This window comes from Corapipo altera, unplaced genomic scaffold (assembly GCF_003945725.1).
Source record: "Corapipo altera isolate COAL_440 unplaced genomic scaffold, ASM394572v1 23b, whole genome shotgun sequence".
NCBI classification, from domain to species: Eukaryota; Metazoa; Chordata; class Aves; order Passeriformes; family Pipridae; genus Corapipo; species Corapipo altera.
In genome coordinates this window covers 15134213-15206025 of record NW_020884885.1, presented here as the reverse complement: position 1 = coordinate 15206025, position 71813 = coordinate 15134213, and the positions used below count along the sequence as shown (strand labels likewise).

The window sequence follows — 71813 nt, the reverse complement described above, 5'->3', positions numbered from 1 at the left end:
TTGCAAGAAAAGAAGAGGAGGAGGAGAGGATTTTCTCAACAGTATCAGGAATAGAGTTTCTCCCAGCACTTGCATGGTCTACTGAGATGGATTCTTTCTTCATTTCCATGCCAGAGGTCAACAGGTGGAAGATCACGTCTCTCAGTAGGAAAACTTGCTCTGAGACACTCCTTCCAAATGGTTTGAAAGGGTGTGGTTGTATGTGCAAGTCCCAGCAAGTGCCAGTTGCACTTCTTTACTTGACAGGGAATCCCATTGAAGTCTTCAGTAGTAAGGCAATGCCCTATCCAAGAGGAGACAGGCAGAGAAGACAATATTTAGAACTTCTTTGGGTCTGCGGACAAGATAAATTAATGCATTGGGAAACAGAGAAGAAATGCAAGGGAAAAAGAATCACAAATTAAGTAGTCAAGAGACTAGAGTTCCATGTTTAGGCTGGAAATTTGTTAGGATGTCCTATGGGCTCATTACGCCTATGGACTCGAATGGTGTTTCCCATTGGATAGATACTACAGTCTATCCAAATGGATAGTGTTTATAATCCTCAGGATGCTTTAAGGGACCTGAATCTGTACTTTGTTTGTCTTTTGTTTTTCCTTTGGTCAGACTTCATGAATAAATTGTGAGAAGAGACATCTCCTTCTGAGACACTTGTTTTTTACTTGGGAGAGAAGGCAGCCTCCTTTACTGCCCAACAAAGGACTGCTCTGCAGTGAAGTGTGTGTCTTCACAAAGAGGAAATATGCTCTGGCAAGGAATTCCTCCTATGAGATGAGTGTAGTGGCTCATAAAAATACACATGTTGTGAAGAAATTCCCATTGCCACATGGACCTAGGGGCATAATTGCAGCTGAAGTCAGTGACTATATAAGGAAGGATGTTTGAAAGAGCAATATCTCCCAGGTGAACATAGGAAGAAAAGCTTGGACCGTGCAAAATAGATCTTTTTTTGTCCAATAGATGAAGTCCTAAAATGTTATTGGAGCATCTGGAAAAGGATGATGGTCTCTAAAATCAGGAGAGATAAAACATTTTTTGCAACCCACACTAAACCAAAAGTTTTTCTCTGACCCATGCTTGTTTACCTGAAGTAGTCAGTCTGAAGCCTGTGTACATGACTTCTAAGAGCCCTGGAAACTCAGTCTGCTAGTTCGAGGAGATGAAACAGAGCACTAATTTGGTAGCCCTTCAGAGTCTGGCATGGTGTCAAAGGTGATCTTCAGTGTGTTATGAGGGAAAATCTGTGTTTGCTGTGATCTAATCTCTTGTACTCAGCAGTCCGGTGATGTCATTTAATGAGAGGAAATGAAGAGTGTTTGGTCTTTGTGCTGTTTTTGTCTGTGGTAGAGTTAATTTTCTTCCCAGTAGCTATTGTGGGGCTGTGTTTTGGATTTCAGCACTTTCTGGAAACAGCACTGAAAATGCAGTGATGTTTTAGTTATCTCTGAGCTGTTCTTACACAGCCTCTACTTCTCACACCACCCTGCCAGTGAGGAGGCTGGGAGTGAATAAGAAGTTGGTAGGGATGCAGCTGGGACAGCTGACCCCAACTGACCAAAGGGATATTCCAGACCATTTGGCATCATGCTCAACACATAAAGCTGGGGAAAGAATAAGGATGGGATGGATGTTTGGAGTGATGGCATTTGTCTTCCCAAGTCGCTGTTACATTTGATGGAGTCCTGTTTTTCTGGGGATGGTTGAACACCGCTCATGGGAAGTGGATTAATTCCTTATTTTGCTTTGCTTGTGTGCATGGTTTTTGCTTTACCTATTAAACTGTCTTTATCTCAATCCATAAATTTTCTCATTTTTACCCTTCTGATTCTCTACCTCATCCTGCTGTGAGGGATTGAGTGAGTGGTTCTCTCTGAGTTGCCATCTGGGGTTAAACCATGACAATCTTAGATCCAAAAAGATATTTACCATAAGAATTGGGAGGGCAAGCCATAGGGACCAAAAATGTTGTTATGTGTTTTGTCTATTCCAGTTGTCAAAAAGACATGATTTTACATCTTGGCAGTTTGAGATTTTCTAATCTCCTCCAAAAATCCTTGCTACGGTATTGTATCCATTTGTACTTTTTGAATATTCACTGTTGACATTTCAAATCAGTTGAAAAATGGTCTTTGGAGAAAGTAGAAGCATCTGGATATGGAACACTATTAAATATATAGAATAGCAAAAGCTGGACACTCTTCACTTACTTTCAGTGCTGCTGCAATTCATTTGAGACCATGTACTTAGCTGAGTCTGGAAATCTATTTGCTGTGGGCTGCACAAGCACCAGACTCCTGTTCTGAATGCCTGCTGAACTGCTGTTTTTCTTTGTAAATGAACAGTTGGAGAGAAATAAGGAGAGAAGGGACTAGTTTCAGAGAGCTGCAGAGCTGGGCAAGTCTGATTCTTACTCCAGTCCTTTGCCAACTTGACTGCTGCTTCCTCAAACTATGCAGGTAGCAGGGCAGTTACCAGCCTCTGTCAGGGTATATATGATGCAGTTGCACCCAGAAGTGCAACAAGTCAGGCAGCAGGCAGGGTGCAGAGTGAAAACAACATTGCTTAATTTGAACTGACACCATTTGGATGTAACACATCAGTAGCTGTAAAGAGACAGGAGGCATTTCTCTTTAGCAGGACTGCTGATGTCAACTTGGATAGCAGATGCTCCAGCTAGATTAAAGAGGCAGGATAGAAAAGGTCTCGCTTTCTCACAATATCTACTTGCTATTCTTACTGTTTTCCTCTAGCCTTCTCATCTTTATCTTACATTACACTGAGAGCTGTGTGATTTTCATATGGAAAAAGTGAACACCTGCAGTCCCACTTCTGCATCTCTTTTCTTACAGAGAGGTAGTATGGGCAGGAAAATGATGATTAAATATTTCAACTTTCTCACTTTCCATTTATTTCAGGAATTAGCATACACCTGCACACATGCACATGTTGAAAGCCAAAGCTGGATGTCTGGTACTCAAGATCCATACCACCCTTTAACTGTGCCTTATGCAGTCAGATTTTATTCAGTGGTATGATGCATGAAATGGCAGACAGAAACATTCCGTGGGGACTGTCACATAGCAGCGGCAATCCTGTCCTGTGCATAGTTGCAGCCCTGCATAAACCCTGAGTCTCCCAGGAACCTAAATCTGACCTGCACAGAGTAAGGCATTGCTACAGTTTAAATAAGCCGAGGCAACTGGAGAAGGCTCAAGTGCAGATCTTCCTCTATTTTGAACCCCTGCTGCCCTAACTCAAGGAATTCTATAATGAGCCTGCCAATTAATACATATTCACACTGCTTATGGAATGAGACAATGCACTGGCTATTAAATCTCATACTTGCTGATGGGTTTGATGTTGCTGTGGCTACTAAGCAAAATGTGTGATTTTTACTTTCTTTTTGCTTTATTCTCTTGGAATTTGTTTCAGCATGTTCAAGTTGCTTTTGGTATCATGAGTTGACTAATCTCTACGTTATTATTATTAGAGTACAGCTTGGAGAACAACTTGGGGTTAAGGTGCCAAGTAGAAGGCACTGTATGTACATATTATCTGCTTCTCTGCAGTGCTTTGTTCTTGCAAACTTGCTCTTGCAAACACGTCACAGAGAATGACTGAAAAAAGTGAGACCTAGAAGTCACTTACCATAATGGCCCCTATCAGGAGAGCCAGACACTAAGTCCAGCTGCTAGACCCAGACCTTAGCTGGTTGGCCCGGGCAGCCCCTGGATGCCAACAGATCACATGTGGTTATCCCACAGGTGTGTCCGGGCTGGTGGATTTGAATTATCTGCCAGTTGTGGTGTACGAGATAGATAAGGGAAATGTTTGGTGGTGATGTGATTTAGCAGCAGAGGGAAACCCCTTGTGTCATCTTGCAAATACCAACAAGAGGAGATAGACCTTCTCCTTGTCCCACCCTAGCAAAGCAAACAAAACAAAACAAAAAAACCCTTGCTGACTCAGCTTATGGTTTGTTTGTGAATAAACAAACTGAGTTCTGAAAATTAATTACTAATCAACTTGGGGTTTGTTCCTGTTCTTGGTGTCTTGGATTTCTGTTGTTTTGGGGTTTTTTAATCCAGGATGACTATAGTAAACGAGTAAGGGGCGGTTCCTTTGTTTGTGAACTGTTTGCATCCATACGAGGCTATTGGTATGAAAACCCGCCATTCCCTGAGCATCCTGGCTAAATAAAAAATCTTTGGAGCAAAGTGCTTAAAAAGGGCAAACAAGAAATGCAGACTTGGGGTGGGGATGCGTGTGTTAACACTGGTTTTTAATTTACACTGGTTTTTAATTTACACTGATATTTCTTTGACTACTTAGAAAAGAGTTAAACGACAGAATCACCTGACCCTCTTTTCACCTCCCAAGGTTGTACCTTAGAATGAGAAAGGCTCTCCTGCCCGCTTTTGAAAGAAACAACTTCAAAATCTTTGTGGCTCGGGATGGCCCCGAACTCCGTAGCTGGGATGGCATCCTGCTCTGCACGGCCCGGATTCAGCAGGACCGAGATGCAGCCAGCATCAGCAAGACAAAGGCAGAGATAATGAAAGCGGGAACTAACCCAAAGAATTAAGGGAATCGTGCAGCATCTGATGAAAGCTGAAAGGAAAACCCGGTTGGTGTTTCCGAGCCCTGGAAAGTCGTCTCCACTGCAAGTGATCCGTTCCGTCGCCGCATGCCAGGAGGTGAGGACGGGACAAAGCAGGCTCCTCCTTAGGAGGTCCCTTATCAGTCACAGCATAACGTGCTTCTGGTCAGCTACAGGAGTGCAAGCGACATAAATGGAATTTTCTCTTCCCTCTCCGGCAGAATTTTGCAGAGAGATGGGAAGTGGAAGGAAGGAGTTAATCTCTGTGCAGTCAGACTGTGCCTCCTCCCTGCTATTTCGTCGCCGGCTCCTCCGTTGTTGCTGTATACTCTGGTGCTCGGGCAGAACTGCCGATGGAGCAGCTCCCTCATTGAACCGCCCAGGCGCAAACACCGCCTTCTTAAAAACTCAGGCGATTTACCTTTTTAAAATTAAAAACAAACAAACAATAAAACCAAAACAAAAACCAAACCCCACACTAAAGGGCTTATTTAACGTATGCTAGCAGTTTGCTTTCCTTTTCCCTGGGGATTCAGCTTTTAAGTCTCTGTAGTAAAGCCTCAGCCATTGCTTTCTTGAAAGCACTCCCAGCCACTGTGTAATTCTGCTTTTTATGTCCACTCCTAAGCAACAGCCGCCACCACTGTCAGCTCTGCCATGAGTATCATCCTGCCTTCCCACTATTTCTTTTATAAGCCCTGCTGCTGTCAGAGATCTGTGTGATTGTTCCCATGGGGCTAATGCAGAAAGGCAGGGTCACAAACTTAAATCAAAAGGATCACTATCATTTCCTAGCTCCACCCTTCCCACCTCACAGAGGGCACAAAGCTTCTTTCTGTTAGTCTTGAGTTGGATCTTGTAGCTTTTGGCTGAAGTAGAGAATAGCCTAGATACTTGACTCCACCAAGTGAGGATAGCAGAGCAAATCCTGCATCAGATCATCAGTTTGTTTACCCTGGAATCATATTTTCTTAGGTGCTAAAATAATTAACACTTCAAAGGCAAGTGATATAACATTTTACTTGCAAAATTGTAGGTAGGGTGTTGACCCTAATACTTTTGGATTCTGACATTAGCTATTTCCTGACAAGAAAAAAGGAATGGTACTGCATAAAGTAAGATCTCAGTACAGAAGTTTGGAAATTGCCAAAGTCCATCATGCCAGTGTGCACGTTATTATCTATCCTTAATTTATGAAGGCTTATCTACAGCATCTGACCTAAGTAGTAACCCTTCACTCCCTTGAAAGGTGCAGGTAGGATATTTTTGTCCATTTTCACATCTAGGGTATTCTGCTCCTGGAACTCCATATTTTCCAGCATGACCATGGATGTGCACAGCACTCTGTGTTATGCTTTTCATGTAACAAAGGCACTTCCTCACCACTTGGCCCTGTGTTGGTGATGAGGTCTGAGTTTTCATTTTAAGATTTAAACTGGAAAAGCATTATTTTTTTCAAGAATCCCTGAACATCAGCAATTCTAAACTTTACTTAGGATTTCTTATGACATGTCTTGATTGCCATGTGGTCTTTTCAAGTTTATTTCAGAAGTATGTGCAAGTCCAAAGTCTTTCCAAGTATGAGCATGTGCAGTCCCATTTGGCATGAGGAATATCTGCCATGCCTCCAGGGCAAATTACTGAACTCAGTTTGGCCCAGGGATATAAACCAGCCTTCTGCTTCCCATGCACAATGTCAGAAATATAATCATGTAGCCTTCTTTCTAGAAGACTCCTGGACTACACAAGCTCTGCCAGCAGGATCCCAGTTTTAAGTGAACTGTGAAACAAAAGAGCTGCTGACTGACATAGTGGTAGTACTAAAACCTTGTAGAAGGCTTATTGACTTTTCTCTGCTTAATTTTATTTTCAGTTACAGAATCAATATAATTGGGAAAAACTTTGTAGGAAAATAGTCTCTTAATTGACAAAATCAAAGCTTTGACTAACATAATTTAAATTTTATGGCTAGCAGTAAACTTCTCCATTTAACACTGGGTTTAGTTTTACCCTGAGAAAACCGACCATGCTGGCCTCTTGCTTTCCACAAGGCATTCATCTTGTCATGACCCAAAGCTTGTACCTTCTTTATGGAAGAAAAATGAACATTTTTCTTTAAGAGGGAAAAGAAGAGTATTTTTTTGTGACTGCTCAAAGTCATATCACATCATCTTGCAAAGCACGATGGAAAGGGATGTGTGACACTCTCTTTTTTCAGGGCCCTCAGACACAAAATATTCATCTTATAATGCCCTTTGCAAAGAGATGTTCCTTACTAAGAAGCTGATAAAGTTGATAATGTGGACTATTCTTACACATCGTAACTCATGGAAATGCTACAGTTTGTACCAAAGCTCAGTGAATTCAGTGACCTTTGGGGTGAGCTGGGAAATACGTGTTTTCTTCAACACTCATTGAAACACAGCCCATCCCTGTAGCTTCAAGGAGTCATAGAGGATGTTCTTCTTAATACTCTAAGGTAGTCAGAAGATGACAGTAGCTACATAAATGAGAGGATATGGATTCTTGCATTTGTATGTGTGCACATACATATATGTGGATACATAGGCAGGGTTAAATTTAGACCTTACTTGCCACAGACTGACATAGAAGCACTTCAAAAACTGGAAGTGCTCCACTTCACCCCACTCTTCCACCTACACAAATATTTACACATGCCTTGGCACTGGCATTCTTTGGACCCTCAGTGTCACACATGGGTTTGTAAATGGGAAACTGAAACTGTTGGAACAGGTGAGACAGCAGGAAGGAGAAGCAAACATCTAGAGTGGGACTCAGCACACCCCAGGGCCAGCCTTCTCCACTGGGAAGGGTGGCATGACATCTCCAGTAATCCCACATCATCCAGTTCGACTCTACTGAAAGATTGACCTCAGTATTGTTTAACTTTGGTGGCATTTGGGTTGAAACCACATGGAGAGTTAAGTTCACAGGGAAGGGAAGGGAAACACAGGCTGAGCCCAAAAAATAACCTTTTGCCACAAAACCCCTCTGGCCCCTCGGCAGCTGAGTTTTGTGTAAGCTAGTACCCAAGCTGACCTTCCTGAGGATACAGGATTGTGTGTGACAAGATCACAGCCAGTGGCAGCACGGCTGCAGGCCAAGAATGAGGGAAGGAAGGCTAGTTCTTCAAGTCTGAGCTTTGTTGATGCTGGCTTGTATTTTACCATGATTGGTGTTCAGATGCCAATATGCTAAGGAGAGGCAGAGCTGGTTTGACAGATCCATGCTTGTGTTACAATGAAATTCCTGGAGCAGTGAAAATTTTCAGCCATGCGGAAATCTTTTGCTATTTCAAACAGTGTTCAGAGTGGCAGCAATTCTTCCCAGAGCCTTTAGCCATGAGCATGTGGATATTGACTCTAAGCAGAGACAGGATGGCACTGGATGAAGGTTGTATTTGTGGAATACTCTGCCACACAGACCTATTTGATAACAACAAAGGTAGAGAAAAGACCTGAAGCTGAAATAATTTTTTCCTTCTCTCTTGTCTGTAAGGGATATATAGTCAATGAATGTGTCACTGAGCAAAAGCAGATTTCTATCAACAAGATGAACTGGCCAAGTGCAATACTGCAAAGGCCAGTCCTGACAGTTGATCTGAAGAGGTAGAATGGCAGTAACTTAATAATAACAGCTTTTTGCACTGTGAACTGTCAATTCAGAACTTCATTATCAAGTACTGCTTAAAAATATGTATGTTTATATTTGGTTGTACAGCAATCTGGAGTTTCATGAGGACAGCAGAATTACAGTCATATATACATTATGAACCCTCAAATGTTATTCCATTACTCAAATCTCAAATATCACACTCATTTGGATTACTCTGCTTTAACTCTGATCCTTTAAGATTCAGCTTAGAATTGGGTGTTTGGAGTCAAATTGAGGTGAATCCAAGAAAAGCTTTCAAATTTTTCATTATTTCCACCTGAAGTCACCTCACTCCAGTCAAGCCTCATCTAGAAGCTTCAGAAACTCAGCAGGTTTCAGATAATCTGGGGAAGCTATGGGTTTGCACTGAAACCTGAAGTTTAATGAGATGCATATTTGATGACAAGTTGTGCAGACATCCAGTTGTGGCAGGCTTCAACAAGTGTGTCTCAGCACACAGGCTGCTAAATGTCAAATAAAAGAGCACAGGGACAGCGTATGGTGACAGCCTGCACCTAAGGAAGAGCAGATTTAAAAAAGCCCAAATCTTATTCCATGCATCGTTTTCATTTGTCATGAAGGATTTATCATGAAACCTGTCTTGCTTATCAAGAAAACAGCAGTACAAAATGAGAGACACCTGGAAAGAGAGGTATATTTGAAAGCTGCTCCTGAGCTTAAGAAGCCTTGAGCATCATGGGACACACTAAAGACATGTAGAAGTGTCTAAGGGAAATTAAAAGTTACTCAGACAATGAAACTGGAGGAATATAAAAGACTGCTCAACAATGCAGACCCAGAAGTGTGAGGTAAGGCCATCACACCAGGTGTTGGAGTAGGGGAGTAAGACAGGGCATTTTGTGAAAAGTCTGGAACTGCTAAGGTATTTTTGAAAAAAAAAAGTCATTTACTGTGGAAGGGCTCAAGGTGACAGCAAAGGGAAAATAGTACAGGTATTTGTTCAGGACTAAGAGTTTATTTCTATCAGTAAGGGATATTAAAAAGTTTACTGGCCAGATAGATGCTGGATGGATAATTACTTCTGCAGCAGATGTCAGAGTAGTTAAAATCCCCCACAAGAACCCATGTCTTGTGGAGAGTTTGAGACTGCTTCAAGCTGCCTGTAGAAGACCTCATCCACTTCCTCCTCCAGATCAGGTGGTCTGTAGCAAAAACCCACAATGGTGTCACCCTTACTAGTCTACCCTTTTATCCTAACCCATAAGCTCACTACTTGCTCATCATCCACCCCAAGACAGAGCTGCATGCATTCCACGTGTTTCCTCATATAGAGGGCAACTCCACCACTGCACCTTCCTGGTCTGTCTTTCCTGAAGATGAAGGTGCTGAAAAAATCACCCAGTGCTCATAGCTATGTTATTTATGAAAAAGTTAACAGAATGAAATTGATGGGTGGGCAGAAACATGAAAAGAAGAAAACAGTATCAGTGGTGTGGTGATCAGCACAAATGATGCAAAAAATATGTAGAACAGATCAAGGCAACTGTTAAAACATTTACAAAAAGCAGGAAGATTGCATAGTCAGCAAGGAAAGGGATTCTTCATGTGACAAGGAGGAGGTGTATTTAGGATTGTAACACAGTGCATCAAAATGAAAAGGGATTTTCAATTTATAGTCACAACCCATCCATCACTGGCAACAGCCTGGTCAGTGTAAGGTGTATGTCAAAATGGAAGGGTTAAAAACATATCTGCAATCAACCGCTATTTGGAAGAACAGTGAGTGAGCTGGAAGAGCATGCCTTGATAATGGGAAAAGGTTAGAAATTAAGATGTAAGTCATTTTGTAGGGAGTTAAATATATATATGTCCCTCAGTCTGATCAAGAGGCTGCATGCCACTGTTTTTCAGGACAATCTAGAGCCACACACATCGGTGTTAAAAAGCCTTTGTGGAAAGTTCCCCCCAGCATCCAACAGCATATCCAGTGTGCTGGATGTGCATGACACAGGTTTGTGTTTGCAGGGTGTGCATGACAATTTCTGCAAGTTCTAAAAGAGGATAGAAGGCAAGTTGTACAACAGCAAGAAGAATAAAAGAACCAATAGACTGGATTGACTTCATAATGATCAGGAAAGAGCAAACAGAGGACTTTTTGTGAACTCAAAGGAGTTAAATCAAAAAACAAATGAAAGGAAATGCTTTCACTTGTCTATAAGAAATAAAATCCATTCTGAGATGGCATTAGCCAAATTCTTAATAAATTGAATGCAATGTCATGATTTTAACAGTTCTGCTGGAACACAACATGCTCCAAGATCTCCACTTAGAGAGCAGCATTTGCAAATACTGCATTCTTAAATGGCTTTTTCTGAATATATCCAGCACAGTTCTTCTGACTGCAGTATAGTGGGCCCAAGGGCTATGCCTAGCAGAGAAGAAAATCTGCATTGATGTACTAACAGACTGGGCAGCAGGGACCCTCACCTCAAAACAGTAGAGGACAGGACTAGAAATTGTAAGAGCTTAGAGCACTTAAACTAACAAAGCTGAATATCAATTTCAAAGAATGAAAGCACTTCATTTGTAGGGTGAGACTGTTCTCAAAGGGAAATTTGGTTGAGGTTGAAGAGACTCAAGCACTGTTGAAGATTCAGTCTGAAACAGTCTGAAAAAAATCTGAAATTGTTATTGAGGTTTGGTTGTGTCAGTAAATTCATGCACTGAGGATCGTACAAAGGGCTGCTTCTTCACAATGTTACCCAATGCATATGTCACACATGAAGGAACTGAAACATGTCAAGGATGATGTGGCCAACCTGTGGCTGTACTGTGTGAGAGGCCATTAGATGGGACCGGGGTGGATGACACTGGGCAATGTGAATACTTGACTGATGGAGGAGATGTGCCAGTAGATGTTGAGACAGATATCACCAGCTCAGCCAGGAGCAGGCTTGTGAGAACCTGTCTTCCTGAGACAACCTGAGTTGCCATATGTGCCCACCCTATCTCCATCAGTCAACCTCCAATACTGAAAATCATAGATACTGTCAACAGACATATGGATATCAGCTGGCTGATGTGGCTCCTTGCATCTTGCTCGCAGTCATAAAACAGGTGAAAAAATGAACTCTATACAATTCTGAGTGCATGCCTAGGACAAGGAAATTGAGAACAGACTCTGTGAAAATTATTCACAGAATTATTTTGTTGTTAGTTCCCAAGCTGAACAATCTGTTGCTAGTATGGACTTATCTAAAAAAGTTGCATAACAGCAGATTAGTAAGATTGGCTGAAATCCCTGAAACTGACTGTGCCATACTTACCATGATTTTCAAGCAACCTGAAGGCTTATGGTATTTTGTCTGTTATGGGTTGCTATCTTTACAGGTTTTTAAGTAAGAAAGGAGATTTGAAATGGGTTCTAAAAAGTGGTATGGTTTGATTTAGAACAGCAATCCTTAATCTGTTGTCTATGAGACATCAGGAGGTAGGCTGCAAAGCATTATCAACTTATTTTCTTTAAAACCCACGCACGCATATTCCCATGTATTCAGACTGAGAAAATTACCTCAAATTTAGTAACATCCTACAACATATCTCTAGAACTCATTTATTTAAAAAGAAGGTACTGTGCCTATAATAGCCCATTCAACTATTTTTGTGATAATTTCACCCACTGTACTTAAAATTACTTTGTTTTCATATGACCTGGCACAATGACAAAAACGACACATGAGCATAGTGGTAAGTGCTTGTCCCAAGTACCTCAAGTATAGGTTACACACTTAAGGGGTGGGTGGGGAATCTGATTCAAGGGGGAAGTTTTGCATGCTGACAGGACAGTGTGGGATTGAATATCTGGTAAAACCTGATTGCTGGCAAGGGAAGACTGGAGAAGTACAGGACACATTTCAGGTTTTAAATACAAAATAGGTGGAAATTTTTGTTATTTTATTTTGCACGTAATTTCTATTTTTAGTTAAAGGTTCATCTGGAGATCAGTCTTGTCTATCAAGCAAACACCACTTGTGGCATTTCAGCATCACAATTTTGGGGTCTGTGCACTATGAAATTGTGTACAGTAGCACTAATGCTCAAAAAGGGCCTGGCAGGGCTCATTTGGCTCTCTGTGGTGAAATAATTTTCCTTTTTTTTTGCTCTACCTGGTAAGCTATCCCACTGAATAGTTGCATGATGTCAGATTTCCTGTCTAGAACTTTACCTTTGTAAAGCTTTATGTCCTTATGGCTGTGACACAGTAAGCTGTAGAAAAAGAATTCTTCTCATCCAGAGAGCAAAATTAAGGGTCCTCTAACTTGTGACTCTTGAGTTGCTGAATGATTTTTGATTATATCTTGATAGCTTGTGAGCAGCAGAGTAGAATAACTGCAGGATGATGTTAACATACTCTCTGGTTCTCAGAGGAGCAAGGGTGTGAGGCTCGCTTCACTACCACTAGTAAAGCTTGTCAAGATTATTGCATAAAAACAATGGCAGAAGCAGTAGCAATATAGCCATTATATACATATTTTGCAGTGTTCAGAAAAAAATGGGGCTTCTGTAATAAATAAGAGAACCTAATTATGATGTATCAGTAGTAAAGACATATATAAAGACTTGATGATATAAGTAGGGTGGGTTTGAACTTCTGTGAAGATGAGATTGCTGTAAGGAACTGACTGTAAATCCCTTAACTAGAATCCTTTAGGCCTGTCTCATCTTGGATCAGTGAGCCATAAGCCTGCTCAACAATGTGTCTTTCTCTGTCTGCTCCATGCATCCCTGTGTGGCTCTGAGACAAATGGGTTTTGCTCTTTTTTGACCACAGCTTGGAGCTCAGTTCAATGAGCAGCACCAGATGTGGGTCACTTATCTGTCTAAAGGCAGGAGGAGTTACAAGGAGGAGCTGAGAGAGATTTGGGGAGCAGGAATCCACACTGGACACCAGAAGCATCTTTTTTAGTGCTTTGTTGCAGAATAAAAATCTGGCCTGGGAGATGTATGGGTGGAGTTGCAAGCAAACCCTTCCTCTGCTGGAAACAGTGTCTGGTGATATGTCCAACACACCTTCCTCCTGCCCCTGGTGCCCTGCAGGGTGGGGACACGAGAGGGCTGCCACCGGAGGAGAGAGCAGTATGGTGCATCTTCAGGGAGTTCCCCCTCAAAGGGAAGCCATGCTTGGCTTTGATGGGTGTTTAGAGTCTTCTTTGGAAGGACTTAGCAAATCTAAGAGTGTGGTTTGCTTCTGCCAGGATAGGAGGAGTTGCTCAGGACTGTGTCAGGAAGATGAATTGTCTGCTAACAGCAGTCAGGGGTTCCTGCAGCTTTCCCCGGACTCTCTGGGGTGAGGAGACTGAGGCCAGCTGGATTAGGGTAGGGGAGGTTCACATGCTTAGTTGAGTTGCTCTTGAGTTGCCAATTCCTACCGCTCCTGCTTCAACAGGCATGCTCTAGAAACTGCAGTGCTGCTGTTATCTAGCTCGTGCATCACCTCAAAGGCAAGCAGACTTGACAGCAAGTGGGACCAAGGAATAAATGAACTTGTACTGTGTGACTTCATAGGTCAATAGGACAGGGAGGGGTCAACAGGAATGGTGGAGGAGAAAAAACACACAGCAACTTACAGCTTCATTTCAGATCTCTTTCTCTCTCTGCTTCAGTGAAACAGGTTCCTGCCTAAATCAAGCCACTTCATTTTTCATTCTGAATGAATCACTGCAATTCTGAAACAGAAACAATAAAGAAAGGTCTGACTATGCCACCCAAATCATTATGACAGAACAACTATAGCTAATGATGTGGCATTTGCCTTTTGCCCAACTAGGAATCTTTATCTGCCTCTGTAGGAAGTGCTGTGACTCATTTTCTTTTCAGATGGATACATCCCATTCCCTAGCATAAGGTAAGGAGAGTGATTCTTGATCCCTCAGCAGTTATTTCTAAGGATGCAGGAAGCAAAGCACTATACACACTTCTGTATTTGCCAAAACTATGGCTGGCAGACAGCCATCACACTGCTCTCCCAAACCACTTGTTTCCGTGGGGAGGGAGGGATAGGACACAAGTGTCAAATTGTCAATACTCACTCTCAAATTGTCTTGCAGGACCACAGAGACATCAATTCCTGTCTGCAAAGTGGGTAACTGTGCTCAGAAGCCATAGCAAATGAGCATGATGAGCACGTGTGATTAATTATGGGATGTGGATACTCAAATCCTGTGACCAGTTCTGGGCCCCTCACTACCAGAAAGACGCTGAGGTGCTGGAACATGTCCAGAGAAGGGCAACAGAGCTGGTGAAGGGTCTGGAGCAAAAGTCTTTGGAGGAGCGGCTGAGGGAACTGGGGTTGTTTAGCCTGAAGGCTCAGGGGGGACCTTATTGCTCTTTACAACTTCCTTAAAGGGGGTCAGTTTCTTGACCCAAGTTATAAGTGATAGGATGAGAGGAAATGGCCTCAAGTAAACCTAGGGCAGGTTTACTTTAGGTACTGGGAAAAATCTCTTCACTGGAGGGGTGATCAGGCATTGGAACAGGCTGCCCAGGGAAGTGGTGGAGACACTATCCCTGGAATTGTTTAAAAGATCTACTGAAATTGCATCAGCAATGCTGTATACTCTTGGAGGCACATACCCCCCATTCCACTCCAAAGAAGGATTAATTCAGGCTGTAATGAATATGCACAAAAAAAAGGTTATTAAGATGACAAAGGAATGAAGATCTTATCTTAAGTGAAGAAATCAGAAAGGCTATGGCTGTTGATCCAGGTAATCTGGAATGGAGGAGGAGAGATGATTCTTGTCTGTAAATCCTGCATCTGTGTAAATATTGGCTGAGAGGAGAGAAAGTTAAAGCCATGACACATGTTGGCACAAAACCTAACAAGTTTAATTGGGATATATAGGGTTATATATAAATTTATGCAAGAAGTTAGAAGGCTTTTAGCTGTTCCAGGGATGCCTCAGCTGCTGGGCAGTGGCTTTTAGAATAAAAGCCCTCGCTGTTTCTTTCCAAAGTCTACAACAAAGGCATTATTTGTCTTTCCCTGAGGAAGGAGAGCACATGTCCCTAAACATTTCCAACAAACACATGCACTGAAGCGATTTGTGTTCCCTTATTTGTATTTCTACAAGGTTTCATCTTAGACTGCCACAACAATTTCTTAAATGAAGGAACTGGTTTTTAATCTAGGTTGTTTCCTTCTTGGTTTGGTTTTTTTTTCCCACCCAGACTCTCCATTTATATACAAGTGTTACAAGTCTCTCTTGAGCTTGCAGGGGTGGAGGATAATTTCTGCCCTCAATTACTGTGGCATCAAACAAAGCAGAGGGAAGGAAGGAGACCAGCTGAGCTTTTTTGCAGCATCCCTATAATATCTGCTCAGTCATATCACAGGCAGTGGAGTTTTATGAACTACAGAAATATCATTTGTGAGCGTAGCATTTCTCCTTGCTTTTGCCCGGTCTAAATGAAGCCTGACAGGAGTACGGATAGGTGTGGTGGGTTTACCTGTGAAAAATGGGGACAGTGCTTGCAAGCCTGAGCAGTGTTTCCTGTTCTTATGTCTCTTTTCATTCAGTGTTGAACAAACTGATATTTGAAGAAAGCACTGTCCTGCTTTTCGGATGGGATATAGAACATGAGTAAAGACTCTCTGCAGATGCGGAAGTGTTGTAGCTATACTGGGAGGGGAAGTGGCACCCATTACTACTGGCTGATATCAGTAGCTTTGGGGTTATTTTAATGGAGGATCCAAAATGGTACTGGCATTAGGCTTTGTGGAGGCAAATCTTCTGTTCTGCTTGTGGAATAGGAATAAAGCTAGCAGCTGAAATGCAGTCACACACAGATAAAGACACATTTTCCAAGGCTCCTCTGAAATTTTTTTTTTACCCTGGAAACCACAATCATGACATAGATTTGAAAAGCATCAAGAATCATCTGTGAAGCCTAGGTTGACCTACTGGACAGCCCACCTCCCCTGCAAGAGCAGTGCCCACCAGAGACTTCTTGCATGGTCCCAGCTGTCATACCTGGGCAGATCTCAGCAGTGTGGCAGACAGGGAGCAGACTCCTGGGCACAGAAATGTCTCCTGTGGACCTGTCCAATCTGCCTTGGATGTGACTCAGTGTCCCAACATACTTGGTGAGTGGCTAGTTTGTAGTGAAATCCTTCACTCATAAGGGCAATGCTTTTGTACCCATCTCCTTCAGAGAGCTGACAACAATGTCTGATAAATTTTGCTCAGGTTACCCTTCCTCATTTTTCAACAGCTGAGAGGCAGAAAATCTCAGAAGCTCAGGCTATTGCTTTTTAAAATGCTTTTGTTTAGAAAAAGGAAGGCTGTAAAGGGAAATTATTTTTTTTTAACCAGGTCTAAAGACATTCATGATGATGATGACCTGCTGACAGCTCAGTTGTAAATAACAGCTATAGTATTTGTTAGCAAGGTCGATTCTTATGAGGAATGGCTGAGGGCACTGGGGTTGTTTAGCCTGGAGAAAAGGAGGCTGGGGGTGGGGGAATTATTGCTTTCTACAACTACATGAGAGGAGGCTGTAATGAGGTGAGTGTTGGTCTCTTGACCCAAGCAACAAGTGATAGGACAAGAGTAAAGCCAGCCTTGAATTGTGCCAGGGGTGGTTCAGACTGGGCATTAGGGAAAAATGCTTTGCTAAAAGGGTTATCAAGCACTGAAACAGGCTGCCCAGGGAAGCTTTGGAGTTGCCATGACTGGAGATATTTCAAAGACTTGTAGACATAGTACTTAGGGACATGGTTTACTGGTGGACTTGGCAGTGTTAGGTTTGAACTCAATGATCTTCAGGGTCTTTTCCAACCTAACTGATTCTATGAGTCTATATTTACTGAGATTTAAAATTAAATAGGAGACATCTCTCACAAGATTGTTAAAGCCCATGACAATTTTCAGGAAACAGAGAAATTCTATTTCTAGCATTTCCTCTTTCTAAAATTTATTTTCTTTTCTTGGGAGCTTTATTCTTTATTGCCAGGGTGGTACTGGTTTAAGTACTCTGCTTTCCCCCTGCTCCAAATTCTGCCCCCTCTCTCCCCACCTCAGCATCATGGCACTTCATTGTATTGTAATGTCTTCTTATCCACTTCTGGTGTCACATTCTGTCACGTGAATGGGCTGCTGTGCCACTGCCAAAAATAAATGCTGTGCTGGCCTTTCCTAAATGTGTACAGACTCAGCTGAGTCTCCAGGACTTTTTATAGCCCTCCAGCACAGTCCTATCTTTGGTAGCATCAGCATTTCCATAGCAACCAAATGTGATGTCAAAGCAACATGTTTTTTTTTTGTGAGAACAGGCAGGAAGCAATGAACTCTTCATAAGCAAAGATCTAATTTTAATGCAAATGTCTCTCATAATGTCTGCCACCACCACTGTTTATGGTTCTAATCCTAATTATCTCACTGTTACCTTGCTGTCCTCCATCTGTCATACCTACCTGTTGCATGATCTTTAGTTAGGTTCTGCAGTGTGCTCTTCCTTGCAGGAATATATGTGTGTTATTCAGCAGAAAGGTGTGCTCTGTTCAAAGCAAGGAGGAGCACTAACAGGAATGGGAGAGATGTAGCAGTAGCATTTACACACAAATATTTATTTTTTTCTAAACTAATGTAATTGGTCAAGACCAGCCTTCTCCAGCCTTTTCCAGTGGATATATTTCCAGTGGATGGGTAGGCCATAGTGATGGGAACTGAGTATCCTGACTATACTTTTCAGGACTTCTTCCAGGGAGGTTCTCCAGGGGGAAGAATCATGGATTGATATATTACACTGACAGCTCATAAGGGAACAAGGGTAACAAAGGAGCCTGCAAGTCCCTACTTACCCTATCTTAAATAAACTCTCAAGACCACAGATTCTGCCTCAGCCTTGTCCACTGGCAGTACTGCCACTATTCATGTCCTCTAACCCAGAGGACAGCAATGAACAGTGAGGGATTTAACTTTTAATAGGATCTATCTGTCTTTATCTGCAGTACTGCATATTCTTTGGACCAAAACACTCACGTGATGGAGACTGCCTTGTGGTATTAAGGATTAAGCCTGTAAGAATTTTGATTTGTAGGGCAGACTTCCCCCCCTGCTGAGAGTGGGAGAAACAACACATTGTGGCTTAAGGCTGCAAAGAGTAGAATTTATCTACTCAGCACTCTCCTAGATGTCATCTGTTTTGTTGGACTGATTGTGTTTTGACAGTTTAAGTGAAGATATAAGGGTGGTTTCTCTATCCACAGCAGTGAATGGGGTTTCCTCAATTCCAATTTGGGCAATGAAGAGTCAACGTACTCCTCCCTGTCCAATTTGAATCAACAAATAAATGAGTTTACTTCCTTTTTAATTACAGGTAAGTCACTGGCTCATTGGCAGCAGAAAATGCTCTACGGTTTTCCCTGCTTTCAATTCTCTAACATTATAAAATAAATACATACATATGAAACAGAGCTGAGAGAGAAAAATGAATGAATTACTCCCTGGCCCTGCAGGGGAAACAAGTTCACACAAAACCTTATCTGCATTTATGACATGGGAAGACATAGGCAGACGTACTCATCTATAAATTGCCTTGCAGACTTGCTTCTCCACCACCCCATAGGCACTGGCTGGTCCCCTGCATCCTCTGTGTCACGGTGTGACCACGGGAACATGGGATTGTGGGGCTTCCTTGCCCAGATGGGGCACACTGAAGCCTTGTACAGACATGGGGACATCTCAGTGTGCCAAGGACAGAAGCATCTCATACCCTTTGTACCAACCTCAGGGCAACAAGAACATTCTCATCTCACCCCTGTGTGATGTGGAGCTGAGCTGTTTGCTGTGCTGAGCTGGCTGCTGGCTCAAGCAACGTGCAAGACACTTCTGCACACAGCAAGGGATCCTGCATAGTCCAACCTAACAACTCAGCCTCCATTCACCTTGGCACAGCAATTAATCCTGAAGCCTAATAATGTCCACAGACCTGGCAATTATGCAATTAATAATTTAAAAATAAATGCATATGAACTCTGGCTTGTGATACTTCCTTCCATAATGTAGCCATCACTGGGTTTACAATTTGCAAAATGCTGCTGTTACAGTAGCTTATTACAGACATACTACAGTTTACTTCAGTTTTGTCACCATTTTGCAAAAATTCTATCTGTTGAAAAGTTTTTCAACCAGTATGATGACAATAATAATTATTTTAGGACAAATCAATCAAGTCAAAACAACAAATACATACTGATACATGTTTTATGACAAAAAATCCTAACAGAATATAGCTAGATAAAATACAACAGAATATAGATAAAAGAGAGTAACAGATCTGGCAAGCTAGTTCTTAAATTTTATGGCAAATTGATTTTTATATTCAAGAAACTTTGTAAGAGTTCTACGTCCTAGCTGTTACATGCATGATCTCTCATTTTTATTGATATAACTTATTTAAATGTATTGAGAAAATGGGTGTTTCTGTGGTCTGAGCACTCACACACATATTCCTTCATGCTTGTGATCAGTTTTAAACACCTTTACTACAGACCCAGTCTGAAGAAGCCATTTCAAGCTGTACACAGAGGTGAGGGTACCAGAACAAGACATATCTCTTCATCATTGTAAGGGAGGCCAAAACAATGCTCCATGCTAACGAATTTGTGTTACTAAGTTCCTTAATTACTAATCTTGGGTGTATACCCCAAATTGACAGTGATGGGTTCACACAACAGCATTGTGCCTTGCTGGTGAGCTGCTGCCTCTGACTATGGCTTTAAAAATTGTGCTGCTGAGTCTTGTCTTGAGACCCTGCTGCCTACCCATTTCCATGCTGAGAGAGCTGAGCAAGTATTTACTATTTCTCAAATAACACCCAAATGCACTCATCTGAGTCCATGCCTTTTATTTTTCCTTTTTTTTGTTTTTTTCATGCCTGTGATACCTCATAGAAGCTAAACCACAAAGGTCAATCAACTCAGACAACCAGTGTTTCCTCAGGGAAGATATCCAGGTAGTCCCTCAATGAGATTTAGAAAAGGAAACACCTGTCAGCACTCAAGCAACCATTATCAAATTCCAACCACCTTGATCTCCTCCCCTATGCAAGTCTTCTTCATCTGCAACACTATCAACAAAATGAGTCAAATCAGTGCCCAAGAAACCCTGGTTTCTGCCTCTCTCTAGGTTTGGCATTTCAGTGCTAGCAAGAATATTAGGAATTTTTGTTGTTTTGTTGTTTTCTATCATCACAGTGCAATTTCTGACCAGCGATATGCACTCTGACCAGCATACTTAGGTTTATGAACTCTGTGCAGGAGCTGGTCTTTAGCAGCCCCTCCACATTTTGCCCTTTCAGTTAAAACCTTTGCATTAGATACTGACAGTATTCTGCATCTGTGTCAAGCAATGAGGAAAAGTTAAAAGCTACGTAAGTAACCTAGACCTAAGCAAAATCACCTGCTCCTGCTTTTTGGGTCACACTGCGATTTTTACAACTGCTCTGCAGTGTCATTTTCTGCATAGAGTTTCCTTAGCAACAGTGTTAACAATTGGCCCAGGGCTAGACCTTAACATTAACTCATGTTTTGGTTCACATGCAGGGCCAAAAAAGGGGTAAAATAATCTGCTTATTTATAATCCAAGATAAAAGAATGTTGAGATTTAAAATGACTAAACTTGGTAGCAGATCCTCTACAAGAATCAGCTGTACTTGACCAATGCAACCTAAAGAACAACCTCCTGTTTGTATCATGCTATGAGTATAATGGGGGATTGCAGCATGACCTGCACCTGACTGATCAGAAGCTGTTTGCTGTATGTTTTGTGACAGGCCACAAATAATCCTGACCTCATATATTTGTAGAGATATTGAAATGTAATGAATTTGCTCAACAAAATTTTATTCACTTATTCAGTCAGCAAAACTGATTACTGTCATAGGATTTGATGGTTGTGCTAGGTAAAGGGTCAGAGCAAAGTTTTAACCCTGAATCTTTGGAAGTCTGAAGAGAAAAGGGGGAAAAACATAAATTTGGAAAATGATACTACCTCTGAGACCATCTCCATGTAAAAAGAAAGGTTATGTTTACTTCTACTGGCAGAAGAAAGGCAAGCTTCAAAGCTAATATAGGTAAAAGAAGAAAGCTACCAGCAAGGAGCCTACTAGCAAAGGAGATATCCATAGCTGCTGCATTTGTTACATGAAGCTGACTGGGAGAAGGGGGGAGTTGGAACAAATGTCTCTGACACCTTCATTTGGTGTTACCGGTATCATGTACTTTTCTCAGCCTAAGTGCCTGTATAATACAGAACCCAGACACCATTTTTCTATCCTTCCCCTTGGAAATGCTCAGGGCTTTGCTGACAGCTGTTGCAGAGAAGCAGTGTAACAAGCACATCTCCCTCTGCATAACACGTGCATCAGGAGGGGAACCAAACCAGGCTGTCTGTGTGGGATGTGACCGACACCTGATTCCTCTGTGGTATCGATTCTGAATCCACATTGCCACTGTGTGAGCTCACAGACACTAGCACAAGTTGTCTTGGTATACAAGTGTAGTGATACTTCTGTGTCTTGCTTGAGCTGGGGGAAACAAACACAGCAAGTTGGCAGCAGCCTTGCTATTTGCCATCCATTTTGTTCTTCATGAGGTGGCATGGGCCTTCCTGAGACCCTGCTGAGGTGATGAACAGGGAAGAGAACAAGGCAACTGCAGAAGCTGAGCTTCCATAGGTAAGGTGAAGCTGAAAGATGGTGTGCCTCTCCTCTTGTTCCTAATCCATGAGGGTCCTATCTTGATAGCACTCCTTTCTTCTAGGGAGGTGAGGCATTTTATAAAGCGTCATTTGAGAAATTTCTCTGACTACCTGTGAGGAGACCCCTTCTGTCTTGCAGTGAGGAACAAGGTAACTTGGTTATAGAGAGGCTGATGTGTGACATTGGAGTGTTTATATGCTGCTCATGAAGCAAGTAAGGTTTAACTGCTTTTGGAGCTACTTGGTTGCATTTAGATTTTTATTTAAGTCTCCCTAGAATAAGAGACAGCAGGGGAGGACATACTGTACTCTGCCTGCAACTCATTTCCAGATGCCAGGATGACAGAAGGAGCTGAGACACCCAAGAGGACAGGTACTTTCAGCAAGTTGGGAGAAAAGCATCTTTCTAGGGATCTGAACTGTTAGCATTCAGAACCTGATCCTGATCTTCCTGTAAGCTCTTTGTGCATGTGCTGTGGGAAGAACTTTCCCTGCTCCCTTCCAGCTTTATAATGCCCTGGACTTGTTAGTGAAAAGAAGTCACGGAACAGGACAGGCAGCTGTTGCGGTCACACACTACAAAAAACTTCTCCAAAAGACAAAATTTATCCCAGGCAATAAGGAGAAGCAATGTCCTTTTGCAGAGCCATCAGTTTTGCAACTCTCCATCTTCTATACTTTTTTCCAGGCAGCGCAAGCCAGTGTGACCTGTCATTGTTTGCCTAGAGGGATTGTTTTGCTTTCCAGCAGAAATACCAGATGTTGTTAGTTCTCTTTTACTGCTAAAGAGATGACTCTGCTTGAGGGAAGCCTGATACCAAAGGCCCTGAGAATCTTCTGTTTCTCTGAGGAGCTTCCTCTACACACCTTTATGGACACACCATCCTCCTCCTTCCTTGGTTGCCTTCCTTCTGCACCCAGAGTCTGTTTTACATCCCAAAGAACAATGGAATGTCACCAATAGATAGGGCATTACCCTAAACATGAGATGTCCTCACAAACTCCCTCCGGACTAGTCCAGGTTACCCTGCAAATCCAACCATGGTCTTCCCTTGTCCTCTCTGCATGAATAGCACTGAGGTTGACAGGTTTTGGGGTGGGGGTGGGGGTTTCCATCTTTCCTGAAATAATCCAGTGATTATGGAGAAAGACAGTAGAATGGCAGCAATGGCAAGACTGATCACGCTGCGCTGGATGCAAATGCAAACTGGCAGTTCAACCACAGAACTGGGACAGGAAGACATGATGAATTTGGCTGTGGATTTGAGCACTTTGGGGTGTGTAATTGTGTGCAAAAGGCATGAAAGAAAATGGTTAATGACTAAAAAGATGAGCTAGAAGCTCTGAGGCCTCCATCTTTGTATTATCCATCTTTATTATGGTAATGTCTTCAGGATACAACCATTTTTCTGGGAGTGGAGCCAAGTAAGGAACCCCATTGGTTCCTTCTGGAGCAGTTTAGGGAGGTCTCTCCTCAGCAACACATCCTTGGCTAATGTCTACTCTGTGAAAGCTGGAACAAGCCTGGATTTCATCTCCTGTTTGTGCCACGGCTCCCTTAGGATAAAGTCGATTGCTGCATTTTCTTACTCCCTGAAGACATTTCTCTGTATGGGGGACCAAGGGAGGGATCTACCATTCTGCATCCACATGGCTGGGTGAAAGAAGGCATGAGACTTTTTCTTGTGCTCCACTGAATGGGAAGGAAAAACCCAAGGCTTTTGCTCACTTGTTGCTTTTAAGCAAGACATTCTTCTCCTTAGGGCACAAAGGAGGTTGGGTATATTCTCCTCAGAGCCCAACTCCATATCAAGCACCAGGAAGTTATTTTCCAATACTGTCTTCTTCTTCACAGTTGAATTAAAGGACAGGACCAGTGCTTCTCTTTAGCCTCTGAGTATGTGGTAGGCTGCCTGCCCAGTAAGACATATAGTCTCAGGCTGGCTGTCCCTGCTCCAAGCCCTGCAGAGCTGCTGACATCTCTGACTTTCAGATTTTGAATTGAACAGCTTCAATACGCAGATTGTGAATGACTCAAATGCTCTTCATCAGCAGTTGTTGAATCTTCCCCTTTCACTTTCCAGGAAGGAGGAAGAGACTGATTTATTCATTCTGCTGGGTGGCAGAGGACAGAAGCAAACTGTAAGAAGGAACAGCATATTCTAACATTATTCAAATCCCGAGGCTTAGTGCATGCAATCTGCCCTTCCAGGATTTCAACCCTCTCATGAATGATATCTTAATTTGTATCCAATTGCAAATAAAGTGTGCACCATTTAACTTTCTAAGGGAACTCTGACAAGCTGACATGTGAGATGTTCCTCGTAAGTTAATGATAAACTGGTTGCAGAAATCTACTGAAACTGTGTACGTGTGGTTATATCATTGCTTTTCAGAGAGCTCAGACTGCTCATCTTTGTCATGTGTTCTGTGCTGCTTGGGGAGATTTTTGTTTTGCTGAAGAGTGATAGAAGGGGAAAGGAGAGAGTGAGAAGTCCATTTTTTGAAAGGAACATCATTCAAATCCCCCTTCCTGTGGTGCTGAAGTCCTGAGCAAAGGATTAGTTTTATTACTAGTATTTCCTTTTACTACGATGATGATTAGAGGTATCAACATTTTACTGGGCATGGTGCAAACATAATAAATTGCCTCTCCCTGCCTCTCAAATTACCAACAATCTAGCAGTCTGATGTCAGCAAATCTGAAACCATTAAGTGGCTGGGAATTCACTACCCTAGAGAGAAAGACACAGATCACTGGTTACATCCCCCTCACATGCTCAAGCCTTTAACTCAGTTCCCTATGCAGTGACATCTTTTTCCTTTAAAAAAGAAGAGCAAAGCAAAGGTCTATGCCATGACCCAGAATTCTGTAGGTCCTGAGACTCCTGAGACTCTTGGTAGGGAGAATAGCCTGGTCTGTGGCAGACTTGCAGCAAATGGTATTTTGCAGCCAGGCAGCCTTCATTCCTGGGTGAGTGCATCTCTCTGTCCAGAACTGTGTCCTACCAGCCCAGCCTTTTTAAAGCACTTTACTAAATAAATTCTGAAGGGATGCTGCTGGGACACCACATTCAGTACTGTTAAGATTTTAAAAAATCACTTCTATTGTTTTAAGGGTATTTTCTATCTCTGCTATAATTTTTGCTGAGAAGTGGTGACAGCCCTGGAGTGATGCATTAGTAAACATGCATAGTTCATTCCTGGCTATCCCTTTCCTTATCTCAGACAGCTGTTGAAGTAATGGTGATGTCAGTCAATGGACTTTTGACTTTGTTGATTCTTCTCCAGCTCAGTCACCAGCCTCCAAGTAGGATATGGCATTCAAATTGGTCATGTGGCCAATAGCTTTTCCACAATTTTAGTGTGTCAAGATGATATGATTCATTTTCACAAGCAGCCAATTTCCCAGTCCTCCAGTAAAAACCCCCACAGGTCTCAGTTCTTTCCTGGCCTTAGATATTCCAAATTTTAGCCTCTAGGGAGCTGGTAGTCCCAAGTTCTGGGGCAAATACTAATTAAACAGCTGTATTTCAGCCACTTGGGACTAGTAACAAAAGGCAACAGCTGTGTGAAAATTTTTCCCATTTCAGTGCTGCAGTCAGTGAGCTGAGCAAAACTCTGTGCATTCCCTCCCTCACGCAGGTGTTATACAGTGCAGAGCATCACATAGGGCTTGGGTTTTAGAGCATAACAAGTGAGGGGGACTGCAGCTGCCCTTCTGACAAGCGAGAAAAGGAGTATCATCGTCTAATTACTATATTCCTTTCCTGAGAGGTGAGCTCCCCACAAAAGGTGATAGGGAAGGCTTAAATCAGTTGAGAAAAGGAGGCTTGAATTTTTTATTTATTTTTTTTAATGAGAAATGAAGTATTTTTTCCTCAGTTTGTTTTTTTCATTACAGATAAATAGAAAATGGAGGAGGGTGGTCAGACACCGGAACAGGCTGCCAGGGAAGTGTTGAAATCACCATCCCTGGAAGTGTTCAGAATGCCTGTGGATGTGGCAACTGGGTATATGGTTTAGTGGAGAACATGGTGTGTGCTGGGGTAACAGCTGGACTTTACAACCTTAGAGGTCTTCTCCAACCTTGAAGATTCTGTGTCCTCCAGGCCCTGACAAAGACCTGCAAATGAGCAGCTGTAAAAGTTGTGTATGAGTCTTGGGTACAGTGAGATCCTTTGAAGTCATCTTGCTTCCTTTCCTGTATCTGGCAGTGGGCAATCACAGACACATGAAGAAGAGCCTAAGAAAAGAGCAAGCCCGGAGTCAAACTTGTGAGGGTTTTCACAGCTGAGTGAAAACAGTGGAGTTATCTCTGATAATTTCTTCCATGCCATCTGAACTACTGATTTCATGTCAGTGGGCGCAGAATGGCTGATGGCTGCAAACTCTGTGTGCTCCAACATGTCAACAAACATGCAGTGGATCGGAGCAGGCTCTGTGTCTTCTCTCTGCCTCTGAATGAGCTGATTTAAGTAACTTGATGGCATAGAGGGAAGGAGATGGAGGCATCCAGGCAGATGTTTCTCTCTAGTCTTGCAACTACTAGGCTCTTTCACACAAAAGAAAGCTACCAGCACTATGAAACCATGGCTTCTCTTGCCTTGTCATGGTCTGGATGGTTTCCAGGCCAACTGGGCAGATGAAATCCCATTGTATCTCACTTCTTGCTGTGACCTGATGGTGAAAAATGCACTTTTTCTGTCCGTTTTCTTATCTGCCACCCATCTCCTGAGCCATCCTGTGGGAATTCAGTTTGAGACAGGGAGTGACATTCAGCTGTGCTCTTATCTCCTCCACAAAGAGGAGTATTTCTTTATATGCTTGGTTTTTTTAAAGTCAGGGCCTCAGGAAAACAATCCCACCTCTTCCTAAAATGCTGGGAGATACAAACACTGAGACCTTGGCCTCACTGTTAAACGTCACTGGAATAAGCTGCACCTCTCTGCTTTCTCTCCAATTGCTTTTTCTTTCAATTTTATCCTTCAACTCAGAATGTGTCCCTGGAAATGATTCCTTCAGACATCCAGTCCCCAGCATCTTAGAGGATACTACTGCCTGCAGAAGAGCAGCTGGATCTCCTCTGCATGCCTGCAAGGCTAAAACATTGATTATTTCATGGAGAAGATGGAAGGAGAGAGATCAGATAGCTGGAGCTTAACCCCTACACAGCTGGATCTCCTACCTCGCTGGCAGAGTGGGTGTAGGTTGGGGCACACCCAGGTCCTGCCTGAATGACCTCACTTTTGAAAGAATAATTGTTAGGAGGAAAAGAGGTGAGGTGTTACCAAGCAGCAGGGCAAGAAATGCAGCATCAAAATAACATGGCATCTGCAAATTTTGAGGAGAGACAGCAGAAAGGAGCTGGGAGATGCTGGTGCGTTTCTGGCCGAGGGAAAGCAACATCAGGGCTGGGTATCCTTTCTGAAACAGTCATACTGTAGTCACACTGGTTTTTTTCTCACCTAGAATCATCGTCTACTTTCAGAGGCAGCAACATCATTGCTCCTGAGGGGTCAGGCTGGTATTGAGGGCCAGCCAAAGAAGCTATCCTTTGAGGATGGCCCCTGGGTGCCCTGTACATGGTGAAGACCACCAGTAGCCTGCAATGGATGAGAAGTGGGCAGGTGGGGGCACAATTCCTTAGAAGAAGGCCCCTCTGTTGTCTCCCCAAAGCCTACTCCAGTAGCTGGAACCTTCAGTCCTCTCTAGAGCTCTGCCTGATCCTGAGGCCTTTGACAGGCCTTCTACCTTGCTTTGGTGAGCTGAGCAGGAAAATCCTCCAGGAGAATTTGTTCTTTTACTGCTTCAGCTGGTCTGTCTGCTGGGCTTTGTTCCATCCCCAGCCCCTAGGCATAGCTCCAGGTTGGACCCCATCCTTTGCTTCCCCAGACCCCCACCCCTGGCACTACTACCCTCCAGCTATGCGTTTGCAAGGTAAGAGTACAGGCTTTCAAAGCCCATGATGCTTTGCAAGAAGACTTGGGGATTATTTGCAGTGCACTCCTCTTCCAGATCATTCTAGTTCTTGCTCCCAAATACTCCTCTTTGCTTCTGTTCACCAATACTGAGTGGAGCCAGTGTCTTTTAAGACATGTAAGCTCTTTGGTGTACCCCAAACAAGGAAAACCAGTCTTACATCCTACTAGCAAATGAGGGCTTTCCACCCCTGCACTTCTCTCCCTCCCCAATGGCAGCTTCTACTGCTCCTCCTATACATGGAGTGAAGCCTGCTTTGCTGGGAACAGCCATGTCCCTGTAGGACAGGAGAAGATGAACTGCAGATCCCTCAGCAGTGTTCCTTCCTCCTCCCCTGCCTATAATTCTGGGGAGCTGCATCAGCCTGACGGAGCTTTGAGCCGAGCTGTCACACGAGTGGGAAGTGGCAGCATAAAGGGACGCACAGCCTGTGTTTATCTCCCTGCCATCCTGCCTCCTCACTCCCTTCATGCCCAGGCTGTGGATTGCCTACTGCAGTGATTGGTATAAATAGGATGGAGAGAGAGGGATGCAGAAGGGACAGTGCCCCACAGTGTGTGACCCCCCACAAGTAGTGACCCCCCACACCAGGAGACTCACAGAGTCATACTGCTCCATGCTGCATGGGCCATGAGCACGTTTTATGCGATGGTTCAGGGTTGAAGCCACCTTGGTTTTGGGGTGAGCACCAGGAGAAATGTGTCCTTGGGATAACACACCACAAGGGATGTTACAACGCCGCCTGCCCCTCCTAGAAGGGAAGTTGCAGCATGTCTCACTCAGATCTCTCTGCTGTCCACTTTACCCGGAGTCTGCTGCACTTGGTCGAAACAGTTCAATCAGCTTTGAATTGAATCTGTGTCAGCAGGGAACAGCAAAGCGTGGCAGACTGAGGTGGTAGCTGCCAGCAAACCAGTGGCGCCCTCTCCTGCCTTATCTTTCCTTTTCGGTTTGCAGCCAAGTCATTGCTGTCTTTACAGGGTTTTATTGGATAGAAACACCTTGTCTCTGCCCCACCCCAGGAAAGCAAAACTTAATGCATCCTCCTGGACACCTCTTCTCCAACAGCAGTTCGCAAGCCACCACTCTTACTTATGGTTTGACATTTTTTCCCCTTCTACCTCATTTCTATCTAACAGTCTCTAGAATCACGCAGGCTCATTAATTTCCTTTGTTGTGCACTCCTGACAGAGATTTCCTGCTCCTGGTTTAGCTGAGGTCTGAGCAGATCCTGCACTCACCTATCCTGTCCCAGCACTCCTGATGGTGGCAGCTGGATTCTTTCTACCTGCAGCATACCCTAGGCTTTTTTTGCAGCTGCCTGGTATGTTGAGCTGTACAAATCCACACTGGTGTGCAGTGGAAAGGTCTGACTTATTTGGTACAGAGCTTGGAATTCCAAGAATGGGGTCCTGCAGCAATGAATCAATCTCAGACTGACACAAATGGACATCTGGCCTGCAAACTCAAGTGTAAGAAGTGAATATTCTCGGTAATTTTTAGTCTATGTAAACACTATCTAGGATTTTAATTATTTCACAGCATGTGATCACATTTAAAGGAGAGAGGAGACATTTTGCCATTGACTGTAGTAGTTATAAAATGAGAATATGATGCAGGTTTTTAGGTCCAGGTTGTTTTATAGGGGGCAGGGAGCTAATTGTCCACCTAGATCTCACATGTGAATACAGAACACTCTGCAGTGAAAAAAACTGCATGTTACTCTGAATATGATTCCCCCATGAGGTAACTCTCTGTTTAGGCAGAGTTTTCCAGCAGTCAGTTGCCCTTCAGAACCTCAGCAGCTAATGCTGTAACCTAAGCTGCCCAGAAAGTTGTCCATTATTGCAGCTATTGCCATTAATGAAAACTTCCAGCTTAAGAGGGAGTGTCATTATCTGTAACATGGTATTAAGGGCAATGGTTCCAATAGCAAATGATGATGCCTAAGAAAACTCTGCAGGGTTGAGATCATGGGAAATACAGGAATTTCTGACCTTGTATTGTCTGCACATTTTTTTCTGCCAGCTGATGCTAAATCTACATTGGTGGACAGCAGAGAGAGAAGAGGTTGGCTGGCAAAGGGTGAAGTCAGGATGCCCACTGATCTGCCTGTGTCCTTGCTCTGAAGTTTGACAGTGCTGTTGGAGACCTTCAAGACATTCTGTTTTCTTTTGGCAGCCACTGCAATCCAGCCCTGAGGGAGAGACCTTGCTAGCTGATTTGGGATGTGGTTTTATTGCATTGATGCTGACTCAGATGGTTTACAAGGGTGAATTCTGAACCTCATCTACCTGCTAATGTTTCCTTAGATGTCTGGGGAGTCAGAGCATGGGGGCAGACCATCTGTCATCCCCAAATCAAAAGAAATACTTGAAAAGTTCACTTGGAAACAGAAATGTTCATAGGCTACGGCTCAAATCTGGGACTCTCTTATGCTTGAATAACCCCATATGGAATGGTATTGGCAGGAGCCAGCAACCTCTAGGGCATACAGACATGCCGCATTACACATCTGAAATGCATGGCCATGCATGAAGATTGCCAGAGTCAGGAAGAAACAGCTGCAAAAGAAGCACCAGATTTTGATGAAATATGTACTGACTTCCCCTGGATCAGAAAAAAAACTCGTGGGGAGGAGGGAGGGCTGCCTGTTCAGGTGACCAAGCTTTCTATGGTAAAATGATCACTTCTCCTGCCAGCCTTCAGCAAGGGTTTAGATCCCCTCAGCAAAACATGTCCACATAACCTACACCCCAGGGGCCACCAAAGGCATCAGGACACAAGCTGCAAAGACAGAGGAAAATTTGTAAATCGCTGTTGGATGTGGGACTTTTAGCCCTGCTATGTCACTGTGAGTCCAGGAACTGCCCAAGGAATGGGGTGGCTACCAATTTTTTCTAATATACTTAATTACAGATCAATTCGCTCTGCTCAACCTTCAAAAGTTGTTGGATATAGATAGAGCAATAAAAGGCTTAGCTCAGCTGTCACTTGATGGTAAAGTAGGGCTGGTGCCCTTTGGTAGTGGTGTTTGGAAGGAGATGTTCTAATTGCCCAGTGAGAGTCTGGCTGGATATTCAAGAAGTGACTTTAAGGTTCAAACACCTCAAGGACGAGTGAAGCTGGAGGATGGAGAGAGTAATCATAAGCATCATATGTGCTAGTTAAATGTTAAACATCTTGGACTACTATGGGTTTGTTTTTCCCTAAAAACATAGCCCTCTGCTGGTTACTGTAGGCTACAAGGTACACTTGTTCTGAGGCTTTTTTCTCTAATCCTAAGGATTATAAATCTGTATTATTGCTAGTGGGTGAAAGCTCAGGTATCTAAATCACTGTTATGAAACTGGAATCACACAGCCCAAAAGTCCTGTTGCATGACTGCAAAATAGCCAGAGTTGACAATGCTGCAGTTAAGTCAGGCTCAAAGCATCTGAGTTAATTTCCAAAGCTTCCTCTCCTGCAATTCCTCCTCCTGAAGGCTCCTGGCTCCTCTGGTGAGGGTGACCTTGATTAATAATGCAGAAACATGTGAGAAGGCAAAATCAGCATTAATCTCTAGAGACAGTTCAATAAAGCAACAAAATGGTTTTCCCCTGAGATGTGTATTTATCCTGACAGTGCTTTGATGAAACAGATGAAAATCTAGGTAGGAGGGCTGGTTCTGGTGACTCCTGGAGCAACAGGCATCTTGTATGTCTCCCTTCTGCCTCATGATGGATAGAAGGTTTGTGTCTCCTCTTCCTCAGGAGAAGTACTGCCAAGGTCCTGCCTCCTTATAGGCTCAGCTTGTCAGAACTCAGCAACAGAGAACACAAGTTTTCTCTCCAGCAGCCCCCAGATATTCTGGAGACTTGGAATGGGAACATCTTCTGTGTCAGTTCTGTGGCTGCTTTACCAGAGTGTTGCAAGATGCATGGAGAAGCCATGGAATAAATGGTATGTGCATGTGTTTGTTAGGACTGAGTATTTGTCCTGCAGCAATGCATGAAAGGAAAATGGAAATATATGAGAAGCAACATTACCAGAATGTCCAGAGGGACAAACTCCAATGGTATACATGCACCTCCATACTCAGACAAGTACCTTCAGTACATGCAGTGACAACCAGCTCAAATGAAATTTAACATGAACCAAAAAGAAAAACGCAGCTCAACAACATAAACCCTTGGCAAAATGAAACCAATCTGAAAGCCCATCTGCAAAAAATATGTTACAACCTTACTCATTAACAAATTCTCATGTGATGAGTAGTGTCTCCTGGCACCTACCAAGCAGTTAACACCAAGCTAGCAGAAGTCAGGAAGGATGTTGAATAATCCTGTGTTTTGCAGAGACATCATCAGGTGATCATTCTGGAGGTATGGGTCTTCCCTGGCTCTTTCAGAGGCTCTAGCCCTTTCAAAAAGAAGGCTGCAAGCCGTGGTTGCAATCCATAAATATGATCTCTGAAATATAGTTATTTCCTTCAAGGGTGCTTACAGGAACTCCAATTTTCACTTCCCCCTCTGCTCTCTAATCTATTAAACCAGAGATAATATGTTAATGTAGGTAAGTTAAAAACTGTTAAAATGCTTTGTGATCTACTAAAACTCTAGTGAGTTTTTTCTAGCGTTTTGGGTAACCATGTGAACTGTCTGAACTACTGCCTAACTTGCTTGGACTGCTGAAAGTTTGACATTGCTTGAGTGATGTAGTGAGAAACAGGGGCCTCATGAAGTCATTAAAGAATAGAGGGCCATATATCTCACTCATTCAGCTCAGATGCCAGCATTGGCAGATTTTTTCAGTGTGTTATGTTGTTGCTCAATGAGTTGTGCAACCACTCAGGGTTTAGAAGGACTGCACCCAGTACCTTATTAATTCAAATAGCATGTTGCCAGCCTCAGATAAAGGGGAACTAAGGACCTCATGCAGTGTCAGGGGTTTGTTTGCATTGTTTTCTATGCCAACAACTGTGAACATTTTCCCTGGACTGGAGTGAGGAAACTTCCTCTAGCCGGGTACTTTCTGATGATCAAATGAGCAGAGGAGTGGCATGTGGCCATATTGCTTCATAGTGACAGACAAAAAAAAAATCCTGCAAATATGTCTTTTTGCTTAAGGGTTTTTCTTTCTTGATGTGATTACACTTTTTTCCCTATGCTTTTGCAATATCAGGGATGTCGAGTCCTCTCTTACCTGTAAACTACCGGAGAGATGCCTAACACAGAAATATGACTCATGACTCTAAATCTAACTGCCAGTTGCCAGCCCTGAATAATTTCCAGGCTCCTTTTCCTGTGTTCCTCCTATAAACAGCTCTCTAGAGTACACAGATCTTTGATATGAGCTCCCAAGCCACCTGCTCTCTCCTCACCTGCTGTTCTTTCTCTCTTGGCATGAAATGTCTGGCTAAGGTTCCTGTCTCGAAGGATCTAACAGCTGCTGAACTGGGTTATTATCTACAAAGGAAGGAACTAGGGAAACAGAGAGACCAGTAACTTAGCTGTAATTTTTTCCCCTCCAAGCAAGGAACATTCATGAGAGCAAAAGGCAAGAAAAGAAGCTTTGTTTGCATTGTCACTTTGTGTCCTGTCTCCCCTTCCCTCAAGAGTGATCAATCTACCTGGCTTCTGCTGGCCCAAAGCTAATTCATAGTACCCAACAAAATAGAGATTTTCCCTCTGCACCAACAGAGAATTCCTGTTAGCTCACCCCAAAGCTGTATTAGCTGCTTTTGCTAAGTCTTTTGTAAGGTTCTATATGTCTGTGTTCAGCTTGTGTTTTATCACATTCACCACGTCTCTACCCAAGATACAGCCCCAGCTTTTCTCTCTTCTACACCATGTCTTATCAGCTTAGGACAAAACTCCTACTTCTTGGAGTTTGTCCTTCCATATGGTTGTATTAAAAAGTACTTGGATGGAATGGGCCTATGGCCAAGTAATCCAGTCCATGCCATATGACTGATGGTGGTAGATAAGGAATTTTGCAGGAGTTAAACCACCTGGAAATATTGTGCTGCTCTTAGGCAGAGCTGTCAGATGGTACATTATTATTATTATTATTATTATTATTATTATTATTATTATTATTATTTCCACCCTTTTCTTCCCTCTCTATTCACTTTCTCCTTACAAAACCCCAAATTTAGTCTGAGTACCACAATGTACCTGTACAACCTGCTGGAATTTGGTGTAAGACTTTCTCAGGGACCCATTCAACAGCTCCTGATTAAATTCTCTTTTCCCCTCCCCTTCCATAATAGAACACTCTTCCTTTTAGTGGTTTCCCACTCTCCTCTAGCAAATACCCTTTGAGCAAGCCAGTTTGCACTGCTGAAGAGTGAGCCTGAACCAAAGGAGTTTCCACACTTCTGGTTTGGGAAATAGAGATTACAAAAGGGGTCAGCCCAGAGCAACAAGCAGGAAGGTTTAGCTGTTGACTAGATCAGTGGTCTCCAAAGTGGGTGCATGCACCCCATGGAGGGTGCAAGACTATTCATCAGGGTGCAGAAAGATAATACTATAACTTCAATATACATATATGTAACATATAAACACATATTCATCTATTGGTGATGTGTGCTCAAATTTTTTTACAGACAGTGGTATGCAACCAAAAAAGTTTGGGAACCACAGATCTACATTTACCACAACATGCCTCCCCTTCCATGCTGTTCTGTCTGGAGGGTATTAGCTCTACATTTATATCCAAGGAAACAATAGGATCAGCCATTGCAAAGATACTTCACACTTGGCTATGAATAGAAAGACTCTAGAGACAGGAGGGCCACATGAAAAGGAGACAACCATCATCTCCAATGATCTGGTTTCTGCACATACACAAGACAGAGGCTATTATTTGCCCTGTGGACAAACAGAACTCCAAGGATTGTCAGTGAACCAATGTTTGTCAAGGAGTCATTTTCTGTTTTGAAGGCGATTCTCTGAAGTCCTCTGACCACGAATGCTGACAGATGGTGATCTCTGGTATAGCCAATGTGGATGTAGGAGTGGTTTCCAGTAAAAGAACATACATTTTAGTGCCATTGAGAAAGCAACACTTAGGCTTATAAAAGGCAACAGATATTTTGCCCCATTAATATGGATTTGCATACTTGTAGTTTGCTGTTGTGTTAGGCAGTGCTTCTGCATTCACATTAAGTCTGTCATAATCAAAGTAAAACATGTGAAGCCAAAGAAGGTAAATATCTGTCCACTGATTTAGAGACATGGATGTACCTTTTGTGTGTATATTTTTGGGAACATTTCTTTTTTTTTTACCACTGTCTAGGTGTGTGGTTTCAGGGTAAGAGAATAGTAGTGTCTTTTCAGATTTGAGCAGCTGGGTACCACTTCTAAACAACTGACATTTTAAAGTGATTATCACTAGGTTTCAGAGTTCAATAACCTAGTTGGAAGGATGGAGGCAGTGCATACCACCTGTCCCTTTGAAAAAGGCAGAAGAGACACTGCTATGCCAGAGATTGTAGTGCAGCTGTAAGATCAAGCATTTTGAAGTCCATTGAAAAGGACTTTGCTCTGAAAGCATCACTGAAGGCATCACTATGGAGTGATGAGGGGCAGAAGGACATACCAAGCAGAAGGAAAGGTAACAGAACCAGCAACTGGTGACAGTCTGTTGTTCTGCGCTGTTTGTGTGAATTTGTTTTGGGAGTGTAGGTATCAAAGGAGGCCCATTTTCCATGACACCAGCAGCCTGGGGAATTTTGCAAGCAACCTGGGGAACTTTGCAAGCAGCCTGGGTTGCAGTATGAAACTCAAATTGCTTTGGAACTGTGTTGCAGAGTGGGGCTGGGATAGGCACAAAACATCCCAGCTAACCTCAGACATATGCAACAGTCTGTGGGGCAATGAACAAGGCTCCCCTGACAGCATGCTCCCACATTACACTGTCCCCTTGGACAGCCTCGTGCCTATCAGCAGCTGCTTTGTGCGATGTGCAGGAGATCTGGTGCAGCAAGAGAAGATGCTGGTGGTGTGCAGTCCCTCTCTATATCCCGTGCTCCTCACTTCCACCTGCATCCACTGCACCTTCCTGCCTTTGTGCATGTGTGTGTGCATGTGTTTGGGAAGCTCAGCCGCCACCTGGAGGACACGGAGTGCTGCAGCTCTACTGCCTGGCAGTGGGGCACGTCCCCACCAGTGGATGCTGGTGGACATACACTCCTTAGCCAGCTGCCCAGAGTGCTTGTGGAGTGCAGGGTGGCACGTGCATGAATTGGACATGGTCGCTCTGCTTCTTCGACAGGGTCAGGTCCAGAAGAGAAGGTCAAAGAAAGCTTTAAGGGATCTGGCTGAATGCTGGTCTTAGGGCTTTACAGAGTGACTTCAGCTCTGTTGCCAAAGTGGCATGAGGGTGGGCTTATATCAAAACATTAATTTTGGCTGACAGATGGCAATAAGTTAATCAAACAGGAAAAGCAGTGAGCAGAAGATGCTTTAACCCTCCTCTGTTTTCTCACACTCTCTGAAAAGGGAAATCAGTCCTTAAGCCACCCTTGGATGTGTGCATGCACATCCTCGTCTAGCCTGCTTTCCAGTCAGTCCAATTCCCCACTGGTGTTCAGGCAATCTCCTTCCACCACCCCACTCCTTCTTTGAGGCTTTTGGCACTCCTGGGGTTTCCTGGGTTGTGGCTGGGAAAGCCCCAGTGTCCTGGGCAGGCTGTAGGGGAAACTCATGTGGCACCAAGAGCGCTCAGCTCTCAGGTCAGTAGACAGATCATTATTTAGGAAACTAAGCATGGGAAAGTATGCTAACGGTTAACGGCCCTCTCTTTCCCTGTTTGCACCTGATCTCAGGAGGAGATTGGCACCATGCAGTGCTGTCCTTCAGCTTCTGTGGACACTGCATGTACTGCTGTTTCAAAAGATACAGGTATTCATGCATGCATTGTATCATTAGAGCAGCTATTCTGCTGTTCCATCAGTGCTTCCACTATTTAGACAGTTGTGTGATTTTTTTGGGTTGATTTTTCTTTTTTTAAAAAAATCTACAAGTACAGATTGTGATGGTGTGGTAATAATACAGTGCCTCTTTCTAAGCAGGGATGCCTCAGAACTCATCTGAATCCACTCAAAAAGCTTTATTTTAAAATAACTAGCTTTTTTCTTTTGTAGCACAACAAAACAAAACCACATCTGCTCCACACTGAGTTCATTTGTGCAAGCTCCTGTCCATCTCATGCTTTAATATTGAAGCTATAAACCCTGGAGTGCAAAGGTGGTGAGCAGAATGGTGTCTTGCAGAAATGCCACCAGACATGAGGCTGACAGCAACACTACCACGCATTGATTCAACGATCTTTGTTTCTTTGAGTTATGCAAGCAGCTACAGACTGTTCCTTCTGTGCCTGTCTAAAAGGCCAGAAGGCTGGTGGCTCAATGGATGCTGCTGTTAGGATGGCAAATAGAGTGAAAATGATGGAAAATTCATTGGCAAATCCATTGCTTGCACACACACAGGCTGAAAAAAAAGCAAGAAAATCAACAGCAACATTTGCAGAGCATTCAGCCAGCTTGGGCTTCAGCTGTACATAATCTTCAGGTGTTCTTGGCATCAGGTCAAGGTCCTGGTTTGTGGTATGAGGAGGAAGGGAGGAGGAGGAGGAGGACTGAAACCAGAAGTCCTGTATTTGACTTGAATATGTTGCACTCAAAATCAGGTGCAGTGCAATCTGCCATCTATTTAATTGGGAAAGTAGCATTTGAGTTTGATTCCTTATTGTGACTGATCTTTTCAAGCAAGAAAATCCCTGCTTTCAGCATAAAGGCTATAGGCTCAAGTTCCAGGTTATTATTTTTAAGCACTCCTAATCCCTCAAGTTAAAAATCCTCCTGGGATAGCTCTAGGCAAAAATGAGATTCGGTAACTATGTCATTACTTTTTTTGTTTTGTTTTCTGAATGGCAGTTCCCTGTTTTCTGCCACCCCACTCAAAACCCCACTTATCCCACTGTATGGATTCTTGCTTATGTTGCTTTTCCAGCATTACTTTCTGAAGGGGTTGCCTCTTGTTCTCAAATACATCCTTTGCATTGGCTTGGGCTGTTCTTCAAAAAAAGGAAGCAGCCAGTGCAAAGCATTCTGGCATGAGTCAGAAATACTTATGGATGAGCTAAACACAGCAGAGCTGAAACCAGGTCAACAGTGGCTCTCATAAGAATTTTTAGCTATATCCCTGGAGTGGCACTTCTGATCTGTCTCTCTCCCAAACCTTTACTTCCCTGTGTGGTCACACCTATGCCAGGAAGGGTATGCTTAAAATGTTTGTGTGGACAAGGAAGGTTACATTGACTAGCCAAAGCATGTTTCACTTCTCCTTAGGAAAAATTCATTACTTAATGCACTGGAAACGTTTTCCACCTCCACTAGTAAAGACAAAGCCTGTCTGCTCTTCTTCTTCTTCTGGATGGTGTTTTGCATATGAGGACCAGCTCTTGTGTGTGTCTGTACAGCAAGCATCAGACAACTTCCACATCTGTTCAACATGAACATTACAAACCAGAAGCAGAAAGCACCATATCCTCCCCCTTGTGGTGATGTTGGACTCTTTGCATCATGAAAAATCCGAATGCTAGAATGGCCAACAAGCTTCAATTTGGATCCTTGGGAACTGGAATAAATTCATATTTCAAGCCCCAGTTCTGGTTTATTATATAACCCTGTGGTATATGATGGCACCGCTGCCTGCTGCAGGGCATAACAGGCCACATCAGTGGAGTGTAGCTGTCAACTGCAGTCCAGAGACAAACTACAACAGCACTCCCACCTAGACTTCACAGGGCACAACATCTGCCATGGATGAAACATGAATTTGTACTTGGCTAAGAGATTTTCCTGGTTGCGGTGTGTCGGCAGGGTAACATGGTGAGGTTGTGCTTAGAAACTTCTCAAGATCTGCTTTTTGCCTTGTGCCATGGCCCAGAAGCAATTTTAACAGTTTTCTGACACCCCCTTTCTGCCCCACCCTCTTGAGCAGTTTGTAGCTCTCTTCGGTCCCAGGTTCCCTCCACTTTCAGCCTGCACTTTCTCTTGCACTCCATCAAGGATGATGACCCTGGCAAGGAGCTGCTCCAGGAGGCAATGCTAGCCAGTCAGGAGAAAGATAGTTAAGTACAGGACGTTGCAACACATTTTGCCATGATGTCAGGTACGATACGCATCTGATAATGCAGTGCTAGAAATATCTTTCATGCTGGTTCTGTGAGGAGTCAATGTATATTTAACTTGTGCTTCAGAGATTCCCATGGTTTCAGAGAGGAAAGATTTCTGGCAGAGTATGATATGCATTTTTCATGACAAAGCTGCAGTAACATCATGCCAGTGGCACAGCTCTAGGAGTCTGAACATAGCAGGAACATCCTCATGGGTCCTGAGTAATGTTATATCCATGGTTGTAATGTTCTGTGGATGCACAGGGAAGATAATTTGTAGCTGTTTGCATGTATTTAATGCTTTATAGTAGTTCAAAATGCATTCAATTTGATGGTCTCTCCCTGTGACCAATTCTTTTATTTGGTGTATATTGTTAAAATTAAATTACATGAGAATCTTGGCTTTAAAATAAGTTTTAAAAGTGCATTTGGAATTTTAATTATGAAATTTGACTTTTAAGTGACCACTGCCAGTGGACCGGAACCCCTCTGTTCAAATATGAGAACTTAATCTCACTGAAATTGAGATAAGGTTATCCACGTTATCAGTTTTAGGGGCACTTGTTTCACATTTCCACGTTTCCTCACATACACCAAAATAATTTTAAAATGATTGTCTAGATTTGTAGACAGTATCTTGATTGAGAAAGCTGGAATGCTCTGAAAAGGCTCACAAATTACAAGAGCTGGCCAGACTCATGGTTTGGTGGGGCTGAATTCAGGGCTGGGAAAAATGAAGGATCAGAAAGAAACCATGGCCAAATCCCTTCAAGACTGTCATGCCAAAGCAAGCCAGTGTACAGTTGGCTGCAGGTAATAGTCCTGCTGGAGAAAAAGGAACCTCTTTCCCCAACTAATATGTCGCTTGTGTCTACCTAGAGTTCCTTGCTAGGAAAACCTGCACTCCTGCAGTGTGTGCTGCCTCAGTTCCACAGAGCAATAGTGCCTATTCCAGCACTGACATTTTGCAGAGAATGTAATCCCCAAGGAATGTATTTCATTATCACACTATTGTCTTTAAAAAAAAAAAAGCTCCAAAGAATCAACATGGACTTTTTTTTTCACAATGTGATTTTCATTAGTAATTTATTCAGATGCCAGCATGCAAACTATGCAAAGAGCAAATCTCTTCCTCCAACTGTAAATATTTACAGATCATATTAAATGGTATTTAGTACTCTGCAAACATATTGTCAACAGTTCTATCCAGATTCTTCCCTAATTACAGCCTGAGAGTTGGCACAGGCATGTCCTCCATGAAAAGATGGTTATCAGAAAAAATAATAGCAGGCTAAATAGGTTCCTGGCTTAATTAAGACCGGAATTTATACCAGAGGTGAATCTGGCCCACACTGAGTTAAAACTCTGTTGTAGCAGCTTGTACATACCACACACAGAGCTGGAAAAATGATGCTTCCCTGGGGGGACAGCTTTCCCAAGCAGGCCAGGAACCTTTCTTGGCCCCCAAAGGGCCACTACAATGCAGGGCAGAGAATTTCAAACTTTCACGTGTTTTAAGGGGTGTAGTTCCACCTTTTCTTAGACATAATAGGAGATGTATGACTATTCTTTAATTTGCATCAACCTCCTAAGTTTATTTGAATAGTCCAGAAGAGCAAATATTCCCCATCCAAATCACCATCTGTTCTTAAAACAGAAATGTGTTAATTCTTAAACACAGACCTGCCTTTTGGTCTCCAGCTCAGACTGTGCAAAATCCCTGAATGGGTTAATGTCTGGGACATAGCTTGATTATATTGAAGCCATTTCTGTTTAAACTCATGTCCTAAAATCTCCTTTCCTGTACTTCCAGCCCAATCCCCGTTATAGCATTTCATTATACCCCATAACGTCTGCTGTCCTCACAATCCGGAACAAATACAAACCAACTGAAAGCTCAGTGGTGACTTATCCCTCATTTATATTCTAGAAAAACCTGCTATTGCAAGCATGCCTTAGCACCCCGGCTTTTCACATGAGGCATGTAAAGTTGCAAATATCTCTAAAGACTTCAAAATTATGTCCTCCGTGTGTCTCAAACAAAACAGCCGGACTGACTGACATTCTCCATGCATGGTACAGAGACAGGTGGGCAAGGGCACATTCATGACATCCCATTATCTTTGATTGCATGATCTCAGCTTTTTTTCAGTGCCTATATTTTCCCATTCCACATCTGGACTTTTCCACGTGCAGTTTTTTTCCTCTGTTTTTCCCAGAGATGTGCTTGTTTTTCACTACACGAACCCTCAGGGCCATGCGCCCTCCTGCTTTGTTCAACAGCTTCACGTTGTTTCCTCCATCACTGTGCTCGGTCCTGCCAGATAATCTGTTCTACAGCAGACAGTGCCCCTCCCCCCTTCAACTGTCTCTTCTAATTCTCTTAAATTGCAGAGCTTCCTTCTCCCTTCCTCCTCCTCTTGAAAGGAGGGGAGGGAAGATTTCAATAGATGTCAGTATCCTACATGAATGATGGAATGATATATCTATACAATGTATACAGACAGACATGCTTTAAATGGAGTAATCAATGTAGAATGCCGGCTAGCTCTGCACTTTGTCTATTTTTAATTAACTGATGAACCAGGGTTTCAACTCCTCCACCTCCTCCTTTGCTCATTTTGAAAAGCAAATTTGTGTGTTCTAAAATTACATTGGGATGTGTGAATGATTTCAGCATCACTTTCATCTCTGGCCAGATTAGCAGTAGCAGACAAATCCATGGAAGAGTTGAAGTAATAAGGGTTCTTTCTTCACCTGTTCAATGCCACAGTCACATCTCACAATCTGAACTGTGCCTGTGTGTGCACAAGGCTAGTTTCTGCACCTTTTGTTGGATGACTCTTCTTTCATAGAATTATAGAATGGTTTGGGTTGGCAGGGACCATAAAGATCATCTAGTTCCAAATCCCCTGCCCTGGACAGGGACACCTTTCACTGGACCAGGTTGCTCAGAGCCCATTCCAACCTGGCCTTGAACACTTCCAGGGATGGGGTATCCATCTGGGCAACCTGTTCTAATGCCTCACCACCCTCACAGCAAAGAATTTCTTCCTAATGTCTAATCTAAATCTCTCTCTTCTTTGGGCATTCTGGAAATAACCCAGAGGACCTGAATTAAGGAGATAGTGTGCTTGCTCTAAAATGGGCACCCATGGTTTATTGGAAGTCCTGGTGCCATTTTAACAAGCCAGCTCCACAATTCAGAGTGCAGCTCAGACATGTATATTATGTATGTGTCTGTATATACACAAACATTACATGGTATATAAAAGATTCAAAGCTCCACTGCTGCTAGGATGTGCCCCAAACAGCTGTCGGCTGCTGATGTGCACACTTTTGGCATAGGCAGCAGCACTAAAAATAGCTAAACAAGGAGCTGATTTCTGGTATTTGATTCAACATTTAATTCTGAACATTCTGTACATTGTTCTGCCACGAACAATGCTGTGGCCAGTTGTATTGTGTTTCTGTAGCCAGGTTTTGGTATCAGGGGCCTACAGGGGTGGCTTCTGTGAGAAGCTGCTAGAAGCTTCCCCCATGTCTGGTGGAGCCAATGCCAGCTGGCTCCAGGATGGACCCACCGCTGGCCAAGTCTGAGCCAGGACTAGGAATGATAGTAACATATTAATGATCATAACATATTTAAGAAGGAAAAAAAAGTTGTTGTGCAGATGAAAATTGCAACCAGAGAAGAGCAGAGTGAGAACATGCGAACAACTGTGCAGACACAAACATCAGTGGAGAAAAAGGGGTAGGAGGTGCTCCAGAGCACCGGAGCAGAGGTTCCCCTGCAGCCTGTGGTACAGACCATGGTGAGGCAGCTGTGACTCTGCAGCCCATGGAGGTGAAGGGGGATGCAGAGATCCACCTGCAGCCTATGGAGGAGACCCAAGCTGCATCAAGTGGATGCCCAAAAGAGGCTGTGACCCCATGGGAGGCCCATGCTGGAGCAGGGTCCTGGCAGGGACCTGCAGACCCATGGGGAGAGGAGCCCACGCTGGAGCAGGTTTTCCTGGTAGGACCCATGGCCCTGGGGGGGACCCATGCTGAAGCAGCCTGTGCTGAAGGACTGTACTCCATGGAAAAGAGACCCATGTCGCGGCAGTTCATGCAGAACTGTTGCCCGTGGGATGGACTCATGCTGGAGAGGCTCGTGAAGGACTGTCTCCCATGGGAAGGACTCCAAAGGGAGCAGGGGAAGGACTCCTCCCTCTGAGCAGAAAACAACCTGTGACGAACCGACTGTAACCCCCATTCCCTGTCCCCATGCGCCAGTTGGTAGAATTTGGAAGGAGGGAGGGGTGGGGGAAGGTGTTTTTAAGATTTATTTTTCTTCTCATTCTCCTGTTCTGATTCTGTTACTAATAAATTTAATTAACATCCCCACTTTGAGTCTGTTTTTGAGTCTGGTAAGTGATATCTGTCAGTCCTTAACTCATGAACCCTTCGTTATATTTTCTCTCCTCTGTCCAGTTGCTGAGGGGAGTGCGAGAGCGGTTTTAGTGGATACCTGGCGTCCAGCCAGGGTCAACCCACTACATCAGTGGACTGCCATCAGGAGACTTGCACAGAGTATATGAGAACATTCATTCCTAGATTATGGTGGAATATATGTTTTTCACGGTCCAGGGTAGCAAGAAGCTGTTATCCTGTACATTTTCCTAACTTTTGTTCCTGCTTGGTGGTGATTATGAATCATAGAATGGCCTGGGTTGGAAGGGACCTTAGGGATCACCCCTTTCCAACCCCCCTGCCATGGGCTGGGACACTTTCCACTAGACCAGGTTGCTCAGAGCTCCATCTACCCTGGCCTCGAAAACACGGGCAAAACGCGTTGGTAGTGAAGGGAGCTTTGACAAAGCCACTCCTACTGCTGTTCCACAACTCGGAGGGGGTGACGCCGGAGTTCGGGCTATGAAACACCCAGGAGGAGGAGGAGCAGAATACCCTCCCGCGAGCGCAGCTTGTCACTGCTGTATCCTAGACCGAACTCCTAAAACCCCACGAACCCTAAGCTGCGGAGCACGCTCACGGTAACTTAAAAATAACAACAGCAAGGTAATTCCTACACAATCTCACACGGTGACAGCACCGGTCCCCCAGAGGCCGCGCACACGTCACTTCCGCGGCCGGCCCCACCCTCTGCCCCCGGCGCCTTCCCGGGGCCTTTCCGGGGCGAGACGCGAGGGGCGGGGCAGCGCGAGGGAGGCGGGGCCATGGCGGTAGTGGGCGGGGCGCTAGGCGAGCAGGCCAATGGGGGGTGGAGGGGCGTGTCCTGGGCGGGGCTTGGCTGTGGCATGTGGCGAGGTCGGGGTCTCCGGGGGTCATTCCCATCCTTGCTATTCCCTGCCTTTTCCTGCCCGCGGGGCCGCGCGGGGTGAGCGCCTCTCCTGCCCCGCGGCCGCGTCCTCCGCCGGGCTCCGCCACGTCGTGAGTTGCGGCCGGGCGGTGTCTCGCCCTGGGCCTGGGGGAGCGCGGGCGGGAGGGACGCGGTGCGGGGCGAGCGGCGGTGCCGGGGGTGTCCGGGGGGCCGCGGAGCGGGGGCGGGTCGGGCGGCGAGTAGCCGCGGCCCAGGGGCGAGCAGGAGCCTCGCAGCCGCTCCCACGAACTGCCACATAAGTTGGAAGTAAATTTGTCACAGGAGTTGCGAATAAATTTTCCGATAAGTTGCATTTCCCCCCGTAGCAGCGGGGAGAGCGGTGGCTCTGCTCCCCTGCGGCGTATGGATGCTTGTAGATGATTTTGTTCCTGGGGAGGTGGGAGCCGGGAAAACTGGGTTTCCTTGTGGGGAAGAGAGGTGATTGACTCAGCAAGTAACTCGCTGCCTGAGAGTAACATTTTTAGGCCCTGTGGACCACCTCAAAGGTACGGTGTCCTTAGGAGACGCCACCCTTACGCGTGGCATCACTGATATGTAAATATATCGTACGTCTGTATGAGTAAGGTTGAGTGTGCACAGTTGGGATTACCCTTGAAAGCGGCATCCTGCTTTGTGTGGTATCGCACTGAAATCTTTTGCCTCTTTTCCTACCTTAAGTAAAGGTTTTCAGAAGGTTTAACTGTACCCTAGGCAATGTTAGCAAGGTGTCAGCTGGAATCCAGTAAATGGTAGGAAGAATAAATACTGTTCTTTGAGCAAGCTCTCAAATACAGCATCCTGTCGGGAAATCCTATTGCAGTGGATCTTCTTCTGATGGATTCAGCAAATCCTTTCACTTTCCCCTCTGTCTCCCAATCTTTGTTTTTTAGGATTGGCAAAGAAAACTCATGTTACAGGATCCTGTCAAGTGAAGTACCTTGATGTCCTGCATGTTAGCTGACTGAATCTCTGCCAGGCTTGGTCATGCAACACCACTCCTGTTTCCTGATAAAGTGAGTTAGCTGCCTGCTTACTGGAGGAACAAACCCAAGAAATACTAATCCTATGCACTTTAAGCTAAATTGCAATGCAGCCTTGATGAGTGAGGTAAACTCACTGATAGTGAGCATTTGGTGCCCTTTAGACCTCAGAGGGTTTGTGATTGAACAGTAGCTTTGAAAACTAGGCAATGTGTGTTGATTCAGTGTTTCTCTCTCTGAAGTGCATGTATTTTTGTATTAATCCAAACTATCTACCATAATCAACCACTATTATATAGATTAATACAGTCCATTATATGGTAGTGGATAGTTTAGAAGGAATCTATCCATTTTTATTAGCTTTCATGTCTGTAGTAGATTAGAGAATGTGCTGTGCATTTTTGCTGCTTGGTTCTAGGTTTTATATATATATATATATATATAAAATGTATGTATACACACATGTATTGTTTTAGTACTTTTCTGGGAGAAATTCCAGGCTACATGCCTCTTAACATGTTGGTGAGGACATCTTTATTATTTTGTTTTAATTGCAAATTCTCTGCTGGATTTATAAACCCATCTGCCAGAAAACAGACTTTGCATCTGGTTATCTACTATTGAAATTCTAATTGGCACATCCATACAACCTGAAGCCTCTGCCTCCTAGGGAAAGTCTCCTGGCACAGACTTTTTGAAGGCTCTGGGAGTAATTTGCAAAAAAAATTTCCAGCTATGGTGATGAAAAACATCGATGCTGAATGCCTGATAATGTATCTAAAATGTCAGGATGCATACCTTGGATTACAGGGTTAGCTAATGTAACTACTTAGAAACATACTAGCAGACTTTTTCAGTTGTGTGTTACTGACTAAATTTTCAAGGGAAAATATTGCAGGGACATTAAGGAATGGAGATGTTTGTTTAAAGCAGTGCGTGTTGGAAATGTCCAAAACTTTGCTTGAAGGAAATGTGAAGAATCTATTTGTTTGGGTAGAGTTTCTTGCCTAGTATACAGTTCTGCTGATGTTTCCCCATCCTCTGACACATAGTTAGCTGAGTATGTGCTCTTTGTGTCATCATCCACACTTGGACACAGTTTATAAACTGAAAGAGCCATTGAGCAAGTCCAGCTAGAGTTTATGCCAGCATATTTGCGTGAACATTTGTGGGGGAACCTAGACGTAGGAGGAAAGAACTTGCTGCTCTGCTGTGTTCCCACAAACCGGGGTATTGCACTGTCTGTTTCATCCTGGCTGCTGTGCGTGTTCCGAGTGATGCTGGGCTTATGGCTCAGAGCAGTGGTGGGGATGGCTGGGTGTCATGCACATGCATTGCCTTGTGTCCCTCGTGTCCATATGGAGATGTGCATTGTCTGCGTGTGAGTGCTGAACAGCCAGGCTCAAATCCATCTGCTCTGACCGGTTTCTTCTCTCGTCCCTGGACGCCACATATAAGCATGTTCAGACATTGCTAATGCAGTATGTTTTAGATTTATCCTTGCCTTTTAATTGTTGCTTTGTGTTTGATACAAACTTCTAATACCAAAAGCAATTATGTGCTGGGAAAGCTGGAGGAAAAAGCAGTCAATTCACTGACACTTGCACATAGATCCTCAGCTGCTGTGCATTGCTACAACTCCTTTGCAGAGCAATGACAATCCACACCAGCTGGCCGTTTACCCTTTTAAATATTTAAATTGGGATAGGATGCCTTTCTTAAGGAGATGTTTGTCCCTATGTACACAGCTGGTACAAAGTCCATTCGTGTGGTAGATGAGATACCCTTCCCACCCCCTGTTAACACAGTAATTATTGGATGAACCTCTATGGTTTATGCTGCACCAGGAACCAGAGTAGGTGATAATTGTGGCTTTTTTCCCTCCTACCCTTAAAAGGACTGTGAGGGCAATATCCTGCTGTGAGTGCTGTTGCTGGATGCCATCTGACACTGTGTGCTCTGGCTCATCAGGGTTACTTCCCTTTCCAACTTCCAGCCTGTCCTGCAGGTCTAATCCTTTGTCATACCCCACCTGTCAATGATACCCAACCTCCTTGGCTGTGGAAGGGCTGTTGACCTTGTTGACTGGGAAGCCAAGAAGTCCTGAGAGGTATCAAGGATTTAACACATTCATTCCTCCAGTAATTTTTGGTTCCCTTTCTACAGCTTAGACTTGGAGCAGTCAGTGGGACTCGTGAATTGATAGGTGGGGTATAAGTATGCTGCTGGCACTGCAGGGACAGTAATAATGCTGAAAATTGGTGCAGGCAGGACCTGGTTGCACACTTTGGAAATGTTGTTCACAGCTCCTCCAGCTTTTGACTGCTGGCAATCCAAGTCAGTCAATGTGCAGGTAAGGTGCCCAAGGTGCCTGTGGTACAGCAATTCATTCAGGAAAGGACAACTTATCCCCAGCATGGTATGGGGACCCCCTTCTTGAAGGAATGTTTGCATGGACATTGCTGCATGTTCCTGTGAACAACTTATCCAACAAAAGCAAGTGGCAAGAACTGCAGAAGTGGGTTTTAAAGCTCAGTGGAACCACACGATTGCCTTGCTGGTGTGTAGGGTAGCATTTAGCTGAGGGTTCTGCTTTGCTGTTACTGTGATTTCACTGAAATGAGGTTTCCTTAGGGCAATTTTGAATGTCCATCAGCATAGGTGCAAAACTTCTGACAGTCTTCTGTTGCCTTTGCTGGCTTTATTTTTCTTTGCTGTTCTGGGACATGGCCTCAAGGATCATATCTTGGGTTTCAGTGCTAAAAGGTGGGCATGCTATTGCACTGATACCAAGCTGGTGCTCTGTAGTGTTTGTCAAGCAAAATGGGACTGAAACACTGTCCCCAGTGGCTGCAATTGCCATGGTGGGAAAGCTGGTCTTTAAATGCACTTGGCAGAATGTGAGATCTCTGGATTGACAGCATGGGGGTCTGGATTCTCCATCACATCCTTTCCTCCTGTTTTACATGATAGCTTGTCAACTGTTTGGAGAGCACACTGGGCGCTTGTTTGTTTGTTTTTTTTCTTGTAGGACAATGTGGTATGAAGAAAGGAACAGAGGGCAGAGAGCCAGGGATATGGGTACTTGTTTATTTGCAGCCAGCTGGACTGTCCCCCAGTGCATGTGACAGGACCCACAGTCCATTTGTACTCTGCTCGAGGAACCAGCTGGTCCCCCATTTGAGCAGGAAGGTTGCACAGTCAGTGCAGGTTGCAGTTGTGTGCCTGGATTATCTCGCTACATCGCCACAGCTCCTGTCACCTTTGCTTGGGGAGTCTCAGTTAGGCTGTGTCCTCTAAAGGACAGCTAAATTGTGTTCTGCAGACATGGCTATGGGGTGTCCAAGCCTCCACAGCTGCCTCTGTTATTCCCTAAGTACACAAAGAGGGAAGAGAGGTTGTCTGTGTGCAAGAGCCTTTTATTAATTTACTGAGACGTTCAACAAGTCCTCTTCACAACTATCAGTGCTTCTGCTAACAATGACTGCCCAGGAGGGTATTGGGATTGCCTTCCGTGGACTCCATCTGACTCTGACTTGGTACCAGGCCTGGAGAACTGCTTATGCAATAGTCCAGGAAAACACTTGAACCTGTACTTCTGATGTACCCTGGTGTCCTGGTTTCAGATTTGTTAAAAAAAAAAAAAAAAGGTGTGGAAGTGGAGGGGAGTGACTTGATAAAATTTACATTGAATTTTACGTGTATGCTTGGGTTGCATTTATATTTGTTTGGTTTGGGGAGACTTTGCAGCACTTTAGCTAAATCTGGTTTTAAATCCACTTAAGTTAAACTCCTAGCACAACTTGTGTGTGGAGACCAGGATGAAATCTCATTAATTTTAATAGGATTAAGCATGTTCTTTTGCTGACTCTTCCCCTCTATCTTTTTTTTTGTTTGGCTTCTCTGTATTAAAAAGCAGGATAAACCTTTCCACTCTTCCACCTCTTTGTGAAAATGCTTTATCAGTCTCAGAGAAATGTCTCTCTGGTTGCATACAATAATATTTTACACATTTTTTTCCTATGCTTTCAGCTGTAGTCCTACTGCATCCAGGCTTTTATTGGCTTTTGCTTCCCCTAAAGGCACAATAATTCCTGGCAGCAAGAAAACAGTTACAAGTGTTTGCATGGTAAGTTTCTACACTCAAAATCATTATTTTTCCTTTTGCTCTCTCTGGATAGATTTGAAACTGCTGTAAAACAAGTCAAGTAGTAGAGAGAAACTCTGTAGAAGTCATCAGGAACTGAGCATGTGCAGATGGGTGAGGGCAAAATTAATCCCTGTTCGTGAACTGGGAATAAATTGAAGAACAGGAAAAAAAGGTAGAAGTGTTATGAATGCAAACTGCTTAAGGGGAAATATTTGGGATCTGTCTAAGATTAAGCAAACCATTAATTGGAGAGGAGGCTGTTTCATGCGTTTGTGTTACCTTTTCATTTCCTCATTTCTCAATGTACATCATGCCCTGAATGTCAGTATTGATTATTTTGATTTGTATGCGATTTATGTTATAGGAACACTCCTCTTCCACCTATCCTTCAGAAAAGACAAACTCCACAGCAGGTATTTCTGGATGTTCCTAAGATGCTCTTAATGGCACACTTAATAAGCGTATGCTTTCATAGGAAAAGTAAACTGTCTTGTAGTTATGTACTAAACTGGATTTCAAGAGACTTGATTTTCATTTCCAGCTCTGACTAGTTCCTGTAGCTATATGCAAATGACTCAGTCTTCTCACACCTATAAGATAAGGGAGGGTTGGTCTGTCTTACCTGCACTCCACTTTTTTTGAACTGATGCCCTGTTGTTCCATGGGCTGGTCTGTATTACAAAGGTTGGGCTGATGTTTTCGTCTCAGCAAAGCTCCTTTCTACCATCAGTCCTTGTGAGGAAACTTTATATCATCAGTATGTTGTCTTGCTGGCAGTAGCATATAGATTTAAATTCCTGTATCTAAGTAAAAAAGGAGAACATAGTGGAAAAAAAGCTTTCTGTTTTTTTTTCCATACAATAAACAGGAGATTTTAGCTTATTAAGGGGGTTAAGGAAGAGAGTTTCTGGTGGATGAGAAATGCCCAGTGGTATCTTGAAATTCTCCATGTCCAAGCAAAGAGTATTTATTCCCTAGATCATAGAATCATAGAATGGTTAGGTTTGGAAGGGGCCTTAAAAATCATTTAGTTCCAAACCCCCTACCATGAACAGTGATGCCACCCACTAGACAAGGTTGTTCAGGTCCCTATCCAACCTGGCCTTGAACACTTCCAGGGCCAGGGCATCCACAAGTTTTCTGAGCAACCTGTGCCCATGCCTCACCACTGTCACAGCAAAGAATTTCTTCTTAACATCTAATCTAAATCTCTCCTTGTCCTTTCACTATCTGCCTCTGTAAAAAGTTACTCTCCCTCTTTCTTATAATCCCTTTTAATTACTGAAACAGCACAATGAGGTCTCCCTGGAGCCTTCTCCAGTCTGAACAGCCCCAGCTCTCTCAACCTGTCTTCATAGGAGAGATGCTGGACACAGCACTCCAGGTAGGGTCTCACCAGAGCAAAGTAGAGGGGCAGAATCACCTCCTTCAACCTGTTGCCACGCAGCTTTTGCAGCAGCCCAGGATACAGTTGGCTTTCTGGGCGGCAAGCACACATTGCTGAGGCATGAATTTTATCTTCATCTCTGATGATTTTTTTAAGGGTTTGCCAGCATTTATATTTGTGTTGTAGAAATGACAGGATCCATGTGTTCTGGCTGTAGTGGCCATGAGATGAGTTGGCACGTACTGTGGCTGAAATGCATCACGGACAATTCTGGGGTATAGCTGACTCTAGTGGCCACATTTTGGTTGGTGAAGCCAGCAAGGGAATGGAATGTCATGAGTCTGCCAGCAGTTACATGACTCAGTTTTATGCAGGTCACAGGTTCCACTAGTTCTGCTAGACTTACTCTCATATATAAAGTTAAACACCTGCTTTGTGTGTTTGAATAATTACTGCCAAAGACAGATCTGCTGATGTGGAAACAGCTGATAATGTTCTTCAGGGACACTTGCTGCTTGAGTTTGAGTTTTGAGTTGAGCTGTGATGCAGGTGGCTTTTGTTACCAGCTGACTTGATAAGCAAAAGCAGGAAGTTTTGTTTGCTTGCTATTTAGCAAATAGCTTTTAACTGAATCCCATATATTCATAGATTCCTGTTTGTTGCTTTTCTCTCATTGGAAAGAGAGCAAGGTTTTCTAGGCTTTGAAAATCTCATAATGTGTAGAAGTTGGATATGTGTTTATGCACTGAAATATATTCAGTGAAGTAGCAGAAGTGGATTTCTGGTGCTGATAACCCATCTTCATGAGGAATATCTGAATGAAAGTGTTTCAAAATAAAATATAAACAGAAAATGCTGGTGAGGTGAGGTGGGGAGTTTTGTGAGTTTTGGTTGCTTTTTTTTTTCCCCCTGCAGGTTTTGGCAATATTTGTAAGTAGTTCTTTCTGGGTGTTATGTTCTGCACTTGGTCCTTGACCCCTCTGAAAGTTGAAACAGATGTCATGCAAACTGTGGTATAGGCAGGCTGTCCCTTGGGAACTGACTAAAAACTGCAAACCTTTCTACTGAATGAGCTCTTAAGTTATTGCATGACTTGTGACAAATTTGTTTGCAGTAAATCAGTAACATTACACCTGCAGAGGTCCCTTCTGGAGTTAAAATACGTGCTCCAAGATTGTGATACACAGCTGACTCAAGCGTTCACATTTACAGTTGTTCTGAGCAAGGTATCATGAATGCCATCCAGCTGTAACACTGGATTTCATACGGTGATTCATCTCCATGAAAGATGTCTGGATGAAGGACAGAAATTGTAAATATTTGTACAAATTTATTTTGGTATTTTCATCTCATCTCCAGGAAAGTTTTTGCTGGAGAAAAGTGTTTTAAAAAGCAAAGACTGAAGTGGTGGGCATGCAGTTTAAATGGCTAGAGATTGTTTGATGTTGTAGATGTTAATATGCATCTGTATAGCTAGAGAGTTTTCTGTACTTGTATGTCAGTGCTAGAGGATTTGCTAAGCAGGATGTGACATGTAATTCCTCTTAGATGGCTGTCATAAAAAAAAAAAAAAGGCAAACAAAACCAACTCCAAAACCCCCCAATGCATGCTGAGAACACCTAATCCTCACTGCAGTAGTTTTTCTGCTCCGTTATTGGGCAGATTTACCTTGTGATATGATTTCAGGCAATTGAAGTGAAAGTGCCTTACTGTAAAATGGCTCAGGTGCCTGAGAAACTGAGTGCTGAGACAGAAGCTGGATTTTGTTGGGAAGCTGCTGGAGGCAGAAGCACTGTTTTCTAGGGCAGAGGAAGCCTTTATTTCTCCACACTGGCAAAGGAAAGTTGTGAAGGTACTTCCACTAAGTGCTGAAAGTACTTGGCTGTTCGGTTACATTAGTGAAACATAATGTTTGTGGTAGTTGTAATCTCTCTTGGTTAGATGGTGAGATTCAGGTATCCCCATGGAATAGTTTTGGGGTTCTCCTCAGCGACATCAGCAGAAGACAGAAAGACAGACTTTCTTCTATATCAAGCTCAGAAAGGTTCAGAAGAACCTGCTACTGCCTGTGCTGTCCCTCTTCCATCAATGAGGGGCTCTTTAGTACAGACATTTGTACTGGAAAAGCTTTGAGGAGCTCAAACCAAGCTTATTTTACTTTGACTTATTTAGCAGTTTTTGAGCATCAAGACTCAAAGCTTGAATGAGTTCCCCTGAAACTGAAAAGAGGGAACCTACAACGAAGTAGCTACTGCCCTGCTGCCATGTAGGAGACAAGAAACCCAGGAGCTGGGCTGAAGCACTTCTGCAGATGCTGCCATGAAGTAAGGAGAGGGAAGGATGTTTTTCCTGTAGGTTCTGATAACCCATAGGTTTACATTCATGTTGGTGAATACTTACTGGCTATGAAGAACCTGCCACAGGGAAGGTCAGCAAGGTTTAGGAAAGCTGCTACTGCATTTGATTTTTATTTTGTTTAGAAAAAATAGACTTGGCTAAGCCTTGCCCTGTGATTTCCATCCCTTTCAAGCTGTCAAAATCACAAAGCAAGGAGGCATGCACCAACAAACCTTGTTTGGTATCACTATAAATGTGTTCCTGGCTTGAAGACTTTAAGAAGAATCTCTTGATTTGTGCTATGTGTTTGTGATTTATGTGTGGTGAAAAGGCCCCCAGTATCATATTGTGATAAGCTGGAGTGTCTTTTTGCTGCGTCTTACCTGGAAGATCTTTAGTATGAAGCTACCTTTGTTTTTTTACCTGAGTTGTTTGCTTAAAAAGAAGAAACCTCCTATAATCTGGTAGCCTTCCAGATGATGTTTTGGTTGTGAGGATAAGGGAAGGTGGAGGCACATATCTTTTGATTATTTTTTTTTTTAATTTGTATTTATTCTCTGTATTTCAGGATATGCACAAAGATCCTATTTCCTTGCAGAAAGGAGAAACAGCCAAAAATGCTTTCCTTTCTTCAAGTTCTTTTAGTGCTGAGCAGGTTTCCTTTCAGTCATTGCACTGGGACCATGTTTGGCTGTTTCCAGGCTGCCTTAACCTTCTTTTCAGTTTCTGAGCTCCCCACAGTACTGCCTGATGCTTTTTTAACATAAGGTGCCATCTCTGCTGTGTGTAACCCTGCTGAAAACCGTGCAGAGGCTTAAATTTCTGAGGAAAGTTGCAGAACCTTGTGTTCTGGATGGAGATGGGTCCTCTGTTTCTACGGACCTAAAATTAGTGTTATGACGACATGAACACATAGAGGAGCATAATGATTTCTCAAAAATATCTGGAGTGAAGGATGGCATTTCAGTGAAATTTAATTTGATCTGTATTGCCAGGAATTTGCTGACTGTGGCAAAATTCTGCAGGGCAGGAGGTGGGCGGGTGACCAAAATTAAATATGTTGGCAGTTTTACTTGCTCCAAAAGTAACACTTGGTTACTTGTGCCTTCAGGCTGAAGTTGCTGCTTGTTTAAGTTTCTGTTAGCTCCAGACTTGTCAGTTTTGAATTTAATAGCATCTCAGGCACAATTTATTCCTGTGCATGTGCACTGTGGTGGTTCTAGCTTCTAATGCCATCTGTCAGCAAGCATGAACCACCCTTGCTGCAGAGTGCCTGATTCTGCAGGCACTTAGGAAAAGTCATGAGTTTGCCTTTTACCCTTCTTGATCAGCTTTGCTCTGTATTAGCTCAGTGGCTGCAGAGTTCATGTGGGAGCCACTGGATGGTTCCTTTGAGGGTCTTGTTGAAAGCCGTTTAATTTGAAACACATGGTATGAAATGCCCTACATTTGATCTCCTGTTCCCATGAGACAACACCATGTCTGAAAATTTGCTATCTGTTTCAGGTTCAGGAAGGTTGCAGTTGAGCCATAGTACATGTTTTTATTGCTTGGAGGTATTTTTGTTGACAGATTTATTGTTCACTCACAGCTTTATGTAGTTTAGCCTTTGGCAGTTCACTTTTCTGTATATTAAAACTAGATTGTTTCAGATATTTCAAAACAAGGCACAGTTTCATAAATCAAATAGCTGTCTGATCATTTTTCACAGGAAAAGTGTCCTGCTGAGTAGTATTTCTCAGCATTGGAGCTGCAGCACATGGCATTAATATGGGGGAGAAAGGATGATGGATGGGTGATGCTGGTTTGGGGTTTTAGGCTTTAACATTTATTTCCTCAGAGGCAAAGTGTTGTGGCCATGAAGCCTCAATGGTGACAGTGTGAACTGTCCTCAGCTGTATAATCTGTCTACCTTGTCACCTGAGGGAGGAATACAGGTGGGAACAGAGGCACAGAAAGATGGAAATGGGTAAAGCTGGTAATACTTGAAACAAAACTAACCCCAAAAAGGCACCCATAAGCCCCAGTGTAGCTAAATTTGTGGTTTAACTCTAGCTCACAGCTCAGCCCCACAGAGCCACTCGCTCAATCCCACATGGAGTGAGGGAGGAAAATGGAAAAGTAAAAGTGAGAAGACTCTTGGGTTGAGACAGAGTTAGTAGGAAAAGCAAAAGCTGCATGTGGAAGCAAAGCAAACCACGGTATTAATTTGCCACTTCTCATGGGCAGGCAGGTGTTCAGGCATCCCCAGGAAAGCAGGACTACATCATGGGTAACAGTGACTTGGGAAGACAGACACCATCACTCCAAACATCCCTCCCTTCCTTCTTGTTTCCCTGGCTTTATATGCTGAGCATGATGCTGTACGGTCTGCAATATCCCTTGGGTCAGTCAGGGTCACCTGTCCTGGCTGTGTCCCGTCTGACTTTGTGTGCATCCCCAGCCTCCTCGCTGGTGGGATGGGGTGAGAAACAGGCTCATTCCCTGAAGCTTGTAGATGCTGCTGTAGGCGTTGCAGTCACCTTTCCTGTGGGGTGTGTGTCATGCAGATTGATGGGAGATTTAACCATAGATGGAGACTACACTACAAATTGAAGGAGGGGAGAAGATGTATAACTTTATTGCTGCCTAATTAAGGTGATTTTGCTTATTGGGCTGTTGTCCTTAACAGATTCTAGTGTGATGCAGTCTGTGTAGGCTTTTTGGCTTTGTAGGATTTTTTAAATCTCTTTTTTGGGAGAAACATCAGAAAAGGCAGAAGCAGACCAAACCTATGTCCATCCAATACCCTATTTTGACTGCTGCAGCAAGGAGTGTGCTGCTAATGTGCCAGCTCTTCTGTAATACATGGCCAGCTGTGCCATGTTAACTGAAGAATTGTGTAGGAGAGGGAATATAAGAAATGAACTTCTGGATCTGAGCTGGCAATGTTTTTTCTCCGAATTGCATTTCAGAGCATGTGTAACTTGTGTCCTACTGTTGCAGCAGATCATCCTCTAATGCTCTGCTGCTCTCGCATCAGCCCCAGTTGTTTATCAGATCCAGCTGGTTGGTCAGCATTCTAGCCTGGCCGATGTATCTACGAGATAGGACTCATGATTTCTAGGCACATTTTCCTTCAAAATTCCCTCTGAAAGTATGGAACTGTGCACTTTCCACCTCAGTCATCTTTCTACAGGAGCATTTTGTTAATACTGGAAATGATGGGGGCATGGAGAGCCAGTATTTGGGCAAAAAATGGGCCTTTGATTGTTGTATCCTGGTTTTCCAAGGAAGTGGGAATGCTTCACGCTGTGCAGACATCTTAGGAAGTCAAAGGAACTGTGTCCAGACCAGGGATCTAGCAATGTATTTTCTCCTCTGTAATCTGTAATGCTTCTCTGCTTCACAGTCTTTTCATTCTTCATTGTTGGTAGTACGTTACACGTTGTAGAAACAGCTTTGCAGCCTGTCAATAACTTTCTTGGGGAGCCAAAGGAACTTAATGGCTCTAAAGCTGCTGTTCAGAGAATCATATAACTTCGTCTGGTCATGCTCAGCTGACATTGGGTCAGCCTCATGTACCTTTGGTGCTGCCCCTTCTGTCTCCAGACTTCTCTTCATGTGCATCTTCAGTCTTGGAGAGCTTGGGAAGTGAAATGCTTCTCAGGATTGCAGCACAGATTCCCTGTCTCCTATATTCTTGCCTTGTTTTACCAAATGAATTGTGCTTGTCTTTTCTTAGCAAAATCTAGTTGAATTCTGTTTTTCTAGAGAGAGAAATACAGCACTTGTTTAGAGGGCTGACAACACATCAAGTGTTTAGCAGCAAATGCAAGTGGGAAACAGGCCTTATGTCTTCTCAGTTGGATTGGAAAGTAGCATTGTTGTCTGCAAAAGGTATCCCACTTTTGTTTTCCCTGCTCTGTTGATATACTGAAGCTAGAACATTTCTTTGCTACTCTTTGACCTTATTTCATACCTAGTCCATGCACACTTGTAAGAATGAATTTTGAGGCAGTGTCTGCTGGCTCTTCCATGACAGCTCAAAGGAGCATGTGTTGCTCTAAATGATTTGCTTTGCACACTTTGTACCTGTGATCTCTAACACCCACACTCCCTCTTGCCATAGGTTTTTTTTGTCTAGTTCTACATCTCTCTTTTCACCCTGGTGCAGTCCCTGCATGCACCTTGCAGCTGCTTAACCACGAACAACTGAGTCTGGCTGGGAGGGCATGGAGGCAAGGGATTTATCTTCCAAAGGCTTCTCTCTGCTCTTGAAACATCACCCTAATCATTTTCTTTGAAATAATACTCTGCATTTTTTAATTTGTACAAATTCCTTGTCTTGAGCCCTGTGAGATCAGCAAGAAGAGAGGAACTCTTCTGAAACCCAGCAGGCAGTACCCTCTGGATATGTGTGTACATTGCAAAGTCACCAGTCATTTAGTTGTTGACTCAAAGTTATTTTAGTTATATATGCTAAGTTATAGCCACAGATGACAAAAGTGAACTTTGCATTTTTCAGAGCATAGTCTTTTCCCACATTTTATTTGTTGCTGTCTTCTGTGATTTTTTTTGACTTTTAATTCCCTTGGGGATGCTGTACAGGTGAAGAAGGTCATGCTCAGAGTGTGAATTTTGCCCCGATATCTCAAAATTAATTCTGATGGGAACAGTAGCATTCATCTCTTCCATCATATTTTCCAGACAGAGGGTGGTTTCTTCTGGGGATCAACACGATTTGGAGAAGGTTTAATTAGTGCTGTTCTGGGTTGTAGGTGTGTGGAATGGGTGTTCAGTGGGGTCTCTGAGCACAAGTGGAGCCAACTGGCTAGAAGTATGATGGGAAGGCAGAAATAAAGCTTGTTGCTTGTGATTATAAAAGGCAGTTGTTAAATCAGGGAAAGTGATCTGCGGGTAATTGTAACTCTTGTTCTGGATGTATGGGATTGGCTAAGGTGGAAGAGGCCAAAAAAAACCACTTCTAGCTGGAGGTTCTGCTATTTAATACAGCATCCCAAGTGCCATTTGTACTGCATTAAAGTATGACTGCATCTGGTTATCCCCTTGCTTGACTTGGAAATGAGCTGTTTGCTTGTCTGACACGCTTACAGTCTGTGCGTTACGTTTGTTTACTTCACATGCTCAGTCTGCAACCTTTAAAGGGATTTTTATAATTGTCTGAAGAACACTGAGAAGTGTTTTAAGCCTCTAATTTTGGATTGAGTGTCTTAGGGGAGATATTATCAGTTGGCCCCTGAAGAGACCATGTTTATTGAGAGAGAAAGGGGAGACAAATCTCTTGTGTATGAGCTTGGCTAAAACACTGCTGGCCTAATCCAGAAAGGCTACCAGGTACTTTGGAAGAGGTGAGAGTCATGTACTGGGGTTTTGCTTTCCTCTGGAGTCGTTGCAGTTGAGTGGAACCAAAGTCAGCCATGATGGGAAGGACTTGTAGTGAATTAAGGTGGTTGAAGATACAAAACACCTCTTTGGATAGGGGACAGGTAGCTATGTTAACGCAACAGCTTCAAGACACGGAGTGTGATCAGCATTTAATCTTACAAATATCTGTAGTACTTGGGTTGGTTCAGTTTTATTTGTCCTAATATGCTGAGATTTTAACTATAATAATAATTATAGTATTTATTCATAGATATAATGCTACTATATCTGCAGTTTCAAAATGCAATGGAAGATGTTTATTCTTTGAGGGTGGTTAATGTAACTACAGAATTATTAGTAAAGGTAGGAAAAAATTCTTTAGTAAGTGTTAAGTGTTTGTTTTCATTGCTGTTATTCTTTACTAGTTTATTTAAAACAGTATATGCATACATTATTGCACAGGCAGTTCATTCTCAGGCTCACTTCTTAGGCTGTAAAATAATGCTTCTTGTAAACCCTTTACCTTGAAAAAGGACAGCAAAGAAAAGCTGCACTCTTTAAAATATAAAATTTACCATTAATTATGTATTTTTTCCTTTTTTTTTATTTTCTGTGGGTCAAATACTGCTTTCTGCATATCTACCTAGGACTGGTGAACACCAAAAAAAGTGCAGTTATTTTGGCACGTTGTGGTGGGAGTGCAGGTTGACAAACAGTGTTCTGAGGCAAAGTACCTATAGTGTCCGTGAGAGAACCCAGTTCACTTGCTGTGAGTTAAAGGAATTTTTACTGTCTGCCAGCAATAAGGATCTGCCTGTTCTAGGAAAAATCTTTTGTGGGCAGAGTTATTTCATGTCTTCCCTTGCTTTCCCACTTGCTCCCAGTCTTGTCAAACTGCAGTTTTCAATTGTTAATCTGCAATATATGCTAAGAGTGACAGCAAGAGCATGCTAATGGCTAAGGCAAACTTGTAGAAGTGTCTTGTAATTTGGAACAGTAGGAAAAGTATTGAAGTTAGCTTGGCTGAATAGTGCAAATTAATTACCAATAAATTACCAATTCCCTGACAAAAAACGTGGGGCTGCTTTCCTGAGCAGCTGATGCCAGTGTAGTGTGTTGCCAAGGCTGTATTTATGTATTGCACAGGTCATCTCCTCTTCTGTGCTGATTCATTCAGCTCCTGCTAAGGTGCTCTTGGAAGAGCAAGTGATAAGGAATGAGCAAAATCAGTCTGTGCTGTGCATGTGTAGTGTGAAATGGAGAGAGACCCTGGTGAAGCTGGTGCTGGCTGGACACCAGGTGTAGTCTCTGGTACACAGGACTAGATGGGGCTGCTGAGCTGCCTTTCCTTGCCAAGACTTCTGTTGTTAGGTCAGACTTAGAAATATTTCCAGCTGCCAGGTGGGATGACGTGAGCGTGAACTTTTGGCTGCACTGAGAAACCTGCTCACACAAAGCGAGTGCGACGCTGTGCACACTTGCTCCAAGGAGAAAGCTGAACAGGGGTGCATGAGCTAAGGTCAGCAGTGCAAGTATCCTACAGTCCAGTCAGTCTGGGCTCCCCTGCTCTCTGGGAAAGCAGAAGATATAGAAATGCTCCATCTATTTTCAACAGGTAAAATAACTCTCTTTACTAGAATAAGTGGGCAGGAAGGAGACTCTGAGTTCCTTATGGAATTTGTAGGGTGGCTAGGGAAGCTGAATTTGAGGCACTGCATTTTAGTATCGAATTTTGTCCCCGTCTTTGGCTCTTTGACCGTCCAATGTGGACCTGTATATTGTGTGTCCTCTGCAAAGCTTGGGGTATCTGTTTATATTTCACCCCTTTTCACACAGGGTTATTTTGAAGCTAAAACTGTTGCCCTTTTTGAGGCTTGAGGATATAGAAGAAGGAAAAATTGGAAACAAAAGTTCCATGGTAGGAGGCATCAAAATGTTGCAATCTGTGAGTCAAAGCTAATAAACGTTATTTTGGACTTTCTTGGAGGGGAAAAAAGGCTCTGAGTCAGATTCTTAAATTCTCAAGTGTAGTTGGGACTGGAGTTGAGAACTCAGGCTGAAACTTCTTGCATGGATGGCTAAATCAGGGTCTTACGCACATTACTGATGACTGTTAGATGTTCTTCACTATGATATTTATACCATTCACACATGCTGCTCATTCTGTGTTGTGAGCTGCCTTTGCAGTCATCACATACATCCTTGAGATGTCACACAAAATTGAATCTCAACACCCTTTGAAGGCTGTGACATTTCATAACAGCAGGATGAGGACTAAAGCTTGCTTCAGTGATGAGGAAGAGGGTTGCCCTTAAAAATTACTTAGGGCACAGCCTTAAAATTGGTCTGGTTCAGGCTGAACTGTTTGGAAGCTCATATAAAGCTTTAAAAAGCCTCAGAAACAGGAGGGTAAATCCAGATAGAAGCCGATGATCTGCTCTGATATCAGCTTGAGCTGCTTCAGTGACTTCAAGGACAAAAGCACCTCCATTGGGACAGAGACTTGTGTGTGCATTGATAATGAAGGAAAGACATTGCCTATTGTTTTATGTGGGGAAATGAAGGCTTGCTGTGGGTGTGAGTCTTCTTCATAACAGTTGATGTGTCTGTGTAATGTCTTGGAAGATCTGAAATAGTGGCTTTTGCTTGTTTTCAATCAAAGCTTCCTGTAGCTGTCTGCAATGAGCAGGAAAATCAAAGCAGAAATCAACCTTTGGTGCTTGGTTTTGACTGACTCCGTATAAAGGCAGGGACAGGACTATAGTTCCCCATATTATCAGTGTACTCAAGCTGGTGTAAACCCTTCTGCTCAGCCTGGGAACAACATTAAGGGTCCTAGAATGAGTCAAAAGGCATCATATCTGTGCTGTCATATGCTTGTGTGCTTTGAGATTGACTTTGTACCCATGGCTTTTGACTTAAGCTGTTCTTCATTGGGACCTGAGAGAAGAAGAGCAAAGTACCTTTTCCAAAGAAGGAGCCTCTCTGTGAATTTGGGAATGGTCTGTACTCTCCTGCCTCTGCGTCCATGCTTGTTTGTGGTGTGTAATGATACTTGCCTGCCTTTTGTACATTTTTTTTTTTCTATTGCTGCTGATAGGAATATAAAAAGTTTTGTTTTGTTTTGTTTTGTTTTTAATAGGTATATTGCAGTGGATCTGAAGTTGATATAAGAAAGAATTGCTTCTGGGAAGAGAAGCCTCCCTGTAAGGCCAGCCCTGAAGATGTGGACTGCCATCGTATTCTTCCTGCTGATTTCCTTCTCTATATGTGAACACAGGTTTTCTGTCCTGAAAGGGAGACGAGTCCATGTAGTGCAAATAAACAGGCTTACAGATGAAAAACAATGCAGGGAGGCTTGTCAAAGCCCAGGTGCTTCAGGTGAGGTTCTTGTCCCTTAGATGGAATTCCATCTGCGTTTTCTGTTCCTTGAAGGTCTCCACTGCTCCCCTGACAACTTTCTTTCTTAATTCCAGTTGTTTATGGGCTTTTACAGTTATGCTTCTCTGTGCAGTGCTGTAGTGCTAAGTAACTTCTGACAACTTTGGTTAAATTGAATCCAGAGCAACTGTTTCCCAGGGCCCTTCTAGCTTCTATAAGAAACAGCATGCATGTGTTCTTGGTGTGCACTGATAGCGTGCAAGCAGTGTTAGGTCACTTGAATTGAAGAGTGATTATTCCATTCTGCCAGATGTTTGCAAGTAAACAGTGCTCTTGTAGACAGCTGCACTAGAACGAGTAGTCTTTGTTCCCTGCTATGTTTTTCCTGCCTTAGAAGAAACTGCTTGTATCCTGCAACTGAGCACAGGGTTAAACAAATCTGGCGAGATGAAAGCCTTCTGCTCACTACCTCTGGGATGTCATTATAAAAGCATTAAAATTCTAAATGAGTTTGAGTTGTCCTTATGAAGGTCTCAATCCTATCTAGCCACACGTGAAAGCTCAAAAAGCTGGTGATGTTGTGGTGAAGATGAGGCCTTGGCTCAGGTGGATGAATATCTGACATTCAGATTGTTAGGAACATTAAATAAAGATGCTGCTTTTAAGGAGTTTCAAAGCTGTAGTTCAAACATGAGACATTCCTTCATAGTGGAAACAAAGTACCTTTATAAATTGTTTTATTTAGGGCATGAAGTAAGGGTGAGTTTGTTTCCCAAGGCACCAGAGCTGTGAAAACTCCAGGTTCTGTTTTTTAAGGTGGTAAACTCTAGACAGATGACATGTTCACACTGACTGTGCTGACACTTAGGGTCTGTAGCACTTCATGTTGGTGTGTTCCACCTGAGAATCTCTAAATTCTATGCACGTGTCATCCTTAACCTTCTGATATCTTGATAGGGTAGAAAAGGTCATCAACTGCCTTTTCCAGAAGAGAAACATAAAAAATTTAGTTAGTCTGCAATCAGGGCTGCAGCATGACTTGGCTGTGTGGTTGGCCCTGTTGCTGACTTTAACCACTTCATTGTCTCCTAATCTGTTAGTAAAAAATAAGTCCAGTTGAGTGTTAGCTTTGTTGAGCAGAGGGTTTGAGCCTCTAGAATTAGGTGACCCGTTCCATTTCAGGAAACCACTCAAGACTGAACCCAAAAGCATAAACTTTTCCGAGTTTTACATTCTGTATTAAATGTACTGAAGCAATTTAATTTCTATTTGTTACTTGATGACTGGTCTGTTGCACTACCTGGTGTCAAGGGAGGTGGAAAAGATAGAAACTCTTGACATAAATGTATGTGCAGAGAGATCATCTGGAAAGAAGGATCTGAAATGTCTTTTTTTGTTATTAGCTTTAGGTTTTAAGATCAACTTTACTGATCTCATTCTCCATTCCCATCTTCCCCAACAATATTTTTTTTGTGTTTTCTGTCATTACAGACCTGAGACCTGAGGCTTAGTTGTCAGAATAGTTGCACATATGTAACTGTTGGTAAAGAAGCAATAGATATTATTTTTTAAGATATTACAGTTTTAAGTTGTAGTCTACAGTTGCACAGGGAGATGTCTTCATAGCTACCTTGCTTGGAGAAGTGGAAAACTAACATTCCCAGCTGGTTAGGCACTCTTCCGTAGATGTAATTTGTACCTTTGCTGACATAACATCAGTTACTTGTGGAAGAAGTGCAGCTACCACAGCAAAAAGGGACCTTTAGAAGTTCCCTGGTCCAACTCCAACTTAGATCTGTCTGTTCAAGAACTGATGGAGAGACCTCTCTGGCCCCCCCAGCCCAGCGTTGGAGTGCCCTTGTGCTAGAAACTAACTTTTTCCCTTGATGTTGAGTTGGGATTTGCTGTAAATCATCTGCTTCAGCCCCTCAGACATCTGATAGTCTCCCTTGGACTCACTCCAGTCTTTCAATACCACTCTTGTAAGCTAGAGAACCCAAAACTGGGCATAGTGTTTAAAATGCCTCCTCAGTATTTGTTGGAGGATGTTCATTCCTTCCCTCAGAGCTTAGTTATGTATACGTAGACATGTAGAAAGAAGTTAGGGAGTTGGAAGGGATGCCAGGAAAGCAAGTTCTTGCTGTGATGAGTTTATTTAGCTTGTGATGGGATTTGACTGAGTAAAAGACAATTTCTGTGATGGCTCCCGTGGCTAATGGTATCCTTATTCAAAGAATGAAGAGTGAATTTCTGTGTAACTCCAAGCACTGAGATGAGAACTGTCTCCTACGAGTGATGAGATGGATGTCTACTCAGTTTTGGCTCATTTATTCTTTTTCCCTCAGTGTAGATGAATGCTAGCATTTACATGAGAACAAACTGTAGTGCACTTTCTTTGTCCCTGCCTGGGTGAGTGAATTGCTGTTGTTAGGAGATGTTGGTACCAGAAGACAAGCAGTAGGTAGGCTGCAGCTCCTATATTGATTTCATTGGCTTTCCAGTTATTTTCGCCAAGGCTGAGTCAGGATCCTTTTAAGGCCAGACCTTCTAGTTATTGTGTGGGTTTGGGGTTTTTTTTGTGGTTTTGTGTTTGTTTGTTTGTTTGTTTGTTCCAATTCTTTAATTAAAGCTATGAAGCAGCATGTTTGGTATGTTTTGTGTAGCAATGCATTTTCTCTGCTGTTTTCAGGAAACCGTTACTGTAATTGGTCTATGCCCTACCAGAACCACTGCATCTTCTTGTGGTGTCACCAGCTGAGTGTGTGCCAAAATGCTGGAGAACAAGACATCAAAGATCTACTTGGAGGTAAAGCCATGTTTCAGGTTCCTAGTGAATCCAGGATCCTGGTTCTTTTGCTTTAAATGCCTATGTTTAGACTTTATAGGCTTTCAGCTGAGGGAGACGGATTGTGAAATGCCTGTAGGATAATTCTGTAGGTAGAGTTGATTGGAATAACCACGACCTAAGGTTTCTGGCACCTGCATGTGCAGGCTGCGTCTTTGAATAACTTTTGTAACTGTTACCGAGTAACAGTTTGTTTCCATGTTGAAGACATCACTCATTCAAGCCATTTGCATGCCACACGCTGTCCTTGTGAAAATAAAGTCATAACAGATGTATTTATATTTTTTTCAGAGAAAGGAAAATGTCTTGGCATTGTTTTTCTCTCAGATTGCCAGAATTTTGTTCCAGAGTCAACAGGCTGCTTCTATAATCAGAGCAGCAATTGCTCATGGTGACTTTCCAGTGCCAGGGTATTGAATTTTAATTAAGTGACACAATAACAAAATGGAGCTTATTCATAATTGAGGAACCAACCTCTTAAAGTATGTTTCAAGAAATCATTGTGCCCAAGTTTAAAGAAGAGTTTGTTCATGGTTCTTTTGGGTTGGCAAAGGTTTCTCTGCAACATACCAACCAGACCTGTGATAAGCAGATGGGGTTTATGTCACTATAAATCTAGCTCACTAGGTGTGAAGGAAATTATCCTGATGTGGGGAGGTGTAAGTGGGAATTTCTGCCCAGTTTTGAGAGGTGAAAATTATGAGTCTAAGCCCAAAGGCTTTGTCAATGATGTGTAACTTTGAAAGCATGAGTCTTCTTCTCAGGAGCTGACATTTGTATTGCTGCTCCTGTTGATAATGTGCTTCTGCATTGTAGCTCTCTACTTGATTACTCCCCTTTTGTGAAATTAATTTCCTGGTTGGGTAAATACTAGAGGTCTGTAGTAAAAAAAACGGAACCAAACCAAAAATCCTCAAAGGGATTATGTGCAATAAAGACAGGGCAGGGGGGCTGAGTCTTCATGTTCTTGTTGAATTCAGGACTGATTTATTCCAGTTGTACTATGTCTACTGCAGAATATGTGTTGTGGTGTGCATGTTGGGGGGTTGAGGTTAGATTTGAGCTTGAGAGTTTTATTCTTACAAAACTCATTGTTTTTGTCTTTTTGAAGAAATTGTCAGCAGGAAATGGGAAACAGTCCTGTTTCCCCACCAAAGCTATCCACAGAAAAAGGAGAGGATGCTGAATGCACAGGTTGACCAACACAGTGTGGAAAACCTGTTTTCCTCAACTGCTCAAACTCGCAAAATTCATTTGAGGCATTTGCTTGGGTTTGAGAATGGAAATGTCACAGCAAATACAAGCAAATCAATTGCAAGCAGTGCTACCACCCCTACTGCCCCAGCTGTAACAACAAACATTACAAATGGAAGTGTCTTCATTACCACTTATGAAACAACTGCCAAAGCTTCAAACGCCCCTGGAGGTTCTGATACCATTGCTAAAACCATGCAATCCACTGCCTTTTCTCCCACTTCTGGTAACATCTTTTCTTCCACTTCCAGCCATGTCACCCAGATTGTAGTCACCAGCCAAAAATCAGGAAATAGTAGCTCTGTCTCAGTATTGTCCCCCACTTCTACTTCTGCTCCCCTCACTGGTACTTCTAAGGCAGGTACTCAAACAGAGCAGTCTAACCCAGCTACCACCACCACCACCAGTGCTCCCCACTCTAACAGCCCCACCACTGCTAGAGCTGACCTGAAGACAGTGACCACAACGTTGACCACCCTCATCCCACAGGATGCGAGAACATCTTCCGCTGCTTCCAGTCATGCCATGACACTCAAACCCTTGGAGAGTTCTCACTCTGTGAATCCACTGCATGTCAGCACACTGCCAGATCTAAAGCCAGAAGCAAGTACAAACACAGGATCCTTGAGTGAATCAACTTCTCTTCTGGGCTCCACAAGAGGTGCCATGGTTTTAACTACAGCCTCTACAGTAGAAACTACGACTGGGCACGAGATAAAGTCAACATCTGACATCTTTTCAACAACCATGGCTCCAACAGAGGCACCCAAAACAACAGCTTTGGACCTCACAGAAACTCAGGACAAAGACAATGAGTATCTTCTCATTGCTGCCGAGCCTCTGACTCAGTATTTGGTGGATAAAAGTTCACTTCTTGCAGTGCTTTTAGTTGGTACGTTTTTTTTCATAACTGTTATAGTTCTTTTCCTCATGCAGGCCTATGAGAGCTACAAGAAGAAAGATTACACACAAGTGGATTACCTGATCAATGGAATGTATGTGGACTCCGAGATGTAAAGGGGTGGGAATAATACAGTGGGCAGAGAGGTGGAAAGGAGTTTCAAAGTCTGCCTGACTTGTTTTTCCTTCCTATTTGCCTATAACACAAATTGAAAGTGCTTCCAAATTTACTTCTAGTGCAATTGAGGAGAAATGCCATGTACTGTATTAAGAAGAAAAAAAATAATTTTTTATTTAACTGTGCAACAAGTCACTGTAAAAAAATAAAAAGAGGAATAATTTTTAACATTTTCATAATGCACAATAGCTTTGGCCATTATTTTTCATTGCAAAACAAACCTAACAAGGGGTAAGCTACCACCCTCTGAAAATGCTGTAGCGCTTCTTCAACTGTGCAAGTTGAAGTTACACTGCAAGTTCCTCGTGTTCCATTTGTTTCACATGTGCTCCTTGGAAAACAGAGCAAAGGATGCTGTCACCTTTTGTGAAATGCTCCCAAACAGCCAGATGAGAAGTCTGGAGTATTGCTGTAACAGGGAACTTTTAATCCAGTGCGTGTCATATTTCAGTATGCTTCTTGCTTGTAAAGAGGTCTGTTTACAAGGTATTGTAAACCCTGTTTACTGCTAACCTAAGATCTCTTTTCACCACGGAGTGGATTACTGTGCCTCTGCACTTAAATGATCTTATTTTTGTATTCAGTTAATAAATGGGACCCTGGAAGGGCATATTTTGTTGTGTTTCTGTTTTCATTCCTGTCCCTGCTGGTTCAGAAGCAAGCAAATGGGCTTTTGGGGCTGAAGCAAATTACCTCCACGTTGGTATTCCAATTATGGGAGCTTTGAAGAGCTCACTGAAAGCATGGACATGTCTGAGAAGATACTGATCATCTTCCAGAGTACTGCTTCTATAATTTAAGACCAGTATGCTACCAGTCTCCCAGGTATGCAGACCCACTTATTGCCCATTATCTTTCATGCTTAGAGCACCAGGCTCTGTTTTGGTTTTTCTTTTGGAATTAGGACCAGCACAGAGTTCTTAGTATTTTGGAAACTTTATTGCACATGCAGTTGCAGATTTCCTCCCAAGATCTACATTTGAAAGAATGAGTAGAAAACACTTGATTTTTAGGCAAGTATTCTTCAGTGATTAATGTGTCTTGAATGACACATACATACCAGTAGCAAAATTATGGTTCAAGGTTTGTTCTTGTTTTTTTAACTATATTGATAGCTTCTCTCTTGCTTTGAATTTGTTGGCTTTTCTTTAATCCTGCTTACATGTAATCTTGAGTGAGGGTGATAATAAGTAAACCTCAGAATCTGAGCTGCTGAGTTTTGGTTTCATTATTTATTCAAATTCTTCGGCTGTTTAGAATTTGGAGGGAATCTTTACCCTAGAAGTGGTAACTTTGTAGACAACTTCATCATCAACTGGAAGTGCTATGAAAAGAAATACAGATAACACAAGCAGCAACAGAGCCAAGGCATTGTTTGAACAAAATAGGCTGGAGAGAGTTTCCTGAATCTTACCCAACTCAAATATTGAGGTCAAAACTTCAGCAAGTAGAGTATGTTGAGCAAAGAGATTGCTTTGGAAGTGAGATGACTTGGTTGTCAGCATCAGGTTGCATTTTGCAGTACTTCCGTGTGGACCGCATCTGCTTGGAAAGCTTGAAGTATGAGCCACAAAATTCACACCATGTTTCCTGGAGGGGGAAAAGATGTTTGAGGATCTCAATTGTATTGCATTTTAAGATTATTATTAATTGGTTTGCCCTGAGCAGAAGGGATCCCACCTCTGATTTCTTCCATCTTTCAGGAGCCACTCGTGTATTGCATCAATGCAACAAGGTGCTGGGAACATCCCCTAGCAGAGCTGGGAAGTTGCACCCTGTTGAGATGCTTGGGACTGTTCACCTCTCAGCACAACTGTTTTGAGCTGTTAGCAGATGTCTGGCAGATACTGCTCCTCAACCACAAAGTCCAGAGATTTATCTTTACATAAGGATCTCAGGTTTTGCCTTAATTGCAGGTGAGTCACTAACCACATACCTAAGCATGTGGTCTTTTGAGCTCTGCTCCAGATAACTAAGATAAGAGCTGTCTCCTCGGCTCCCTGCCATCTCCCAAGTAAGGAGGTGAGCGTTACCTCAGATTCAGCTCACTTCTTTTCCTCCTCATTTAGGTGTCTTGGATAAATGACATTTATCATTTTGACAGGGAAATCCAGAAAAGAGTGCATTTTAATTTATTGTCCTTTTAGTTTATCCCTGTCTATGTAAGTGAATTTCTGCCTTTAGGAAGTGCCTTCCTGCATAAGGGGTCAGTGTTGCAGTTGTTCTGCTAGTGCTCTGCAGTATTTTTTTTCTAAATTGCCTGAGCCATTTCCACAACAGAAATCATGATCATCAGACTTATAATTGCTTATCCTAGATATGGGGAATTTTCTGAATGAACTTTGCACTCACTGTGGCTTGCTTTCTTTTGGTCTCTATGGATCTGTTTGTAGACCCAAAGTTGGACACCAGATTCTGTGGAGTGGAAGTCTGTGAAGCTGCACTGATTTTTATTCTCCTCTCTGAAGAGATATTAGACTCCAGTACTGATTTGTTGGAGAGAGTAGGAAGGGAAGGGAGAGAAAAGTAACATTACTTTAAAAAAAAACTCTTGAGTTTTTCTGTTCTGAAAACAGATACTTTTGAAGATTGGTTTATTAAAAACAAATAAAACCCTTCAGGGATAATTTAAGTGGGGATGATATAATTACAAGAGTTGGAATTGGGTTACAACTCTATTTACAAGAGTCTTAGGGAGTTTCTCATGGACACAGTGAGAATATTACAACTAGATCATGGCTAAATGAAACCACCTCTATAAAAATCTTTGTGGCTTCTCAGCAGGTTCTTACAGGAAGGTGAGTACTCCTCAGAATCTTGATGCAGTTCCCACAGCTCTGGTATGTTTACATCCAGGTATCCTCATCAGATACTAGCACAGCCTGTCTTTTTTGTTGTTGAGTTACTGCACTTCCAAGTGTGAATTACTTTCTTAGCAGAAACTGAGTTTTTAGTGTTAGGCTGAGCACCAGAATGAGTCTTAGCTCAGAATGTTTCTGCACACAAGGTGGAGATCTTTGTTTGCTGTAGAATCATGGAATGATTTGGGTTTGAAGGGAACTTTAAAAGTCATCTGATCCAAGCCCCCTGCAATGAGCAGGGACATTTTCAACTAGATCAGGTTGCTCAGAGCCCCATCCAACCTGATCTTGAATGTTTTCAGTGATGTGGCGTCTGCCACCTCCCTGGACAGCCTGCTCGAGTGTTTCACCACCTCATCATAAAAAAATTCTTCCTTATTTTTAGTCTCGATCTACCATCTGTTAGTTTAAATCCATTACCCCTTGTCCTATCTCAATAGTGCTCAAAGTGCAGTTTAAGCTGGAGAAATGTGAAGTAGGTTTTTCTTTGCGTCCCAATGGTTTTGTCTCATACTGGCTCAGTTTAGACATTAAAAATCCCAAAACCTGGGCTGGAGCCTGGCCTCTGAAAGTCAAGGCGTGTTTTCTAGCTTGTACATTGAAACCCAGCTGTAAAGATTTGGCAGCTTTGGTGGCTCTGTTTTTTTGTCTAGCTACTTGTAAGCATTAAAAAAGGAGAGCAGTGGGACTGTGGAAGGTGGGTTGCATGTGCAGTTTTCTAAAGGTCTCTTCTGTATTGGTGACTTGATATGCAAGTCTAAAGCAATTAGGATTTCTCCTCTGCTAACTCATCAAGCTGGAGGTCACCAGCATCAAACATACACTTTGTTGTTGCCCCCCAACTCATGGTTTCTGTCTAGGCTAAAACCAGCCTCCTGGAATGGCTTCACTTGTTTCGCTTCTGAGGCCTCATATGGTGGCACATCTGCTGCATCTCATGGTGCAGTATTGCAGTAGTTAATAGCGAGTATGTTAAGGGAGAAAATGCAACACCTTTAGAATTTTGCTTGCAGAATTCACCATATAGCAATAGGTAGGGTCCTACCAAGTTCTCTAGAAGATGTCTGCCAAGGAACTGCCAAGAACAACATTCTGCTGCTGTGAAGCATAGCATATCTGATGCATGTTGGGTTTCAACCTGTTGCATGGCCTCTTTCTCAATAAAACAGGAACATCCTGGAATTACATTTAGATTAGATTAATTCTGAATGTCACCTCCCTCTTATTTAATTACCTGTATTAGAAGTATGTTGCTCTAGACAAAAGAGAAGAAAGGAAATAATGGAATATTAAAACATTTAAAGGAATAGTAGGAATGAAGAACTTTTCAACTGCAAATACGAGTTTGCAATATGACATGTGATGTCCAGAGAATTAAAGAACATATGCAGAACTCTTAAGCATGACCTTTAAAACAGCTAATCCATGTAGTTGGAAAATGCCCAGGAAAGTCTGGAAGCGGAGGTATCACGGAGGTTGTTTCTCTGGATTTGTCTGGTGGCTGCTCATTTTTGGCATCACAAAAGGAAACCTGAGCATTGCTCTACTAAAACGTTCCTAAGGACTTTTTCCACTGTGGGTTCTCTGGCATGCAGTAAGGGAAGTGTCCTTGTTTCAGCTGGGGAAGAGTTAACTTTCTTCTTAGTATCTCCTCCACTGCTGT

The 71813-nt window shown here is 43.1% G+C and overlaps 1 protein-coding gene across 5 annotated transcripts; it reads left to right on the top strand.

Moving 5' to 3' along the window:
- The first annotated feature begins 44135 nt into the window (after nt 1-44135).
- LOC113946758 (uncharacterized protein C11orf24 homolog) lies at nt 44136-67901 on the top strand. Of its 5 annotated transcripts, XM_027642495.1 has the most exons (7): nt 44442-44580; nt 45400-45522; nt 49522-49618; nt 50004-50052; nt 61874-62112; nt 64802-64918; nt 66069-67901. In XM_027642495.1, the coding sequence occupies exons 5-7, from the start codon at nt 61956-61958 to the stop codon at nt 67226-67228; spliced, it is 1434 nt and encodes a 477-aa protein (XP_027498296.1). In that variant the 5' UTR covers nt 44442-44580; nt 45400-45522; nt 49522-49618; nt 50004-50052; nt 61874-61955; the 3' UTR covers nt 67229-67901. The 5 variants fall into 5 exon arrangements, with proteins under 5 accessions (XP_027498298.1, XP_027498297.1, XP_027498296.1 ...); XM_027642497.1 differs by lacking the exons at nt 44442-44580; nt 50004-50052 and adding an exon at nt 44136-44208; XM_027642496.1 differs by lacking the exon at nt 50004-50052 and having other exon boundaries at nt 44436-44527.
- Nucleotides 67902-71813: the final 3912 nt, after the last annotated feature.

Coding starts and splice junctions, on each gene's coding strand:
- LOC113946758 (XM_027642497.1), top strand. CDS start 61,956: ATGTGGACTGCCATCGTATTCTTCCTGCTGATTTCCTTCTCTATATGT. Junction 62,113..64,801: donor TCAAAGCCCAGGTGCTTCAG/GTGAGGTTCTTG, acceptor TGCTGTTTTCAG/GAAACCGTTACTGTAATTGG. Junction 64,919..66,068: donor CATCAAAGATCTACTTGGAG/GTAAAGCCATGT, acceptor GTCTTTTTGAAG/AAATTGTCAGCAGGAAATGG.